The following is a 72,089-nucleotide window of genomic DNA, read 5'->3' as shown; positions in this document are numbered from 1 at the left end:
CTCCGTTCCACAATACTTGTCATGATTTTAGTTCAAATTTGAACTCAAACCACGACAAGTATTGTGGAACGTAGGGAGTAACATTATTGTTGCATATTAAGGTGAGATGTTCTTTGTTACACAAGTTCTCATCTATCATTATAAATATGCTTGCACTCAATTTGAATCACATTTTACAAGGATAATCACATTAGTTACTATAACTTTTAAGCATGCATGTCTCCACAGATTAATATATGCCACTTAGATGGATGATAGTTTATATATTGATATGGTTAGCATTCACTTCAGTGTTCTTAAATATCTTGACAAAGAGGTCTATGGTGTATAATATAACAAATATCTTGATGGTGGGTTCTAAAGTATACGATTTTCCATGGTATGTGTAAGTATGTAGGCAATTCTAGAGATGCCTACAATAATTTGTTCTCAAATAATTGGAGTTGCTTTGTTTACTGGTTTTACTGTGGTCAAAGAATTGTCCCTTTTTATTTTCCATGCAAACAAGTGGGATTTACAACCAAACCTGTCGTGATTGAGTGTAACTGTGTTGAGGTGGTTGAAAAATTTTAAATTTTGAATGTGAGATGGTCAGTGTTTACTATGGTGTACGAAGACACACAACACACCTTAGATTAGTTGCATGACATTAAGGTTCAAAAGGTGGACACGGTAGGCAAATGAAATTGTGTATGGTCTAGCTACAGTCCACACGAGGTGTTAAGTGATTATGTGTTGCAAGGTGCCATGCCGACGAGTTTCGTTCCTCTACAGTTGAGTTGTTACTGTACAAGTATAGTAGTGTCAGAATCAGCCACCTAACTGCGATCCAATGGCTCTCCTATCCCTCCTTCACACTCTTTGCGGCAATGGAGGATTTCAAGGGCGATAGTGAAGGAAATATGCCCTAGAGGTAATAATAAAGTTGTTATTTATATTTCCTTATATCATGATAAATGTTTATTATTCATACTAGAATTGTATTAACCGGAAACTTAGTACATGTGTGAATACATGGACAAACAGAGTGTCACTAGTATGCCTCTACTTGACTAGCTCGTTAATCGAAGATGGTTAAGTTTCCTAACCATAGACATGAGTTGTCATTTGATGAACGGGATCACATCATTAGCGAATGATGTGATTGACTTGACCCGTCCGTTAGCTTAGCATTATGATTGTTTAGTTTATTGCTATTACTTTCTTCATAACTTATACATGTTCCTATGACTATGAGATTATGCAACTCCCGAATACCGAAGGAACACTTAGTGTGCTATCAAACGTCACAATGTAACTGGGTGACTATAAAGATGCTCTACAAGTGTCTCCGATGCTGTTTGTTGAGTTGGCATAGATCAAGATTAGGATTTGTCACTCCATGTATCGCAGAGGTATCTCTGGGCCCTCTCGGTAATGCACATCACTATAAGCCTTGCAAGCAATGTGACTAATGAGTTAGTTGCGTGATGATGCATTACGGAACGAGTAAAGAGACTTGCCGGTAACGATATTGAACTAGGCATTGAAATACCGATGATCGAATCTCAGGCAAGTAACATACCGATGACAAAAGGGAACAACGTATGTTGTTATGCGGTTTGACCGATAAAGATCTTCGTAGAATATATAGGAACCAATATGAGCATCCAGGTTCCGCTATTGGTTATTGACCGGAAGTGAGTCTCGGTCATGTCTACATAGTTCTCGAACTCGTAGGGTCCCCACGCTTAATGTTCGATGACGATCGGCATTATGAGTTTATGTGTTTTGATGTACCGAAGGTAGTTCGGAGTCCCGGATGTGATCAAGGACATGACGAGGAGTCTCTAAATGGTCGAGACATAAAGATTGATATATTGGAAGGCTATGTTTGGACACCGGAATGGTTCTAGATGAGTTCAGACATTTTTCGGAGTACCGGGAGGTTGCCGGAACCCCCCGGGACTTAATGGGCCTACATGGGCTTTAGTGGAAGAGAGAGGAGAAGGCCAAAAGGAGGGGCTCCCCCCTAGACCAATCCGAATTGGGAGGGGGGTCGGCCCCCTTTCCTTCCTCCCCTCTCTCCCTTCCTTCCCCCTCCTAGTAGGACTAGGAAAGGGGGGAACCTACTCCTAGTAGGAGTAGGATTCCCCACTTGGGGCGCGCCCAAGGTGGCCGGCCAGCCCCCTCCTCAACCCCTTTATATACGGGGGAGGGGGCACCTCATAGACACACAAGTTGATTGTTTAGCCGTGTGTGGTGCCCCCCTCCACAGATTTCCACATCGATCATCTCATTGTAGTGCTTAGGCGAAGCCCTGCATCGGTAACTTCATCATCACCGTCATCACGCTGTCGTGCTGACGAAACTCTCCCTCGGCCTCAACTGGATCAAGAGTACGAGGGACGTCACCGAGCTGAACGTGTGTAGATCGCGGAGGTGCCATATGTTTGGTACTTGATCGGTTGGATCGCGAAGACGTTCGACTACATCAACCGCGTTTCATAATGCTTCATCTTTCGGTCGACGAGGGTACGTAGACATACTCTCCCCTTCTCGTTGCTATGCATCACCTAGATGGGTCTTGCATGTGCGTAGGAATTTTTTGAAATTACCGTGTTCCCCAACAGTGGCATCCGGGCCAGCTTTATGCGTAGATGTTATATGCACTAGTAGAACACAAAGGAGTTGTGGGCGTGGTTATATACATATTGCTTGCCATCACTAGTTGATTCTTGATTCAACGGTATTGTTGGATGAAGCAGCTCAGACCGACATTACGCGTACGCTTACGTGAGACTATTTCTACCGACGTGCTTCGCACACAGGTGGCTAGTGGGTGTCAGTTTCTCCAACTTTAGTAGAATCGGATTCAATGAACAGGGTTCTTTCTGAAGATCAAAAAGCAATCACTATACCGCATTGTGGTTTTTGATGCGTAGGTAAGAACGGTTCTTGCTAAGCCCGTAGCAGCCACGTAAAACTTGCAACAACAAAGTAGAGGAGGTCTAACTTGTTTTTGCAGGGCATGTTGTGATGTGATATTTTCAAGACGTGATTATATAAATTCTTGTATCATATGATCACGTTTTCTAACACAGTTATCGGCAACTGGCAGGAGCCATATGGTTGTCGCTTTATTGTATGAAATGCAATCACCATGTAATTGCTTTACTTTATCACTAAGCGGTAACAATAGTTGTAGAAGCAATAGTTGGTGAGACGACAATGATGCTACGATGGAGATCAAGGTGTCAAGCCGGTGATGATGGTGATCATGACGGTGCTTTGGAGATGGAGATCAAAGGCACAAGATGATGATGGCCATATCATATCACTTATATTGATTGCATGTGATGTTTATCCTTTATGCATCTTATTTTTCTTAGTTCGGCGGTAGCATTATAAGATGATCTCTCACTAAATTTCAAGGTACAAGTGTTCTCCCTGAGTATGCACCATTGCTACAGTTCGTCGTGCCGAGACACCACATGATGGTCGGGTGTGATAAGCTCTACGTTCACATACAACAGGTGCAAGCCAGTTTTGCACAAGCAGAATACTCGGGTTAAACTTGACGAGCCTAGCATATGCAGATATGGCCTCGGAACACTGAGACCGAGAGGTCGAGCATGAGTCATATAGTAGATATGATCAACATAGTGATGTTCACCATTGAAAACTACTCCATCTCACGTGATGATCGGACATGGTTTAGTTGATATGGATCACACGATCACTTAGATGATTAGAGGGATCTCTATCTAAGTGGGAGTTCTTAAGTAATATGATTAAATTGAACTTCAATTTATCATGAACTTAGTACATGATAGTATATTGCATGTCTATGTTGTTGTAGATAAATGGCCCGTGCTGTTGTTCCGTTGAATTTTAATGCGTTCCTAGAGAAAGCTAAGTTGAAATATGATGGTAGCAATTACATGGACTAGGTCCGTAACTTGAGGATTATCCTCATTGTTGCACAGAAGAAATTACGTCCACAAGCCTGCTGTAGATGCTGCTGAAAACGTTAAGAACGTCTGGCAGAGCAAAGTTGATGACTACTCGATAGTTCAGTGTGCCATGCTTTACGACTTAGAACCGGGACTTCAACAACATTTTGAATGTCATGGAGCATATGAGATGTTCCAGGAGTTGAAGGTAATATTTCAAGAAAATGCCCGGATTGAGAGATATGAAGTCTCCAACAAGTTCTACAGCTGCAAAATGGAGGAGAATAGTTCTGTCAGTGAACATATACTCAGAATGTTTGGGTACCACAACCACTTGACTCAGCTGGGAGTTAATCTTCCTGATGATAGTGTCATTGACAGAGTTCTTCAATCAATGCCACCAAGCTACAAGAGCTTCGTGATGAACTATAATATGCAAGGGATGGATAAGACAATTTCCGAGCTCTTCGCAATGCTAAAGGCTGCGGAGGTAGAAATCAAGAAAGAGCATCAAGTGTTGATGGTCAATAAGACCACCAGTTTCCAGAAAATGGGCAAAGGGAAAAAGGGGAACTTCAAGAAGAATAGCAAGCAAGTTGCTCCTCAAGTGAAGAAGCCCAAGTCTGGACTAAGCCTGAGACTGAGTGCTTCTACTGCAAAGGGACTGGTCACTTGAAGCGGAAGTGCCCCAAGTATTTGGCAGATAAGAAGGATGGCAAAGTGAAAGGTATATTTGATATACATGTTATTGATGTGTACCTTACTAATGCTCGCAGTAGCACCTGGGTATTTGATACTCGTTCTGTTGCTAATATTTGCAACTCGAAACAGGGCTACGGATTAAGCAAAAATTGGCTAAGGACGAGGTGACGATGTGCGTGGGAAATGGTTCCAAAGTCGATGTGATCGTCGTCGGCACGCTACCTCTACATCTACCTGCGGGATTACTTTTAGACCTGAATAATTGTTAATTGATGCCAGCGTTAAGCATGAACATTAAATCTGGATCTTGTTTGATGCGAGACAGTTATTCATTTAAATCATAGAATAATTATTGTTATATTTATATGAGTAATATATTTTATGGTCATGCACCCTTGATGAGTGGTCTATTTTTACTAAATCTTGATAATAGTGATACACATGTTCATAGTATTGAAGCCAAAAGATATAAGTTTAATAATGATAGTGCAACTTATTTGTGGCACTGCCGTTTAGGTCATATTGGTATAAAGCGCATGAAGAAACTCCATGCTGATGGACTTTTGGAATCACTTGATTATGAATCACTTGATGCTTGTGAACCATGCCTCATGGGCAAGATGACTAAGACTCCGTTCTCCAGAACAATGAAACGAGCAACAAACTTATTGGAAATAATACATACTGATGTATGCAGTCTGATGAGTGTTGATGCTCGTGGCAGGTATCATTATTTTCTGACCTTCACAGATGATTTGAGCAGATATGGGTATATCTACTTGATGAAACATAAGTCTAAAACATTTAAAAAGTTCAAAGAATTTCAGAGTGAAGTGGAAAATCATCGTAACAAGAAAATAAAGTTTCTACGATCTGATCATGGAGGAGAATATTTGAGTTACGAGTTTGGTCTTCATTTGAAAAAATGCGGAATAGTTTCTCAACTCACACCACATGGACACCACAGCGTAATGGTGTGTCCGAACGTCGTAACCGCACTTTATTAGATATGGTGCGATCTATGATGTCTCTTACTGATTTACCGCTATTGTTTTGGTATTATGCTTTAGAGACGGCTGCATTCACGTTAAATAGGGCACCATCAAAATCCGTTGAGATGACACCTTATGAATTGTGGTTTGGCAAGAAACCCAACTTGTCGTTTCTTAAAGTTTGGGGCTGCGATGCTTATGTGAAAAAGCTTCAACCTAATAAGCTCGAACCCAAATCGGAGAAATGTGCCTTCATAGGATACCCAAAGGAGAGTATTGGGTACACCTTCTATCACAGATCCGAAGGAAAGATATTCGTTGCTAAGAATGGATCCTTTCTAGAGAAGGAGTTTCTCCCGAAAGAAGTGAGTGGGAGGAAAGTAGAACTTGATGAGGTAATTGTACCTGCTCCTTTATTGGAAAGTAGTTCGTCACAGAAATTAGTTCATGTGATTCCTACACCAATTACTGAGGAAGCTAATGATAATGATCATGAAACTTCTGATCAAGTTACTACCGAACCTCATAGGTCAACCAGAGTAAGATTCGCACCAGAGTGGTACGGCAATCCTGTTCTGGAAGTCATGTTACTTGACCATGATGAACCTACAAACTATGAGGAAGCGATGATGAGCCCAGATTCCGCAAAATGGCTTGAGGCCATGAAATCTGAGATGGGATCCATATATGAGAAAAAAGTGTGGACTTTGGTTGACTTGCCCGATGATCGGCAAGCCATAGAGAATAAATGGATCTTCCAGAAGAAGACTGGCGCTGACGGTAATGTTACTGTCTACAAAGCTCGACTTGTTGCGAAAGGTTTTCAACAAGTTCAAGGAGTTGACTACGATGAGACCTTCTCACCCGTAGCGATGCTTAAGTGCATCCGAATCATGTTAGCAATTGCCGCATTTTATGATTGTGAAATTTGGCAAATGGATATCAAAACTACGTTCCTTAATGGAAATCTTAAAGAAGAGTTGTATATGATGCAACCAGAAGGTTTTATCGATCCAAAAGGTGCTAACAAAGTGTGTAAGCTCCAAGGATCCATTTAGCAGGGAGGTCTATCATGTATGCAATGCAGTGTACCAGACCTGATGTGTGCCTTGCTATCAGTTTAGTAGGGTGGTACCAAAGTAATCCAGGAGTGGACCACTGCACAGCGGTCAAGAACATCCCAAAATACCTTAAAAGGACTAAGGATATGTTTCTTGTTTATGGAGGTGACAAAGAGCTCGTCGTAAATGGTTACGTCGATGCAAGCTTTGACACTGACCCGGATGACTCTAAGTCACAAACCAGATACGTATTTTTATTGAATGGTGGAGCTGTCAATTGGTGCAGTTCCAAGTAGAGCGTCATCGCGGGATCTATTTGTGAAGCGGAGTACATGGCTGCTTCGGAAGCAACAAATGAAGGAGTCTGGATGAAGGAGTTCATATCATATCTAGGTGTCATACCTAGTGCATCGAGTCCAATGAAAATCTTTTGTGACAATACTGGTGTAATTGCCTTGGCAAAGGAATCCAGATTTCACAAGCGAGCCAAGCACATGAAGAGACCCTTCAATTCCATCCGTGATCAAGTCAAGGAGGGAGACATAGAAATTTGCAAGATACATACATATCTGAATGTTGTAGACCTGTTGACTAAGCCTCTCTCACGAGCAAAACATGATCATCACCAAGACTCCATGGGTGTTAGAATCATTACTGTGTAATCTAGATTATTGACTCTAGTGCAAGTGGGAGACTGAAGGAAATATGCCCTAGAGGCAATAATAAAGCTATTATTTATATTTCCATATATCATGGTAAATGTTTATTATTCATGCTAGAATTGTATTAACTGGAAACTTAGTACATGTGTGAATACATGGACAAACAGAGTGTCACTAGAATGCCTCTACTTGACTAGCTCATTAATCAAAGATGGTTAAGTTTTCTAACCATAGACATGAGTTGTCATTTGATGAACAAGATCACATCATTAGAGAATGATGTGATTGACCTGACCCATCGTTAGCTTAGCACTATGATCGTTTAGTTTATTGCTATTGCTTTGTTCATAACTTATACATGTTCCTATGACTATGAGATTATGCAACTCCCGAATACCGAAGGAACACTTAGTGTGCTATCAAACGTCACAACGTAACTGGGTGACTATAAAGATGCTCTACAAGTGTCTTCGATGCTGTTTGTTGAGTTGGCATAGATCAAGATTAGGATTTGTCACTCTGTGTATCGGAGAGGTATCTCTGGCCCTCTCGGTAATGCACATCACTATAAGCCTTGCAAGCAATGTGACTAATGAGTTAGTTGCGGGATGATGCATTATGGAACAAGTAAAGAGACTTGCCAGTAACGAGATTGAACTAGGTATTGAGATACCGACGATCGAATCTCGGGTAAGTAACATACCGATGACAAAGGGAACAACGTATGTTGTTATGCGGTTTGACCGATAAAGATCTTCCTAGAATATATAGGAACCAATATGAGCATCCAGGTTCCGCTATTGGTTATTGACAAGAAGTGAGTTTCGGTCATGTCTACATAGTTCTTGAACCCATAGGGTCCGCACGCTTAACGTTCGATGATGATCGGTATTATGAGTTTATGTGTTTGATGTACCAAAGGTAGTTCGGAGTCCAGATGTGATCACAGACATGACGAGGTGTCTCGAAATGGTTGAGACATAAAGATCAATATATTGGAAGGCTATGTTTGGACACCGGAATGGTTTTGGATGAGTACTAGCATTTTCCGGAGTACTGGGAGGTTACCGGAACCCCCCGGGGGCTTAATGGGCCTACATGGGCTTTAGTGGAAGAGAGAGGAGAAGGCCAAAAGGAGGGGCACCTGTCAGTGTCAAAACCGGCGGATCTCGGGTAGGGGGTCCCGAACTGTGCGTCTAGGATCGATGGTAACAGGAGACGGGGGACACGATGTTTACCCAGGTTCGGGCCCTCTCTATGGAGGTAATACCCTACCTCGTGCTTGATTGATCTTGATGAATATGAGTATTACAAGAGGAGTTGATCTACCATGAGATCGTAATGGCTAAACCCTAGAAGTCTAGCCTATGGATATGGTAATGAGTATATGTGTTGTCCTTTCCAGACTATACCCTTCGATTTGTATAGACACCGGGGGGATCTAGGGTTTACATGGAGTCGGTTACATAAGAAGGAATCTTCGGTCGCCAAGCTTGCCTTCCACGCCAAGTAGAGTGCAATCCGGACACGGTGTAATCTTCGGCCTTCATGTCTTCACAGCCCATCAGTCCGGCCCATGGATAACAGGCCGGACGCCCGAGGAACCCTTAGTCCAGGACTCCCTCAGTAGCCCCTGAACCTAGCTTCAATGACGAGGAGTCCGACGCGTAGATTTGTCTTCGGCATTGCAAGGCGGGTTACCTCCTTCCGAACTCCAGAATAGTCTTTGAACGAAGTAAATATATCCGAACCTGTGTATATAATGGCAGAGAATATCACACCCCACGAGCCCAACTTGTTAATAACTGTTCACGACATCGTATCATGCCTGCCCGGTTACTATTTCCAACCGTCGGCTAGCAAGCCGCCCCACGTCTCGGGGCGCGGTTTTACTGGCACGTCCTGTCAAGGCAGGGATCGTGCCCCTTTTTTACGGGATTTTCATTAATGCAGGCGTGGGTAACCCAACCGTCCCCTGGATACAACTCCTTGGTGATAGGTAAGTTTAGAGACCATGGGGGAGACGCCCAGTATTCGGGGCCTTTATATAGAGACCCAGTCTCGTCTTCTCCCCTTGTGCTTGCTCCTTCCTCAATCCCAGCCACCCCAAGTTCCAACCCTCGGGTTCCAATCGCCACCAGCCCTAGTCATGTCCGGATCCAGCCGTCAGGGCTGGTGGGTGGCTTCTTCTATCACAGAGGAGGACATTGCGAAGCTCCGCGTAGCGAGGTATCTGACCCCGGAAATCTTTCATCGGCTTCCGGCGCAAGGGCAAGTCAAACCGACCCCCAGATCTAGCGAGAGGGTAGTATTTGTATCCCACTTCCTTCACGGGCTAGGGTTCGCGCTTAACCCCTTCGTCCAGGGGCTCATGTTTTACTATGGGCTATATTTTCATGATCTGGCCCCGGACTTTGTTCTCCTCATCTCGACATTTATCGTCACGTGTGAGGCCTTACTCCGGACTCCTCCGCACTTTGGTTTGTGGCTCAAGACCTTTGATGTGAGGCCCCAGGTGGCAGAGGAGGAGCAGGCAGAGTGCGGCAGCGTCATAATAGGCAAGCTAGTCGGCGCGGTTTGGACTGAAGGATCTTTCGCCAAATCTTCTGATGTATGGCAGCAGGGGTGGTTTTATATCAATGAGCCACGGGGCCCCAAGTGGGCGGCTACACCTGCGTTCCGACCCGGCCCTCCAATTCAGCTTCGTGGGTCAATAAGGGATTGGGCTGGGGATCCGTCAATGAAGTGCAGACTCTGCAAAGTTGCATCCGGAGTCTTACCGAGAAGGGCATCGATCTTGTGAAGGTCGTTCAAATAAAGTTAGTCCGCCGGATCCTGCCATGTCAGCGGCGGCCTCTTCGTATGTGGGAGTTTAACCTAGAAGGGCGGCGGACTCTACAGCACTTCTTCGGCACTACGCATGAAGGAATGTAAAAATTATATTTCGGGGAACGAGAGCAATGGCCAGGCACCACCAAAGACATTGGCCTTGACTGCAATAATCCGTACACTTCGGTAAGTATTCGTATCCGAGAACCTTCCATTCAGGCATCTCTTAACAAGATACTAAACAATCTATCCCTGTACAGGACTGGATAAAGAAAGCGGTGCTCATCTGGTGTCCGGTGCCTCTTCCTGAAGGCCCTGCGACCGACCTGCTGATGAGAATGCTGATCCCAACACCGTACCAGGTGGATGCGTTCGGGGAAACCGAAATCCTTTTGCCCAAAGGCAAGAGTGCAGAGGGGGCCCTCCAGGGCAAGAAGAGGGTCGCCTCCGAAGATTAGGAGCGGAATCCTTCCAAGAGAGGAAAAACACCGTCGTCGAGCGGCTTGGGCCGGGCGAGCGAGGCTGCCGTAGAGTTTGATGACGAGGACAAACCTTGAGGCAGACCGTAAGCGAGGCTGGGGTACTTTAAACGCACCTCATTTTTTCCTATTAGTGAAGTAATCGTTCGATATATGTTTGTCCATGCAGGTTAACGCCTAGTGCTTCTCAATCATCCTCCTCCTCGGGAGATCTTCTTTCGGAGATGATGGAGAGTGACACGCCTTTTCCGGCCACATCGCCCAATAGGGGAGATGATACCGAGGTATCGTCCTGACGGGATCCTCCTGAACACCAAGTAGTACAGGAAGCGAAGAAGGTGTTACCCGAAGGCGGTGCCTCTATCACTCGGGGTTCCGGGATCAAGACTGGCGTCCCCGAACCGTCCGGTTTACAGCCGGAGGCGATTTTGGTGGCAAGTAAGCGGGTTCCTTCACAGGAATGTCGTACTCCGGCGGCGGTTTCCGAAGACACAGGAGCGCCGGACATGCTGACGGGCTTGCTACGACGAGCATCCCTTTCAGAAGAGCATCGTACCTTGATGGCTACGGTGGTCAAAAGGGTTCTATCCGTGAAGAGTGGATTGCATGAGGCCTTCACGAGCCTTCTAAGAGGTTTTGAGGTTTGTGATGTAGCTTTGTCAATTGAATTTTATTGACAGAATGCTGAGACTCGGATTGTCTTCCGAAAGAGGCGATCGGAGGATCAAAGAGATATGCTCAGGTATTAACCTTGGGTTAATTTGAAATACAGGCTGCTTCCCCTCTTGTGGTTGTCCGGAATACGGAAGTGGCCGAACTGCAGCGAAAGCTGGATATTGCGGAGGATGTCGTTGCATTGATCAACAGGCATCTTGACGACTCGCAAGGTATGTACTTCGAGCATTCTTTACACCAGTGTGCTTCACGCGGGAAAGAGCTTTATATGGAATATGCATGAAATGCAGATGGTGCTGCCGCCATGGAGGTTCTTCGGGCGGAGCTAATCCGGGCCAAGGAGCGGGCCCGGTTTAGTGATGCTGCTGCTGAAGGAGCATCGGTTGAACTGAAGGCCGAACAAGCTGCGCGATGCCAGGGCGAGGAGAAGGTACCCACGATGACACTTGCTTTGGAGAATGCTACTGGCTGCTGTGAATTTCTTGAGAAGGAGAATAATGCCTTAACGGCTGAACTGGATGATGTCTACTACACAACCTTCTTCTTGTAGACGTTGTTGGGCCTCCAAGTGTAGAGGTTTGTAGGACAGTAGCAAATTTCCCTCAAGTGGATGACCTAAGGTTTATCAATCCGTAGGAGGTGTAGGATGAAGATGGTCTCTCTCAAGCAACCCTGCAACCAAATAACAAAGAGTCTCTTGTGTCCCCAACACACCCAATACAATGGTAAATTGTATAGGTGCACTAGTTCGGCGAAGAGATGGTGATACAAGTGGTATATGGATAGTAGATATGGGTATTTGTAATCTGAAATTATAAAAACAGCAAGGTACTAATGATAAAAGTGAGCGTAAATGGTATTGCAATGATAGGAAACAAGGCCTAGGGTTCATACTTTCGCTACTGTAAGTTCCCTCAACAATAATAACATAATTGGATCATATAAGTAGCCCTCAACATGCAACAAAGAGTCACTCCAAAGTCACTAATAGCGGAGAACAAACGAAGAGATTATGGCAGGGTATGAAACCACCTCAAAGTTATTCTTTCCAATCAATCCGTTGGACTATTCCTATAAGTGTCACAAACAGCCCTAGTGTTCGTACTAGAATAATACCTTAAGACATAAATCAACCAAAACCCTAATGTCACCTAGATACTCCAATGTCACCTAGATACTCCAATGTCACCTCAAGTATCCGTGGGAATGATTATACGATATGCATCACACAATCTTAGATTCATCTATTCAACCAACACAAAGGACCTCAAAGAGTGCCCCAAAGTTTCTACCGGAGAATTACGACGAAAACATGTGCCAACCCCTATGCATAGGTTCATGGGCGGAACCCGCAAGTTGATCACCAAAACATACATCAAGTGAATCACGTGATGTCCTATTGTCACCGCAGATACGCACGGCAAGACATACAACAAGTGTTCTCAAATCTATAAAGACTCAATCCGATAAGATAACTTCAAAGGGGAAACTCAATCCATTACAAGAGAGTAGAGGGGGGAGAAAACATCATAGGATCCAACTATAATAGCAAAGCTCGTGATACATCAAGATCGTATCACCTCAAGAACACGAGAGAGAGAGAGATCAAACACATAGCTACTGGTACAGACCCTCAGCCCCGAGGGAGAACTACTCGCTCCTCGTCATGGAGAGCACCGGGATGATGAAGATGGCCACCGGAGAAGGATTGCCCCCTCCGGTAGGGTGCCGGAACAGATCTAGATTGGTTTTCGGTGGCTACGGAGGCTTCTGGCGGCGGAACTCCCGATCTATTGTCGCTTCTGGAAGTTTTATAATACGTAGGTATATATGGGTGAAAGAAGCACGTCGGTGGACCGAAGGGGGGGCCACGAGGTAGGGGGGTGCGCCCCAGGGGGGTGGGCACGCGCCCCACCCTCGTGGGCACCTCCCTTCTTTCCTGGCGTGCACTCCAAGCTTTTCCGGTAGCTTTCCTTCCAAAAATAACTTCTCTAGTTGATTTCGTTCCGTTTCGACTCCGTTTGATATTCCTTTTCTTCGAAACACTGAAATAGGCAAAAAAACAGCAATTCTGGGCTGGGCCTCCGGTTAATAGGTTAGTCCCAAAAATAATATAAAAGTGGATAATAAAGCCCAATATTGCCCAAAACAGTAGATAACATAGCATGGAGCAATCAAAAATTATAGATACGTTGGAGACGTATCACTGGACAAGGCCCAGCAAGAGGCAAGAGAAGCGCGATCAGAGTCCAGAGCACTCCGTGAGGAGGTTCGACAAGCGAAAGAGATAGTGGCTGGAAAGCCTTTTCTGCTGCACACTAAGTTCGGCGACCCGGACTATGCTCAGGTGAACCAAGTGTGGAGTTCTTCGGACGAGTATTTGGACTTGCCGAAGAGTTCTTTCGATGTAGCACGGTATTACCAAGCGCGAGCTGGATATGCAACGGAGAAGCTTTTTTAGTCACAGTTCGGTGCGTCGAAGCGCCCGCTGCTGCTCAATGAACAGATGTCCCAATGGGCCGAACTTCATAGGGTATCTGGCGCTGCCATGAAGGATGTTGTAATCCAGCTGTGGCCAACCGAGCCTGCACCGACTAGCTATTTCGGTTTGGTGTAGAAGCTTGTCGACGTGTTGCCGCGAATCGATGCTGCAAAGCGATCGACATGCATTGAAGGTGCACGGATGGCCCTTGCCTGAGTCAAGACATTCTGGGGAAAGATGAAGGCCATCGATGTCGCCACGAAGGGCCCGCCTGAAGGTAGGGGCCATCCGGAACCGGAGAGTTATTTTGAAGACATCCTGGAGGCTGCCCGCTTGATAGAGGGTCAATGCTCAAAAAACATAATGTTCAAGTGACGTGTATGATGATTGTAAAAGACAACTTTATAGTTAATCTATTTATGTTTTGCTCGAAAAGCTTGAATTCCTCCTGTGCGGTCGTTTTAATATAATCTGAAAGTTTTCCAGTCGTCGGCTTCAGCCCCCTCGTAGGAAGTACGGGGGTGTTCGGAAAAGCATTTAATCACTCTTTATCCAACGTCTTGGTCCATGAAGGAGGTGATAATGCGGTGAACCAGGCAATCGGACTAAAAGGCGTTAACACTTTCACTTAACCATAGGAGTTTTGTGGTGGGGCTACGACATAGCCCCTGGTGTGTATGCGGCGTGTGGTGCCTTACATATTTCATCTAAGAAAGATCCCTCGTATTACATGGAGAATCGCTAAAGATTCCAATAAGTCATCAAGGGGTTGACCAGCTCTTGCCGCATCATGACAGTCAGTTTTCGGCTTTCTCTACTGAGGTGCTCATTCGGTCTAGGCCAGGGCACAATCGCAGTAGTTCTCCCTTTACTACCCTAGCCGATAGAGCGGAACGTACGGTAGCAAACATAGGAGCCGGGCAACCCAACTATTAACCCAAGACAATGATTCGGAGCTGATGCATATAAGGCCAAACTTGCAATGCTGAAGGACACTATAGAGCTGTTCGGACTTTTACTGGCAGCTCATTCGTTCCCATGCCGAGCCCCTGGCAGGGTATGATGAGGTGTATCTGCAGAGCAGCCATTGAGGCCGTACTTTATTGTTGAAAGAGTATGAGAGATCGGTTCGGGTGAGGCTTACTGAGAACGGAGCGATGTGCCAGTGATAAATTTATGTATATGTATATATATATATATATATATATATATATATATATATATATATATATATGTATGTATGTATATATGTATGTATATAAAAAACAGAAACCATAGACCCGGCTATTTGACATGCTCGTGGTCGGGATCAGAGGAAAAAGGGCATAATACAGGCTCGCAATAAAGAGTGCGGTCTACAAAAAGTAATTTTGGACCTCCTGTCGCACGTCTGCATCGCCCATCCTCGGGGAGGGGGGATCCTTAACGAAAGTAGCCCCTTAGGTGAGTGTATGGATCCGAACTCCGATAGAGTCCGCTGTAGATGCTGTCCAGTTGGTCACCTGTTCTTTAAGGATGATACAGAAAAAAATGAGAAAATATATTAAAAAAACGTTACTGGAATGCTTGTAGGGTTGTCCGTATTGTGCTTCCGCCGATGCCCATGGTATCTTGAGTGCGTAGTGATGTGTCGTGGTGCAAATTTCGCTAGTACAGTCGGTGGGTGGCGGGGGGCGAACTGCTATTTGCGTTCCGGGAGTGGTCGAACATCGGAGGGGAACTGTTTCTGGCCCCTGGTGTTCTGCTGGCGAGCCGATCTGTCGTCTTTGTCGCCCAGTGGCCTCCTCCCCTTGTGATCAGCGTTAAGCTTGCCTGCCTACTTGAAGACCCAACAGTTACGGTTGGTATGATTAGCTGGCTTATCGGGGTGACCGTGAATCTGACAAGGTCGGTCTAATATCCTGTCAAGGGTGGATGGTCCATCCTGGTTTGCCTTTAGTGGCTTCTTCCGTTGACCGGGCTTCGGATTGTGAAATCCGGCGTTCGCCGCTGTGTCGCGTATATTACTGCGACTGCTGTGTTTGGTTCGTTGTGGCTTGCCGTTGCCATCTTGGATTTCTGAAGTGCCCGGGCCGCTGGCGTCGTTGCTTTTACAAGCAAGCCAGTTATCTTCTCCCGCATAGAAGCGGTTCATTAGAGCGGTAAGGGCTGTCATGGATTTGGGTCCTTCCCGGCCGAGGTGACGCGCGAGCCATTCATCCTGGACGCTATGTTTGAAGGCCGCGAGGGCTTCTACGTCCGGAAAGTCGTCAATTTGGTTCTTTTTGACTAAGAACCTGGTCCAGAGCTCCCTAGCTGACTCGCCGGGCTCCTGGACAATGTCACTTAAGTCATCGGCGCATAATGGCCGTTCATATGTTCCCTGGAAGTTTTCTTGAAAGGTGTCTTCCAAATCTTCCCAGTTGCCAATAGAATTTTCTGGCAAACTGTTTAGCCAGTATCGAGCTGGCCCTTTAAGTTTGAGGGGTAGGTATTTAATGGTGTGGAGGTCGTCTCCGCGGGCCATGTGGATATGGAGGAGGTAATCCTGGATCCATACCGCAGGGTCTGTTGTCCCATCATATGATTCGATGTTAATGGGTTTAAACCCGTCTGGAAATTCGTGTTCCATTACTTCGTTAGTGAAGCAGAGGGGGTGTGCGGCTCCTCTATGTTGGGCCACACTATGAAGCACCTCCGGCGAGCTCCGTTTACGGTGCTCGGACCGGTCGTGGTCAGCTCTATAGTGTCTTAATAGTTGAGTGTTCCCCCGAGCTATTTTGTTATGATGGCCGGATGGGTTGGTATGGTGCTCTGCTTTGGCTGCTGCTTTGTCTGGATCGAACTGTGGTCGGCCCGCCGCATTTTTCGATGGTCGCGTGGGCTCCATCGCCCTGCCATCATATTGAGGGAGCCACCTACTCTTGGGGTGGCTTTTTTCTGGGCTGCTAAGGCCGTATTCTTCGGCGGCCAAGACCTCGGTCCATCTATCATTGAGCAAGTCTTGGCTTGATTGAAGCTGCAGCTACTTCTTTCTTAAGCTCCTTGCAGTGGCTATAAGCCGGCGTTTAAAGCGCTCCTGCTCGAGAGGTTCCTTTGGCACGATAAAATCCTCATTGTCGAGGATCTCCTCCTCCTCAGAGAGGGGGAGATAATTGTTGTCCTCCGAGTCCCCACATGTGGCCTGTTCATCAGGACTGTCTTGCCCGCCTTCCTGTTCCTCCTGCTCGGGTTCTACCTCAACAGGGTCTTCGTTGTCTAGAGTATCATCTACTCTGGTGTTGGCAGTTGATGTCTACTACACAACCTTCTTCTTGTAGACGTTGTTGGGCCTCCAAGTGTAGAGGTTTGTAGGACAGTAGCAAATTTCCCTCAAGTGGATGACCTAAGGTTTATCAATCCGTAGGAGGCGTAGGATGAAGATGGTCTCTCTCAAGCAACCCTGCAACCAAATAACAAAGAGTCTCTTGTGTCCCCAACACACCCAATACAATGGTAAATTGTATAGGTGCACTGGTTCGGCAAAGAGATGGTGATACAAGTGAAATATGGATAGTAGATAATGGTTGTTGTAATCTGAAACTATAAAAACAGCAAGGTAACTAATGATAAAAGTGAGAGTAAACCATATTGCAATGCTAGGAAACAAGGCCTAGGGTTCATACTTTCACTAGTGCAAGTTCTCTCAACAATAATAACATAACTGGATCATAAAACTATCCCTCAACATGCAACAAAGAGCCACTCCAAAGTCACTAATAGCGGAGAACAAACGAAGAGATTATGGTAGGGTACGAAACCACCTCAAAGTTATTCTTTCTAATCAATCCGTTGGGCTATTCCTATAGGTGTCACAAACAGCCCTAGAGTTCATACTAGAATAACACCTTAAGACACAAATCAACCAAATCCCTAATGTCACCTAGATACTCCAATGTCACCTCAAGTATCCGTGGGTATGATTATATGATATACATCACACAATCTTAGATTCATCTATTCAACCAATACATAGAACCTCAAAGAGTGCCCCAAAGTTTCTACCGGAGAATCACGATGAAAACGTGTGCCAACCCTAACCCGCAAGTTGATCACCAAAACATACATCAAGTGGATCAATAGAATACCCCATTGTCACCACGGGTATCCCACACAAGACATACATCAAGTGTTCTCAAATCCTTAAAGACTCAATCTGATAAGATAACTCCAAAGGGGAAACTCAATCCATTACAAGAGAGTAGAGGGGGGAGAAACATCATAAGATCCAACTATAATAGCAAAGCTCGCGATACATCAAGATCGTACCACCTCAAGAACACGAGAGAGAGAGAGAGAGAGATGAAAAACATAGCTACTGGTACATACCCTCGGCCCCGAGGAAGAACTACTCCCTCCTCATCATGGAGAGCACCGGGATGATGAAGATGGCCACCGGAGAAGGATTCCCCCTCCGGCAGGGTGCCGGAACGGGTCTAGATTGGCTTTCCGTGGCTACGGAGGCTTCTGGCGGCGGAACTCCTGATCTATTGTGCTCCCCGAAGTTTTTAGGGTATATGGACATATATAGGAGGAAGAAATACGTCAGGGGGGGCCACGAGGGTGGAGGGCGCGCCCAGGGGGTGGGCGCGCCCCCTGCCTCGTGCCTTCCTCGTTGCTTCCCTTACGTACACTCCAAGTCTTCTGGATTGCTTCCGTTCCAAAAATAAGTTCCGTGAAGTTTCAGGTCAATTGGACTCCGTTTGATTTTCCTTTTCTGCGATACTCTAAAACAAGGAAAAAACGGAAACTGGCACTGGGATCTAGGTTAATAGGTTAGTCCCAAAAGTCATATAAAATAGCATATAAATGCATATAAAACATCCAAGGTTGATAATATAATAGCATGGAACAATCAAAAACTGTAGATACGTTGGAGACGTATCAGCATCCCCAAGCTTAATTCCTGCTCGTCCTCGAGTAGGTAAATGATAGAAACAGAATTTTTGATGTGGAATGCTACCTAACATATTTCTCTATGTAATTCTCTATTGTGGCAAGAATATTCAGATCCATAAGATTCAAGATATAAGTTTAATATTGACATAAAAACAATAATACTTCAAGCATACTAACTAAGCAATCATGTCTCTTCAAAATAACATGGCCAAAGAGAGTTATCCCTACAAAATCATATAGTCTGGCTATGCTCCATCTTCACCACACAACGTATTCAAATCATGCACAACCCCGATGACAAGCCAAGCAATTGTTTCATACTTTTGGTGTTCTCAAACTTTTTCAATCTGCACGCAATATATGAGCGTGAGCCATGGACATAGCACTATATGTGGAATAGAATGGTGGTTGTGGAGAAGACAAAAAGGGAGAAGATAGTCTCACATCAGCTAGGCGTATCAACGGGCTATGGAGATGCCCATCAATAGATATCAATGTGAGTGAGTAGGGATTTCCATGCAACGGATGCACTATAGCTATAAGTGTATGAAAGCTCAAAAAGAAACTAAGTGGGTGTGCATCCAACTTGCTTGCTCACGAAGACCTAGGGCATTTTGAGGAAGCCCATCATTGGAATATACAAGCCAAGTTCTATAATGTAAAATTCCCACTAGTATATGAAAGTGACAACATAGGAGACTCTCTATCATGAAGATCATGGTGCTACTTTGAAGCACAAGTGTGGTAAAAGGATAGTATCATTGCCCCTTCTCTCTTTTTCTCTCATTTTTTTATTTTTTTATTTGGGCCTTCTCCTTTTTTATGGCTTCTTTTCTCTTTTTTTTATTTGGGCTTATTTGGCCTCTTTTATTTATTTATTTTTGTCTGGAGTCTCATCCCGACTTGTGGGTGAATCATAGTCTCCATCATCCTTTCCTCACTTGGGACAATGCTCTAATAATGATGATCATCACACTTTTATTTACTTACAACTCAAGAATTACAACTCGATACTAAGAACAAGATATGACTCTATATGAATGCATCCGGCGGTCTATCGGGATGTGCAATGACTCATGAGTGACATGTATGAAAGAATTATGAACGGTGGCTTTGCCACAAATACGATGTCAACTACATGATCATGCCAAGCAATATGACAATGATGGAGCGTGTCATAATAAAAGGAACGGTGGAAAGTTGCATGGCAATATATGTCGGAATGGCTATGGAAATGCTATAATAGGTAGGTATGGTGGCTGTTTTGAGGAAGATATATGGTGGGTTTATGGTACCGGTGAAAGTTGCGCGGTACTAGAGAGGCTAGCAATTGTGGAAGGGTGAGAGTGCGTATAATCCATGGACTCAAAATTAGTCATAAAGAACTCACATACTTGTTGCAAAAATCTATTAGTTATCGAAACAAAGTACTACACACATGCTCCTAGGGGGATAGATTGGTAGGAAAAGACCATCGCTCGTCCCCACCGCCACTCATAAGGAAGACAATCAATCAATAAATCATGATCCGACTTCATCACATAATGGTTCACCATACGTGCATGCTACGGGAATCACAAACTTCAACACAAGTATTTCTCAAATTCACAACTACTCACTAGCATGACTCTAATATTACCATCTCCATATCTCAAAACAATCATCAAGTATCAAACTTCTCATAGTATTCAATGCACTTTATATGAAAGTTTTTATTATATCCCTCTTGGATGCCCATCATATTAGGACTAAATTCATAACCAAAACAAATTACCATGCTGTTATAAAGACTCTCAAAATAATATAAGTGAAGCACGAGAGTTCATCTATTTCTTCAAAATAAAACCACCACCGTGCTCTAAAAGATATAAGTGAAGCACTAGAGCAAATGACAAACTACTCCGAAAGATATAAGTGAAGATCAATGAGTAGTCGAATAATTATGCAACTATATGAAGACTCTCTAACATTTAAGAATTTCAGACCTTGGTATTTTATTCAAACAGCAATCAAAACAAAAGAAAGTAAAATGACGCTCCAAGCAAAACACATATCATGTCGCGAATAAAAATATAGCTCCAAGTAAAGTTACCGATGAACGAAGACGAAAGAGGGGATGCTTTCCGGGGCATCCCTAAGCTTAGGCTCTTGGTTGTCCTAGAATATTACCTTGGGGTGCCTTGGGCATCCCGAAGCTTAGGCTATTGCCACTTCTTTTTCCATAGTCCATCGAATCTTTACCCAAAACTTGAAAACTTCACAACACAAAACTTAAAGTAGAAAACTCGTGAGCTCCGTTAGCGAAAGAAAACAAAACACCACTTCAAGGTACTGTAATTAACTCGTTCTTGATTTATATTGGTGTTAAACCTACTGTATTCCAACTTCTCTATGGTTTATAAACTCTTTTACTAGCCATAGATTCATCAAAATAAGCAAACAACACACGGAAAACAGAATCTGTCAAAAACAGAACAGTCTGTAGTAATCTGTAACTAATGCAAACTTCTGGAACCCCAAAAATTCTGAAATAAATTGCTCGACGTGAGTAATTTATCTATTAATCATCTGCAAAAAGAATTAACTAAATAGAACTCTGCAATAAAAAATTGCAGCAATTCTCGTGAGCGCTAAAGTTTCTGTTTTTTTACAGCAAGATCAACAAGACTTTCCCCAAGTCTTCCCAACGGTTCTACTAGGCACAAACACTAATTAAAACATAAAAACTCAATCATAACATAGGCTAGATAAATTATTTATTTCTAAACAGTAGCAAAAAGCAAGGAACAAAAATAAAATTGGGTTGCCTCCCAACAAGCGCTATCGTTTAACGCCCCTAGCTAGGCATGATGATTTCAATGATGCTCACATAAAAGATAAGAATTGAAAAATAAAGAGAGCATCATAAAAAATATGACTAGCACATTTAAGTCTAACCCACTTCCTATGCATAGGGATTTTGTGAGCAAACAACTTATGGAAACAAGAGTCAACTTGCATAGGAAGGTAAAACAAGCATAACTTCAAAACTTTAAGCACATAGAGAGGAAACTTGATATTATTGCAATTCCTACAAGCATATATTCCTCCATCATAATAATTTTCAGTGGAATCATGAATGAATTCAACAATATAACCAGCACCTAAAGCATTCTTTTCATTATCTACAAGCATATAATTTTTATTACTCTCCACATAAGCAAAATTCTTCTCATTCGGAATAGTTGGAGTATCATAAGAGACTCGAATACTATAAATTGTTTCCACATTATAAGAGTAATGTTCAGAAAAGGGGTAACCATAATCATGACAAGTTTTATAAGTATAATCGCTACTTTTTATAGCATATGTATCATCACAATAATCATCATAAGTAGGAGGCATGCTATCATCATAACAACTTTGCATATCAAAACTTGGGAGGCTAAAAATATCATCATTATTAAACATAGCATCCCCAAGCTTGGGACAAACATTAATTGCAGCAAATATATTCTCAAAAACATCATCTTCATCAAACATGGCATCCCCAAGCTTGGGCCTTTTCATATCATAAGCATAATCACTCTCATCATTAATAGTATGGATAGCACCAATAGTATAGCAATTATCATATTATTCCAAGCAAGTGTCAAAAAGATTTTCAAGATCATAAGAAGTATCATTATCTTCCACAATTATATTTTCATAAGGCACAATAGTAATAGGAGCAGCATTATTCGGGGGAGATATCTTTTTACCTCTCTTCCTTTTTCTTTTTTTCTTCTTCACCACATCATGTGTGGGTTCAATCCTCTTTTCGGAGCTCCTTAGTAATGAGATTGGTTGAATAGAAAGCTCCTCCTCGTTACCTGATTCATCATAAGAAATAATAGGAGGATATTGGGAAGTCTCTTCCCTTTCATTAGCATTCTCTTCATCTTCTATTTGTTTTCTTTTCTTTATGTAGTTGGCGATATAAGGATTTTCAATACAATTCACCGCACAATACATATAAATTTCCTCTAGATCAAAGCCAAGAAGTTTATAACAGGCAAATTCTGGAAGATAGTTAGTTATACGTTTCATTTCTTCGTATCCCATAAGCAAACTAAGTTCATTATAATGTGCAAGGGAAATCAAGTCATCACAATTTTTGGACACGATTAGATCATGAAACAATTTGCATCGGATAGCTAAATGACCAGTTTCATTGCAAAGTCCACAAGTACGGCCAAGAAAATTTAAATTTTCAGCACAATCATCTAGCCTTTCTTACAACAATTTAGTTTCTAAGTACTTATGCCTCATGCAATATCTATCTTCCCTATTTGGTGTGTACTTACAAACCCAATGCACTCCACAAAAATTGACATGTTTATAGGAGACATTTTCATCATAACTAGTGCAATCATCATTAGTACCATGGAAATTCAAGGAGTTCATACTAACAACATTGCAATCATGCTCATCATTCAAAGATTTAGTGCCAAACAATTTAATGCATTCTTCTTCTAACACTTTGGCACAATTTTCCTTTCCATCATACTCACGAAAGATATTAAAAAGATGAAGTGTATGAGGCAAAATCAATTCCGTATTTTTTAGTTTTCTTTTATAAATTAGACTAGTGATAAAACAAGAAACTAAAAGACTCGATTGCAAGATCTAAAGATATACCTTCAAGCACTCACCTCCCCGGAAACGGCACCAGAAAAGAGCTTGATGTCTACTACACAACCTTCTTCTTGTAGACGGTGTTGGGCCTCCAAGTGTAGAGGTTTGTAGGACAGTAGCAAATTTCCCTCAAGTGGATGACCTAAGGTTTATCAATCCGTAGGAGGCGTAGGATGAAGATGGTCTCTCTCAAGCAACCCTGCAACCAAATAACAAAGAGTCTTTTGTGTCCCCAACACACCCAATACAATGGTAAATTGTATAGGTGCACTAGTTCGGTGAAGAGATGGTGATACAAGTGCAATATGGGTAGTAGATAATGGTTGTTGTAATCTGAAAATATAAAAACAGCAAGGTAACTAATGATAAAACTGAGCATAAACGGTATTGCAATGCTAGGAAACAAGGCCTAGGGTTCATACTTTCACTTGTGCAAGTTCTCTCAACAATAATAACATAATTGGATCATAAAACTATCCCTCAACATGCAACAAAGAGTCACTCCAAAGTCACTAATAGCGGAGAACAAACAAAGATATTATGGTAGGGTACGAAACCACCTGAAAGTTATTCTTTCCAATCAATCCATTGGGCTATTCCTATAGGTGTCACAAACAACCCTAGAGTTCGTACTGGAATAACACCTTAAGACACAAATCAACCAAAACCCTAATGTCACCTAGATACTCCAATGTCACCTCAAGTATCTGTGGGTATGATTATACGATATGCATCACACAATCTCAGATTCATCTATTCAACCAACACATAGAACCTCAAAGAGTGCCCCAAAGTTTCTACCAAAGAATCACGACGAAAACGTGTGCCAACCCTAACCCGCAAGTTGATCACCAAAACATACATGAAGTGGATCAATAGAATACCACATTGTCACCACGGGTATCCCATGCAAGACATACATCAAGTGTTCTCAAATCCTTAAAGACTCAATCCGATAAGATAACTCCAAAGGGGAAACTCAATCCATTACAAGAGAGTAGAGGGGGAGAAACATCATAAGATCCAACTATAATAGCAAAGCTCGTGATACATCAAGATCGTACCACCTCAAGAACATGAGAGAGAGAGAGAGAGATCAAACACATAGCTACTGGTACATACCCTCAGCCCTGAGGGAGAACTACTCCCTTCTCGTCATGGAGAGCACCGGGATGATGAAGATGGTCACCGGAGAAGGATTCCCCCTCCGGCAGGGTGCCGGAACGGGTCTAGATTGGCTTTCGGTGGCTACGAAGGCTTCTGGCGGCGGAACTCCCGATCTATTGTGCTCCCTGAAGTTTTTAGGGTATATGGATATGTATATATATAGGAGGAAGAAATACGTTAGGGGGGCCACGAGGGTGGAGGGCGCGCCCAGGGGGTGGGCGCGCCCCCCTGCCTCGTGCCTTCCTCGTTGCTTCCCTTACGTACACTCCAAGTCTTCTAGATTGCTTTCGTTCCAAAAATAAGTTTCGTGAAGTTTCAGGTCAATTGGACTCCGTTTCATTTTCATTTTCTGTGATACACTAAAACAAGGGAAAAACAGAAACTGGCACTGGGCTCTAGGTTAATAGGTTAGTCCCAAAAATCATATAAAATAGCATATAAATGCATATAAAACATCCATGGTTGATAATATAATACCATGGAACAATCAAAAATTATAGATACGTTGGAGACGTATCAGCAGTATTTTCTCTTGGGCGATGACGCCTAGAGCGCCGGCGTCCGGCCTTTGTACCAGGCGGTTTCTCCTCGACCGGATCCTCCTTCTCATCGTCGAGAGCATCGTAAGGTGTGTCTATCATACACACGTCATACCAGTAAGTGCTTATCCCGTGTCTAGCGGGCAGTAAGCTCTGGCCTTGCCCCTCATCATCGTCCACACCGTCGATGTCTTCAGAGCGGGGATCGGGCGTGTTGGTTACATCTTCAACAGTGGCTATGAAGTGGGTGGCGGGTGGGAAGCAAAATTCTCCGTCGTCCGCCGTAAGTTTGAACCGAACATAGTTCAGAGATGGGTCGTCCGCCAGGGATAGGTTTTTTAGAGAGTTTAGTATGTCGCCCATGGGCGAGTGTTGGAAGACATCTGCGGCGCTGAACTTGAAGATCGATAACCGATCGAGTTTGGTGTATGCGGGCTCGCAAGGTTCGGAGCTCGACATCGGAGGCGAGTCTGGGGTTCCGTTGATGCAGATACCGTATGAAGTGGAATCTGCGAGTGGCTCCAGCGTCGCGGAATCGGTAGTCCCTGTGATGGGGTTGAACTTCCCATCTTCGGACGACTTGAATTGCTCCTGATTTGAGACCAGAGCTGCTACGAGAGCTATCTCCTGGATGTGGCCTGATGACAGGTTTAAGCCATGTTCATCAGGGCGATGTGGAGCGGTTGCCGCGGCCTCGAATCCATCAAAGATCAAGTCTCCACGGACGTCCGCAACGTAATTTAAGCTCCCAAATCTGACCTAATGGCCAGGGGCGTAGCTGTCGATCTGCTCCAGATGGCCAAGCGAGTTGGCCCGTAGTACGAAGCCGCCGAATATGAAGATCTGTCCAGGAAGGAAGGTTCCTCTTTGGACATCGTCGTTATTGACGATTGAAGGGGCCATCGAACCTTTTGTTGACGGCACAGTGGAACTCTCAATGAAAGCACCAACGTCGGTGTCAAAACCGGCGGATCTCGGGTAGGGGGTCCCGAACTGTGCGTCTAGGATCGATGGTAACAGGAGACGGGGGACATGATGTTTACCCAGGTTCAGGCCCTCTCTATGGAGTTAATACCCTACTTCCTGCTTGATTGATCTTGATGAATATGAGTATTACAATAGGAGTTGATCTACCAGGAGATCGTAATGGCTAAACCCTAGAATTCTAGCCTATGGATATGGTAATGAGTATATGTGTTGTCCTTTCCGGACTATCCCCTTCGGTTTATATAGACACCAAGGGGATCTAGGGTTTACATGGAGTCGGTTACATAAGAAGGAATCTTCGGTCGCCAAGCTTTCCTTCCACACCAAGTAGAGTCCAATCCGGACACGGTGCAATCTTTGGCCTTCATGTCTTCACAGCCCATCATTCCGGCCCATGGATAACAGGCCGGACGCCCGAGGACCCCTTAGTCCAGGACTCCCTCAGCGCCCCCCCCCCCTAGCCCAAACCGAATTGGGAGGGGGCCGGCCCCCCTTTCCTTCCTCCCCTCTCTTCCTTCCTTCCCCCTCCTAGTAGGACTAGGAAAGGGGGGAACCTACTCCTAGTAGGAGTAGGATTCCCCCCTTGGGGCGCGCCCAAGGTGGCCGGCCGGACCCCTCCTCCACCCCTTTATATACGGGGGAGGGGGCACCCCATAGACACACAAGTTGATTGTTTAGCCGTGTGCGGTGCCCCCCCCTCCATAGATTTCCACCTCGGTCATATTGTTGTAGTGCTTAGGCGAAGCCCTGCGTCGGTAACTTCATCATCACCATCATCACGCCGTCGTGCTAACGAAACTCTCCCTCAGCCTCAACTGGATCAAGAGTACGAGGGACGTCACCGAGCTAAACGTGTGCAGATCGCGGAGGTGCCGTACGTTCGGTACTTGATCGATTGGATCGTGAAGACGTTCGACTACATCAACCGCATTTCATAACACTTTCGCTTTCGGTCTACGAGGGTACGTAGACATACTCTTCCCTTCTCATTGCTATGCATCACCTAGATGGATCTTGCGTGTGCGTAGGAATTTTTTTGAAATTATTGTGTTCCCCAACAGATAGGCCTCGCGGCGGCAGCGCAGGGCCATCTGGTGCGACATCACCAACTGCTAGGATCAACTTAGAGTGCATGAATGGGGTGTTGAGCATTAAGAACTGCATGTCCTACGTGGAGAGTGGGAGCATGACGCGGCACCCAGAGAAGCCATGTTGCCCGGAGTTGAATGGACTACTGCAATCCAACGTCGTCTGCACGACCTAGGGCAGCATTCTAGCGACCCGAACCATGACGAGCGCAACTTCGCAAACACACTGGCTGGTAAGCCATATGGACGTCTGCTTCTTACTGGTGCGCTTCAGGCAACCGTCTCCTCATAGTCTATGGAATCCTCCATTTGCAGGAAAGAGTGATAGGGGACAAGGGAGCCATTGGATTGCAACTAGACTGCATATTTTGACAGCTAATGTAACAAGTTAACTGTAGAGGAGTCGAACACCATGCTGACCTATGATCATAACATAATTTGGCGTGATTGTAGTAAACACTTTGTTTTCTAATTAGTAGACACCATTTTAGAAAGTCCCTTTCAATGTTATTACAACGCATGCATACTCTTTGTGGCACTAGCATGTCATTTTATATACGTGCGTGAAAATTTTACACATTTTGTCCTTTTATCTTGGTTCGATATGAACACAACTAGTAGAATTTTGTACAAATTGCCGAGCCGCTTTCGAAAGATGGACTGTGGCATCCTCATGTGTATATGACAGGATAATCTATCGCCTCAATGCACAGATATGCATCAATCTTGGCCTACTCGGATAGACATCAATGACATGTAAAAATGATTTGGGAGCCCCATATTGTGATCGCTGGAAATAATACTACACATTTACTGTGGAGGAACTACATCTGATCATTACCACACATCAACATAACAACCCAAAATCAGAAAATAAAACACAAGGATTTTTCTCCATGCCATAACAAAACAACAAAAATAACACCATGGACCACCAATCCATGCACACAACCAAAGTTTGCCCACGAGCGAACGATCATCATAAGAGTAAGCATTGATGGTTCACAATAAAATTAATACTCAACATCAATCCAAATCAAACTCATGAAGCATGTTAACAATAAGCCACTCTAATATACCAACACACTCTAAATCAACAACTAATGATAGCCATACAATCAAATGCAGGAGGAAGGCAACACGGAAATAATCTAGATACTCAATGGGAAGTGAGAAGAACACAACACCCCAAGGGAAGACTGAAGGAAATATGCCCTAGAGGCAATATAAAGTTATTATTTATTTCCTTATATCATGATAAATGTTTAATATTCATGCTAGAATTGTATTAACCGGAAACTTAGTACATGTGTAAATACATAGACAAACAGAGTGTCACTAGGATGCCTCTACTTGACTACCTCGTTGAATCAAAGATGGTTAAGTTTCCTAGCCATAGACATGATTTGTCATTTGATTAATGGGATCACATCATTAGAGAATGATGTGATTGACTTGACCCATTCCGTTAGCTTAGCACCACGATCGTTTAGTTTGTTGCTACTGCTTTCTTCATGACTTATACATGTTCCTCTAACTATGAGATTATGCAACTCCTGAATACTGGAGGAACACTTTGTGTGCTACCAAACGTCACAACGTAACTAGGTGATTATAAAGGTGCTCTACAGGTGTCTCCGATGGTACTTGTTGAGTTGGCATAGATCGAGATTAGGATTTATCACTCCGATTGTCGGAGAGGTATCTCTGGGCCATCTCGGTAATGCACATCACTATAAGCCTTGCAAGCAATGTGACTAATGAGTTAGTTGCGGGATGATGCATTATGGAACGAGTAAAGAGACTTGCCAGTAACGAGATTGAACTAGGTATTGAGATACCGACGATCGAATCTCGGGCAAGTAACATACCGATGACAAAGGGAACAACGTATACCGTTATGCGGTTTGACCGATAAAGATCTTCGTAGAATATGTAGGAGCCAATATGGGCACCCAGGTTCCACTATTGGTTATTGACCGAGATGAGTCTCGGTCATGTCTACATAGTTCTCAAACCCGTAGGGTCCGCACGCTTAACGTTCGGTGACGATCGGTATTATGAGTTTATGTGTTTTGATGTTCCAAAGGTTGTTCGGAGTCCCGGATAAGATCAGGGATATGACGAGGAGTCTCGAAATGTTCGAGACATAAAGATCGATATATTGGAAGGCTATATTCGGGCATCGGAAAGGTTCTGAGTAGTTCGGGTATTTATCGGAGTACCGGAGAGTTACGGGAATTCGCCGGGGAGTATATGGGCCTTATTGGGATTTAGGGGAAAGAGAGAGGGGAGGCTGCCCCCCCCCAATGCCTAGTCCGAATTGGACTAGGGGGAGGGGCGGCGCCCCCTCCTTCCTTCTCTTCTCTTTTCCCTTTCCTTCTCTCCTACTCCTACTACATGGAAGGGGGGAATCCTACTCCCGGTGGGAGTAGGACTCCCCAGGGCGCACCATAGTAGAGGGACGTCCCTCCCCCTCCTCCACTCCTTTATATATGGGGGAGGGGGCACCCCATGGACACACAAGTTGATCAGTTGATCTTAGCTGTGTGCGGTGCCCCCCTCCACCATAATCCACCTCGGTCATATTGTAGTGATTCTTAGGCGAAGCCCTGCGTCGGTAGCATCATCATCACCGTCATCACGCTGTCGTGCTGGCGGAACTCTCCCTCGAAGCTCTGCTAGATCGAAGTTCGTGGGACGTCACCGAGCTGAACATGTGCTGAACTCGGAGGTGCCGTATGTTCGGTACTTAGTTCGGTCGGATCGTGAAGACGGACGACTACATCAACCGTGTCCTCACAACGCTTCCGCTTACAGTCTACGAGGGTACGTGGACAACACTCTCCCCTCTCATTTCTATGCATCACCATGATCTTGCGTGTGCATAGATTTTTTTTTGAAATTACTATGTTCCCCAACAGCGGTATTAGAGCCAGGTTTATGCGTAGATGTTATATGCACAAGTAGAACACAAAGGAGTTGTGGGTGTGGGTATATACATATTGCTTGCCGTCACTAGTTGATTCTTGATTCAGTGGCATTGTTGGATGAAGCGGCCCAGACCGACATTACGCATACGCTTACGCGAGACTGGTTCTACCGACGTGCTTCGCACACAGGTGGCTAGTGGGTGTTTGTTTATCCATCTTTAGTTGAATCGGATTCAATGAATAGGGTTCTTTCTGAATATCAAAAAGCAATCACTATATCGCGTTGTGGTTTTTGATGCGTAGGTAAGAATGGTTCTTGCTCAGCCCGTAGCAGCCACGTAAAACTTGCAACAACAAAGTAGAGGACGTCAACTTGTTTTTGCAGGGCATGTTGTGATGTGATATGGTCAAGACGTGATGAGATATAAATTGTTGTATGAGATGATCATGTTTTGTTAAAGTTATCGGCAACTGGCAGAGGCCTTATGGTTGTCTCTTTATTGCATAAGATGCAAGTGCCATGTAATTGCTTTACTTTATCGCTATGCGATAGCAATAGTGCAAAAGCAATAGTTGGCGAGACGACCATGTGACGACACATTGATAGAGATCAAGATGATGGAGATCATGGTGTCATGCCGGTGATGATAGAGATCATGACGGTACTTTGGAGATGGAGATCAAAGGCGCAAGATGATCATGGCCATATCATGTCACATATTTTGATTGCATGTGATGTTTATCCTTTATGCATCTTATTTTTCTTAGTTCGGCGGTAGCATTATAAGATGATCTCTCACTAAATTTCAAGGTATAAGTGTTCTTCCTGAGTATGCACCGTTGCGATAGTTCGTCGTACCGAGACACCACGTGATGATCGGGTGTGATAAGCTCTACGTTCACATACAATGGGTGCAAGCCAGTTTTGCACACGCGGAATACTCGGGTTAAACTTGACGAGCCTAGCATATGCAGATATGGCCTCGGAACACTGGAGACCGAAAGGTTGAGTGTGAATCATATAGTAGATATGATCAACATAGCGATGTTTACCATTGAAAACTACTCCATCTCACGTGATGATCGGACATGGTTTAGTTGATTTGGATCACGTGATCATTTAGATGACTAGAGGGATGTCTATCTAACTAGAAGTTCTTAAGTAATATGATTAATTGAACTTTAATTTATCATGAACTTAGTCCTGATAGTATTTGCATAACTATGTTGTAGATCAATAGCTCGCGATGTAGCTCCCCGTTTATTTTGATATGTTCCTAGAGAAAAACTAAGTTGAAAGATGTTAGTAGCAATGATGTGGATTGGATCCGTGATCTGAGGATTATCCTCATTGCTGCACAGAAGAATTATGTCCTTGATGCACCGCTAGGTGACAGACTGATTGCAGGAGCAGATGCAAATGTTATGAATGTTTGGCGAGCTCGATATGATGACTACTTGATAGTTTAGTGCACCATGCTTTACAACTTAGAATCGGGGCTTCAAAGACGTTTTGAATGCCACGGAGCATATGAGATGTTCCAAGAGTTGAAATTAGTATTTCATACTCATGCCCATATGTCGAAAGGTATGAGACCTTTGACAAGCACTTTGCCTACAAGATGGAGGAGAATAGCTCAGCTAGTGAGCATGTGCTTAGAATGTCTGAGTACTACAATCACTTGAATCAAGTGGGAGTTAATCTTCCAGATAAGATAGTGATTGACAGAGCTCTCTAGTCACTATCACCAAGTTACTGGAACTTCGTGATGAACTATAATATGCAAGGGATAACGGAAATGATTCCCAAGCTCTCCGTGATGCTGAAATTGACGAAGGTAGAAATCAAGAAAAGCATCAAGTGTTGATGGTTGACAAGACCACTAGTTTCAAGAAAAGGGCAAAGGGAAGAAGGGGAACTTCAAGAAGAACGGCAAGCAAGTTGCTGCTCAAGTGAAGAAGCCCAAGTCTAGACCTAAGCCTGAGACTAAGTGCTTCTACTACAAAAGAACTGGTCACTGGAAGCAGAACTACCTCAAGTATTTGGCGGATAAGAAGGATGGCAAAGTGAACAAAGGTATATTTGATATACATGTTATTGATGTGTACTTTACTAGTGTTTATAGCAACCCCTCAGTATTTGATACTAGTTCAGTTGCTGAGATTAGTAACTCGAAACGGGAGTTGCAGAATGAACAGAGACTAGTTAAGGGTGAAGTGACGATGTGTGTTGGAAGTGGTTCCAAGATTGATATGATCATCATCGCACACTCCCTATACTTTCGGGATTAGTGTTGAACCTAAATAAATGTTATTTGGTGTTTGCGTTAAGCATGAATATGATTTGATCATGTTTATTGCAATACGGTTATTCATTTAAAGTCAGAGAATAATTGTTGTTCTGTTTACATGAATAAAACCTTCAATGGTCATACACCCAAGGTGAATGGTTTATTGAATCTCGATCGTAGTGATACACATATTCATAATATTGAAGCCAAAAGATGCAAAGTTAATAATGATAGTGCAACTTATTTGTGGCACTGCCGTTTAGGTCATATTGGTGTAAAGCGCATGAAGAAAATCCATGCTGATGGGCTTTTGGAATCACTTGATTATGAATCAGTTGATGCTTGCGAACCATGCCTCATGGGCAAGATGACTAAGACTCCATTTTCCAGAACAATGGAGCGAGCAACAGACTTGTTGGAAATAATACATACTGATGTATGCAGTCCGATGAGTGTTGAGGCTCGTGGCAGGTATCGTTATTTTCTGACCTTCACAGATGATTTGAGTAAGATATGGGTATATCTTCTTGATGAAACATAAATCTGAAACATTTGAAAAGTTCAAATAATTTTAGAGTGAAGTGGAAAATCATCGTAACAAGAAAATAAAGTTTCTACGATCTGATCGTGGAGGAGAATATTTGAGTTACGAGTTTGGTCTTCATTTGAAACAATGCGGAATAGTTTGCAACTCACGCCACCTGGAACACCACAACGTAATGGTGTGTCCGAACATCGTAACCGTACTTTATTAGATATGGTGCAATCTATGATGTCTCTTACCGATTTACCACTATCGTTTTGGGGTTATGCATTAGAGACAGCTGCATTCACGTTAAATAGGGCACCATCTAAATCCGTTGAGACGACGCCATATGAATTGTGGTTTGGCAAGAAACCAAAGTTGTCGTTTCTTAAAGTTTGGGGTTGCGATGCTTATGTGAAAAGTTTCATCCTGATAAGCTCAAACCCAAATCGAGAAATGTGTCTTCATAGGATACCCAAAGGAGACAGTTGGGTACACCTTCTATCACAGATCCGAAGGCAAGGCATTTGTTGCTAAGAATGGATCCTTTCTAGAGAAGGAGTTTCTCTCGAAAGAAGTGCGTGGGAGGAAAGTAGAACTTGATGAGGTAACTGCACCTGCTCCCTTATTGGAAAGTAGTTCATCACAGAAATCTGTTCCTGTGACTCCTACACCAATTAGTGAGGAAGATAATGATGATGATCATGTAACTTCAGATCAAGTTACTACTGAACCTCATAGGTCAACCAGAGTGAGATCCGCACCAGGGTGGTATGGTAGTCCTGTTCTGGATGTCATGTTACTTGACCATGACTAACCTATGAACTATGAGGAAGCGATGATGAGCCCAGACTCCACGAAATGGCTTGAGGCTATGAAATCTGAGATGTGATCCATCTATGGGAACAAAGTATGGACTTTGATTGACTTGCCCGCTGATCGGTGAGTCATTAAGAATAAATGGATCTTCAAGAGGAAGACGGACGCTGATAGTAGTGTTACTATCTACAAAGCTCGAATTGTCACAATTTTTTTTTGACAAGTTCAAGGTGTTGACTACGATGAGATTTTCTCACTCATATCGATGCGTAAAAGTATGCCGAATCATGTTAGCGGTTGCCGCATTTTATGAGGCAAATGGATGTCAAAACTGTATTCCTTCATGGATTTCTTAAAAGAAGAGTTGTATATGATGCAACCAGAAGGTTTTGTCGATCCTAAAGGTGCTAACAAAGTGAGCAAGCTCCAGCGATCTGTCTATGGACTGGTGCAAGCATCTCGGAGCTGGAATATATGCTTTGATAAAGTGATCAAAGCATATGGTTTTATACAGACTTGCGGTGAAGCCTGTATTTACAAGAAAGTGAGTGGGAGCACTACAACATTTCTGATAAGTATATGTGAATGACATATTGTTGATCGGAAATAATGTAGAATTTTCTGGAAAGCATAAAGGAGTGTTTGAAAAGAGTTTTTCAAAGAAAGACCTTGATGAAGCTGCTTACACATTAGCATCAAGATCTATAGAGATAGATCAAGACACTTAATAAGTTTTTTCAATGAGTACATACCTTGACAAGATTTTGAAGTAGTTCAAAATGGAACAGTCAAAGAAGGAGTTCTTGCCTGTGTTGCAAGGTGTGAAGTTGAGTAAAGACTCAAAACCCGACCACAGCAGAAAATAGAAAGAGAATGAAAAGTCATTCCCCATGCCTCAGTCATAGGTTCTATAAACTATGCTATGTTGTTCACCAGTCCTATTGTATACCTTATCATCTTTCTGGCAAGGGAGTACAATAGTGATATAGGAGTACATCACTTGACAACGGTCAAAATTATCCTTAGAGGACTAAGGAAATGTTTCTTGATTATGGAGGTGATAAAAGAGTTCATCGTAAAGAGTTATGTCGATGCAAGCTTTTTACATCGATCTAGATGACTCTAAGTCTTGATCTGGATACATATTGAAAGTGGGAGCACTTAGCTCGAGTAGCTCCGTGCAGAGCATTGCAGATATAGAAATTTGCGAAATACATACGTATCTGAATGTTGCAGACCCGTAGGATAAACTTCTCTCACAAGAAAAACATGATTACTCTTTGGGTCTTAATCACATAGCGATGTGAACTAGATTATTGACTCTAGTAAACCCTTTGGGTATTAGTCACATGGAGATGTGAACTAATCACATAAAGATGTGAACTAGATTTTTGACTCTAGTGCAAGTGGGAGACTGAAGGAAATATGCCCTAGAGGCAATAATAAAGTTATTATTTATTTCCTTATATCATGATAAATGTTTATTATTCATGCTAGAATTGTATTAACCGGAAACTTAGTACATGTGTGAATACATAGACAAATAGAGTGTCACTAGTATGCCTCTATCTTGACTAGCTCATGGAATCAAAGATGGTTAAGTTTCCTAGCCATAGACATGAGTTGTCATTTGATTAACAGGGTCACATCATTAGAGAATGATGTGATTGACTTGACCCATTCCGTTAGCTTAGCACAATGATTGTTTAGTTTGTTGCTACTGCTTTCTTCATGACTTATACATGTTCCTCTAACTATGAGATTATGCAACTCTTGAATACCGGAGAAACACTTTATGTGCTACCAAACATCACAACATAAGTGGGTGATTCTAAAGGTGCTCTACAGGTGTCTCTGATGGTACTTGTTGAGTTGGCATAGATCAAGATTAGGATTTGTCACTCCGGTTGTCGGAGAGGTATCTCTGGGCCCTCTCGATAATGCACATCACTATAAGCCTTGCAAGCAATGTGACTAATGAGTTAGTTGCGGGATGATGCATTACGGAACGAGTAAAGAGACTTGCCGGTAACGAGATTGAACTAGGTATTGAGATACTGACGATCGAATCTCGGGCAAGTAACATAACAATGACAAAGGGAACAATGTATACCGTTATGCGGTTTGACCGATAAAGATCTCCATAGAATATGTAGGAGATAATATGGGCATCCAGGTTCCGCTATTGGTTATTGACCGGAGATGAGTCTCGGTCATGTCTACATAGTTCTCGAACCCGTAGGATCTGCATGCTTAACGTTTGGTGACAATCGGTATTATGAGTTTATGTGTTTTGATGTACCGAAGGTTGTTTGGAGTCCCGGATGAGGTCGGGGACATGATGAGGAGTCTCGAAATGTTTGAGACGTAAAGATCGATATATTGGAAGGCTATATTCGGACATCGGAAAGGTTCTAAGTGGTTCGTGTATTTATGGGAGTACCGGAGAGTTACGGGAATTCACCGGGGAGTATATGGGCCTTATTGGGCTTTAGGAGAAAGAGAGAGGGGAGGTTGCGCGCCCTCCCAAGGCCTATTCCAAATTGGACAAGGGGGAGGGGCGGCGCCCCCTCCTTCCTTCTCTTCTCTTTTCCCTTTCCTTCTCTCCTACTCCTACTACATGGAAGGGGGGAATCCTACTCCCGGTGGGAGTAGGACTCCCCAGGGCGCGCCATAGTAGAGGGTCGGCCCTCCCCCTCCTCCAGTCCTTTATATACGGGGGAGGGGGGCACCCCATGGACACACAAGTTGATCAGTTGATCTTTTAGCCTGTGCGGTGCCCCCCTCCATCATAATCCACCTCGGTCATATCGTAGCGGTGCTTAGGCGAAGCCCTGCGTCGGTAGCATCATCATCACCGTCATCATACCGTCGTGCTGACGGAACTCTCCCTTGAAGCTCTACTGGATCGGAGTTCGTGGGACGTCACCGAGCTGAACATGTGCTGAACTCGAATGTGCCATACTTTCAGTACTTGGATCGGTCGGATCGTGAAGACGTACGACTACATCAACCGCGTTCTCATAACGCTTCCGCTTACGGTCTACGAGGGTACGTGGACAACACTCTCCCCTCTCGTTGCTATTCATCACCATGATCTTGCGTGTGCGTAGGAATTTTTTTGAAATTACTACGTTCGCCAACAAAGACATCAAACAAAGGAAAGGAAAAGTCACCACTCCACATCGATGAGGTGTCAACCACCGAACACCCAGACGAAAAAGACTGCTTCCAGATTCCAAGGTTGCATCCGAATGACCGACTAGGAAAGACGTCGCTCCTAGCCGCGTGCTCGCAGCCGCCAAATGCCCAACCAGGAGATACATCGAACTCCCCTCAAGCCGCCTACTCCCAGCCGTTGAGATATCCTCTAGCTGCCTCTGCACACAACCGGCTATGATTTTATCCTCTTTGCATCCACGAGGTCTTTTCTGTGCCCACATAGCCAGCGCAACAGTGAAAGAATCTCGTGCCCTCTAGAGACGCATCACAATGAGAGCACATGACACGATTGAAGACACCTGAGCCAAGGCATGTCAACATTGACTGACCAGTGGGGAAAGAAGCAAAAGAAACTCCTAATTGTTCTGGGCTCTTAAAATCTTTGCCCTAAATCGACTCGTATCTCTCCACTACGCAACCACTTACCAATGGGCCCACCCATAAATAGATCACTCAACAAAGCACAATGTGTTGACCAAGCCAAAATCATGGACCAAATCTCGAATTGGAGAGCTCACTTGATTGAAGGAGGTTTCACCCTTAAGGAGCTTAGTGAGTTAAAGGATTTGTATGAAATTAGTCGATCATGAAATGTGACTTGCTAATTCGTATGAAACTGGTTGATCACAAAAGGCGACTTACTCCTTCTCCCACGCTCCCCTAACCCGCTTGACTTATCGAGATTTAAACATTCGTGTGTATATCCGAAAAGAAAAATATCTATCCTCTCTCGACTCGAAAATGCAAATAGGGCTCGAGCTCTCCATGGAGCTTGTTTTATTGAAAAATTCAAAAAAATCACATTTTAAAGTTCCACAAAAATCTACAAAATCATAGAAGTTCGTATGGATGTATATACTATATATGTGCATAAAGTTTGATGATGATATACATTAAGGTGAAATCTACACATAAAAGACAAATATGTGATTTTGACACAACAAACACTACACACAGTGTTCACTATAAAAAAGTTGCATGAATTTGTCTTTTTCTATGCACCTCGTATGTTAATGTATTTCACTGTGAATTTTTTTACACTTATAGATCATAGCATACATCCATACGAACATAAATAATTTATTTCAGAATTTTTGAAGCATTAAAATATACTTTTGATTTCTTTTAAAAGAGCTTCATGGAGCCTGAGCTCCAAAATGCCTCACTCCGACCGACATTTTTTTGTTTTTACGGTGAGTCTTGACTTAGCTTATATCTCTGGTCAAAATACCAAACTTGAACTAAAAAAAAAATAGACACGCATGTTTTATAGTATTTGTTCATTAATTTCAATACGTATGTAGTCCATATTAAAATATTCAAAACATCTTAATTTGTATAAACAGAGGGAGTATCTGTGATCAAAATTAAGTTATGTTTACACGGCAATTAACCACCGGAGCCAGCCGCATTTATTTTCTTCTTGTTATCATCCACATTTTGTGTGGACTGAATAAGCACCATCTTTATGTTCTTTACTCAAGCACAGAAGTCAATGGTTTGAGATTTGAGATAAATCTCATCCCAGTGCCAGTAAAAAAAACCATGAAGCGAAGAAAACAATCTATAAAGCACGCAGATGCAAAAGGGATAGTGCCTTGCAGCCACGACACTTCCCAGACCTGCTCTCCCCTTCTCCCCCTCCCCACTCTCTCCCCCAAATCAGAGAGCGGGGGAACCCATCCATCCGGAAAGTCGAGCGAGATGTGTGCCACGAGCAGCAGCTGCGCCGCCGGCCCGTCGTTGTCATCACTACCTGCTACATATCATCTGGAAAGTTATTAGACATGTAACATTATCACTATCTTCTATAGAGTTACAAATAAATATTTACCAAAATACATATTTTTCTTGTAGGTACCACTAGCTATAGGCAATGGTTTGCTCTACTTGTAGGTGAGATGTAGTATTTTGATTTATTTTTCTTACCCCACATATTTGTCACCTACATTTAGGTACATATTGTGTTGCACATTGTCCAACATTAATACACATCTATATGTCTTAAAAATATAAGACTATTTTATTGCTCAGTCTTGCACCTAATGGGAGAGAGGTCAAGAAGGAGGAAAAGGAGGCGAGGTGCATAAAGGGAAGGTTGACATGAAGAAGCTCCCAAAGCATGTTTGGGAGATGCAGGAGGCTCTTGCGAAGAGGTGGTAATCGGAGAAGTGGAGGAAGAACGTTTGAGAAAATATGAAGAGCAGTGTTTGATGAAAGAGGAGGAGGATAGGAAGGCAGAGGAAGCAACAAAGAGGAGGAAGGAGAGTGAAGAGGAGATGTTGCTAAAGAAGTTGCAGGGTAACTGCCTTATAGTAGCATATTGAGTTGTGAGAATTTTCAAATTTTCATACAAGAAGGGCCTTACCTGTAGGCTTTTCGTTGTAGTGTTTTCATGGATTGGATGACACTCTTCCTCTTGATTGGTTTGTTTTATGTAAGTTCATGATCATACACATGAAAAATATGACATGGGTACATGGAGTTTTGTGAGTAACATGAATTACATTGGCTTTTCATTTTCCAACTTTTTTGGAATAGATATTTAGTACAACCATTGTCGAATACTGAGCAACAAATCAGCTTCTAAAGCGTTCGTCCATTTTCCTTTCTTTGTATAACGGGTTCAGTCAGATAATGACATGCGTTTAGTATCTTGTTGTTCGGGAGGTTTCATCTATATGAAAATTATTGTTTTGTTGCCAATGAAGATTAGCATGTTTGTATGCATGCTCTATAGTAAGTTACCATATTCAGATTAGTTGTTGGACTAACAAGAGTATGAACTACTCAAATATAGTGATGGTTCCGTGAGTCTATTATAAATGCCATTTTGGTTTGATGTCTTTTTTATTGATTTATCTTTATGATAATAATTGAGAAATAGAGAAGCATTGGTGTATCATATATTACCATACTACATATTTTTATTATATTTAGTCATTTCCTTTTTAGTAGACATCTGCTATGTTGCTTAACAATATATTTTGATCTGGACTTAATTTGGACATGCAAATTGGGGACTGGCATGTCCGACCGAACTAATTTGACCACTGTAAGTTTTGATTTGGATATTTGTCTCTTCCTTGAGACTTATACAAATTACCTAGGAATACATTCATCTAGTTTGGCAAAAGAACTAAGGGGGCTTATAATATGGCTACAGAGAAAGCTAATAAGCGACCGCATAAATTTGCTAATCTTTCATCTTATTTGTATCTCCTTCATTTGTCCATGTCATGTAGTTTTTCCTCCACATGAACATTACTATTGGTAATAGAACATGTAAGATGAAAAACTATGTAAATATTAGACAACTACTACTTGTGTACCACAATATAAGACGTTTTTGTGGGCTAAACTAGCCTTAAAACGTCTTTGATACGGAGGGAGTAATCTGATAACCATTTGTTGACAATTGAATTGTGTGTTGCACATGCAAACTTACTAGTATTTTATAAATATCCCCTACATATCCAAATCAGACAGTTTAAATATCTATTTTGCCATCCAATGGCGGTCAATTTTTTCTCCGGACCAGCTCGGATGTACGAAATCCACAAATCGGAATCAAATCCAGGGGAGGTTTGCGGGCATCTGGACCTCCGCCACGTCAGATTCCAATGTGCCCATCCCACTAAAATACCACACCGAGAGCCCTTTCTCCCTCACTGTATCTCTCTGCCTTTGCTTTGTATCCACACCCTCAGAGACCGATGCCGCCGTGGCGCGCCCGCCTTGGACTATGCCATCGTTCCACCCCGGATTCAAGCGTAGCCCAGATATCCTTGGCCCCCTATCGATGTCGTGCATGGCAGACACCACCCGCGGCAAGTGTTTGAACAATGCCATCGCATCGTTTTTGACATTCTTGTTGTTTACTTTGAAGCAAACATGATGACAACGTACTCGATGAAGAAGTATGAACCGTTCTGTGAGGCGCGATTGGCCATATGTATACACTACTCTACTAAGATAGTTCCACACACGTCCAGACGTGTCCGTCTTTTTTTTCTCTAGATAGTATCCGTGAACATTTGGTGTGTCGGTTTCGGTGATCCAAGTTGAACCCCCATGCTTCCCTAGCCCGCTTGACTTATCGAGATTTACACATTCACGTGTCAATTTGGAGTACCATCTACCCCCTCTCGACTACTCCCTCTGCGCAGCTTAAAAAACGATCTTATATCATGGAACTGCGCAGATTAAAAAAACGATCTTATATCATGGGACGGAGGGAGGAACACGCATTTTACCGCCGGAGCCCGCATGTCTTTTCCTCTCGTCGCCATCCACAGTTTGTGTGGACTCAACAAGCACCATTTTTATGTTCTTGACTCAGGAGTCAATGGCTCAAGGTCGGGATAAAAACCCGGCGGGCCGGCAACCATCGCCCGCAAAAAATAAATGAATGAATTCCGAAGCGAAAGCAATCTATAAAGCGCGCAGATGTAAAAGGGACAGCGCCCCGCACCCACGGCACTCCCCTCCCCACTCTCTCCCCCAAATCGGAGAGCGGAGGAACCCATCCATCCATCCGTCCGTCCGAAAGGCAGAGCGAGATGGGCGCCGCGAGCAGCAGCTGCGCCGCCGGCCCGTCGTCGTCCTCGCCGTCGCCGCGGCGCCGGCCGCGGATCGGCCTCGCCGGGTGCTTCGGGGCCGGATCCTCCGCGCGCGACGGCGGGGGCCTCGCCGCCGCCGCCGCCGCGGCCGCCTCCTCCTCGCGCGCCCTCCAGGTAGTCAGTCGCTCCTAGCCTCCTAGCACAGGGCTGGTCTCGGGTCTCGGGTCTCGGCGTTGGGGCTGGCTTGCGGTAGGGAGGGATTCGTCGGTGGTTACTGTTCATTGGGTCGTGGGATTGGGGATGGTGGTTCTGGCGGCGTAGCTTTGGTTGGGAGGAGCCATGGACTTGCTTCTGGAGCTTTTTATCGCCATTTCCTTTGTACCGCTGCTTGCTCAATCATGATAGGTAGTAGTATGGGCTATGGACGGGCAGTTGACTAGCTGAATGAACATTTATGTTCCTTCCTTACACATCCGTGCCATGCAGGCATGATTAGCTGCCTATGGATTAGCTAGCCTACATCTATACTGCAACCCTCATAATGGACATGAATGGAGAGCTCACAGAATCTGCCATTCCACACTAGAACTATTGGGGGGTCTCTTGAGTGATAAGCTGAACTAAACCTGTGAACTGCAGCATTTCTGTATGTTACTGAAGTGCCAGTGGGGTTTCATGCTTTCAGTGGATAAGGTTGCTTTCTTTTCCTTCTGTTTTGTTATCTCTGTTGTTGACTGATGTCAGGAAGGTATGTTGTGCAGGCAGCAACTCGGCAAGCAGAGCGAGCAGCGGCTGGGCTAGATTTCCAGCCTTCTCTGTCTGCTAAGGATCTTCGCCACACCAGCGAGCCAGACCCAAGAGTGCATCCGTCTTCAAGCACCATAAGTCACCGTCTCAGGTTCAACCACTTGGACTGTCATGAGAACAAGGAGCATCCCCTACGAATTAAAGATGCTGAAACGAGTGGTCTCGGGAGTTCATCAGGAAAGGATGCCATGATTAGGGGAAATCAAAGTAATGAAGCTGGCAATGGTGAGAGAACATCTGGAGAAGGGGTTAGTCCTATGGCACAAGAGCTTGTAGAACCTGCACCTGACAATGTCCATATTGACGCGGTTTTCATTACAGAAGTTAGTGGCTCCATGTCCCAGTCTGATTTCCACTCCTCGCTGATGGCATCTGAAAGGATCGTGCCTGGCTTGGAAGACGGCGAGGCAGCTCTCCGCAGGACTTCATCCAGAGATGTTTTGTCAAGTGAAAGATCAGATGTTTCTCAATCCAGCTTAACATCTGTGTTGCCTGCTACTTCAAGTGCATCATCCATCATTGGAGAATCAATTCCAGATGCAACTGCTAGCAGAGAAGATGTTCCAACCATATTCAGCGTGTCACATGGTCAGATTGGTGGAAGTACAGTGCATGAAGACATGGTTAGCATTTTCTCAAATGATGGCCCAGAACACTCTAGAGATTCGAGTAATGGTGAAACAAGAAGAAATCATAGAAGGGTCCTATGGGATTCATTTTCAAGACGTGGTTCTAGAGGTTATCTAGATTCAGACACTGATGATCTGGGATTTTACAGTAGATGGCTAGACCTTGGTGATGATCTTTTTGGAGATGAGGTTGAGGAGGCACGATACTTTCATCGTAGACGCCATGGTTCAATCAGAGTAAACCAGTATTCAAGATCTCGGGTAATTGCTCTGGCCTATGGCAGCTATGCCTACTCTTTCATATGTTGCGATTCCATATTTAGGAAATGTTATTGGTGTCACTATGTTCAGAATAAGTTATTAATTGTTGATGTAGGTTTGCACTATTTTCTGAAAAAAAACCTGTACTTTAATCATCATATGTGTTCTCGCTATTTTCTTTCAGCATATTCAGAATTCCGTGAAGTGAACCTACACTATATGCTGCATATGCTGTTTCATTTCTGCACCACTTCTATGCCCGATGTGTTCTCAGTTCTGGTTCTTACACTTGGTAGCATTGTTTTCTGTGGTCTTAATCATTTGCTGCTTGATCTCATGCACATGTGTCCTTAAGTTGGTGCTATTGTTTTGTTACAGATTAGGGAGCACCGTCGTGCTATTTTTGATAGTGGGAACGGACAAAGTACTGCTGCTTGTCCTTTGGGGATTCACCAAATTGGCAGATGCACCTGTGATGCATTCTTGGTTGCTGAAGAATCTAGTGCTCGTGCAAGTATATCAAGAATTGTCATGTTAACGGAGGCATTATTCGAGGTTTGCTCTTTCCCTTCATTTTTTAAATGTTTTTGTTTCAGTGTTGAGAACTATTTAGCACTCAGTCTGTTGAGTTTGTGTTGCTCAAGTCTGATTCATTGGATTATCAACATCATTCTACTTGTGTTTAGAAGAACTAAGAGACACAACTGCATATATGTTATGCAGAGTTTTGACACAACTTCTCCCCTGCTTACTTCTGAGTTTTGACAAATGTATGTGATTGCCATATGCAGCTGTTACTCCAGTTACAGACTTCAACACAGCAACATGATAATTTCACGCAGATTCATATCGGAATTTGAAATCGCTACATTAGACAGGAACTTCAACTATTTCCTCTTTTGCATAAAGGTCGTGTTAACCTGTTTGAATTAGTAAATCACCTGACAACAACAAAATAGAATTGGCCCGAGTAAGTTGCAGAATGAAGTCAGTATTGCAGGGATTGTTTTGTGGCTATGTCTGTATGATGGTTGATTAATTTATGAGGCCAAAGCACCACAAGAAAATTAGAAATAGGAACTTTGATAGTTCAGTCTATAGGGGGATGTAAATTGTAATTAACATTAATTTGCACCCATTGACTAAACTAGGAGTGGAATGTTTAAAGGATGATTCTGTCAACTTAACTGCTCCTTTGTTGTTTTTGTATAAGATTTCTTCTCTAGTTACTTAATATGCTTACGTGCACAATTTTTTCCAGGTATTGGATGAGATTCACCGGCAACCCTCATCACTTTCACTTTCCATGGCCTCTGCTCAAGCGCCAGAGGCTGTGGTTAATTCATTACCATGTAAGAGCTACAAAAAGCTTGAGACAGCCCAATGCAGTGCTGATATGGAACAGTGAGCTTCTTGTCATTTTAATCTGTCTAATTTTCCTAAGGGAGCAGTTTTACTAATTCTGATGTTGGTATGTTTCTGATAATTGCTTCAAATAAACTTCCCAACAATTTTATCTTACACCTATTATAATCCAGCCAGAAACCATATTGTGAGACACTGAATAATAATCTATACAATTTTAATTGCTAACTAGGCATTGTTGACATCTTAGAGAACTTACGAAGGAAGCATGTTCTGGTTAATACTTTGTCTTCCATGACATAATATCTATCACAATGAGCTAGGTGTTAAAATCACCATGTCAAGTTGAATTTACTAGACACAGTTTGCACTTTGCGGATTTTGCATGTTTTGCTGTTAGCGCCTGGATAAAGGGGATAACAGTGTTGTGATAACTGATGAGTAGAAGTTTGTGTGCAGCATCTAGAGAGACCCTGAATCGTGTGGATGATCGCTGTTTGACACCCTTCTTCTTTTGGTCTTTGCAAATCTGTTATGTCTAGTAGACTAGTACCCACGAGTTGAGAATGATTGTATTGTACATGTCAGATATTGAATTTATTGTGCACTTGAAGCTCGATTTTGTGAGGCCTGGATTCTCTAGCTAAAAATATGGACATCTCTCCATAAAGCTATCATAAGTCCCATGTCAGATATCTTGAAATATAGTTTGGAATTGCAAGTTAACACTTGGATTTCTTCTTTTTCCTGGTTTGAGTCTTTTCATTCGGAGTGGTCCTGGGAGATGCTGAAATGTTAACATTGTGCTTGTCACCTTCTTCAGGTGCCATATCTGCTTAACTGAATATGAGGATGGAGATCAGATAAGAAGTCTCCCATGCAAACATGAGTTTCACCTGCAGTGTGTCGACAAGTGGCTCAAAGAAATACACAGGTAAGGAATAAAAAGCTCCTCCTGTTGCAAAAAGGCAATTTTAGATCGCCGATAACGCGGGCCTGTTTCGCTAGCTATCTCCTGCTAAGGTTTTGTCGATGCAATGCTGCAGGGTGTGCCCGTTGTGTCGTGGGGACGTCTGTGAAGGTGTTGTTGCCTCATGAAGACCTTGGCACCGGCTTACCCCCTCAAGGCGCCTCTTGAAGACGGTAGCGCCGCCACATCTCTTGCAGCCATGGACGAAGCTGTTTGGTTGGTCTGGAGAGGGCTGATTCCCCATTGCTGAAACATGCGATTTCATGCATTGATTCGACATGTCAAGTTCCCAGAATATAACAAAGACCTGTACATATCTTTTGTAGCCTTATCCCATGTATGACATCATGTACATATGTGCGAAAATTTGATCCGATTCCACCATATTTGAGATCTATATGTATCCCCCATGTGACAATGATGAACCCAAGTCAACCTCCATCAGGAGGAAGCATATTTCCAATGTAGTATGAATTGTGCCTTCCTGAAACTCAAAATGCTAATGTTAGTCTGAATCTGCATCTACATTGTCCTGACACTCATGTAGAGTGCCAATGTCAAAACTTGAATCTGTAGAATTTGAAGCTTGAATTAGAATTGGCAGGGGCCGCGCGAACGCGTACCCCCTCTATCACAAATTATGACGCCCACTCTCCCAACAAGGGGAGATGGCAGATCAACACGCTTGCCAAGTGCAATGCGGGCCATTGATCTAGGCCATGACCCTTCTTGATCGGCCGTCGACCCCGTCCAGGTAAGTAAGTTTCAAATTTGCCCGTGGGCTGCATATGTAGCCGCCCCTCCAGACCCAAGGCAACTCGGCTGCCGATGTGGTACTAAACCGTGCGCTGGTGTGTTTTGTGCAGGAGGGCGCTGTGCGGACGGATGCCTTGCAGCCCGGATTCCGCACGAGGCCACACGGCTGGTCCTGGTCGTGTCTCTGTAGCGCCAGAGAAGAATAAGAGCATCTCCAGCTCTTCGGCCTCTAAGAGGTGCTAAAAATCGTCCCTGAGGATACACCGGCGCAAAACCGCGTGCTCGGGACGTGATGCTCCCCAGTCGCAGCGCTCATATTTTTTTTCAAAAAATTTAAATTCAACACAAACACGACGCAAATTCAAGCAAAGTTCGGCTAGTTCATACATATTTAATTTTTTTTACAAAAAATAAAAAAACTACTAGGCCCGCCGTCTCGCTCGTCGCCGCTCGCCGTCCTTGCTCTACATGCCGAGGAGGCGGTAGAACTGCGTGTAGTCGCCGCCGTCGTCGTCGTCACCTCCTCGGCGGCCGCCGTCCCTGCTGCACCCCTCCCCTGGTTGGCGCGCCGGGTTGGACGATCCGGGGGCGTCCTCGTCGTCGGAGCTGTCGCGGATGACGACGCCGTGTTCGTCCTCGCGCCCACGCTTGCGGGCGGCGATCTCCTCCAGGGCCCGGCATTGCCGGACCGTCTCCTCGCGGAGGTAGTTGTCCCGCGCCCACCGTAGGGCGTCCTCGTCGGAGATGCCGCGCCGGGCTATCTCCTCGTACTCCACGGGGAGACCGGGCTCCGGCTTTGGCCTGACGAGGACGAGGCGGCCAGAGGGGGGGTGGAGTCGGCGATGCGGACGCGGGAGCTACGGGTGCGGCGGCTGACCGGCGTGTCTTGGGGCTTCGGCTTGACGGGGCGGAGGCAGGGAGAGCCGCCGGACGAAGAGGAGGACGCCCCCGGGTCCATGCGCCTCGGCGCCCAGGAGCTCCCACGCCGGCGGGAGAGGGACGGGGGAGCGGGGTACTCCAGCCGCGGCATGTTGCCGCCCGCGATGTACTCGAGGACGGCCTCCAGCGTGCGGCCTGGCACGCCCCACCATCGGCGGCGCCCGTCGACGTTGAGCCTCCCGGAGGGCACGACGCCGTTGGTGGCCTCGAGCTGCTCGGCGTGGCGGCGACGGAAGTAGGCCTCCCACAGAGGGCTGTCGGGGACGTACCGCGGCCCTTCCCTCGCCGCCTGCGGCAGCGAGGTACGGATACGCGTGATCTCCGCACGCCTCGCCGCCCCGGTGGGCGGTGGTGGCACCGGGACCCCGCCGGCGCTGATCCTCCACGCCCCGGGCACCTGCATGTCCGGCGGGACCGGGTACTCGGCCTCGTAGAGGAGCCGAGCTTCATCTTCATGAAGATGGCGGCGGCCGAAGCCGTTCGCCGCCGCGCCGTCGCCTGGGAAGCGCTCGGCCATGGGTGATGAACTGGAGACGGCGAGAGAGAGGAGAGGGAGGAACGGCAACGGCGAGAGAGTGCGTGTCTCCTCCTTCGGCGCCCTGGGGCGCGTCTTATATAGGCCGAGGCGCCGCCCGTACGCGTGCCGCCGTGTGTACGCGTGACGGGCGAGGGAGGGCGAGGGACGCGCGTTATCCGGTCTTCACTGCGCCGCCCGTAAGGCATCAATGACGCAGGCTGACCGGCGCGGCAGCGCGCGGCAGTTTTGGCATTGATTCGCTACGGGAAACGAGGCGATGAGGACGACGAAGCGGCGAGAAGAGAGACGAATCGCTGGCGAGGAGGGCCCGCGGCTCTTTCGCACCAAAACGATTCGCCCGGCGCCCCCGAGCACCCCCCAGCGCGCCGGGTTCGTGTTGGGTCCGCCGACGCTAATTTCTGCCCGAGCCAATGAAAAACGGGCCCATGGGGACGTGATTGGGCCGATTTTTCGGTGCCGGCGGCCGAAAAGTGGCCTGGGAAGCCTTGTTGGGGCGCGACTGGAGATGCTCTAAGACATAGAAATGGTGCTTCAACGCCTGACCCACACCTGCCGCAGATACGCTGTGTTTTCAATGCCTCGCATGGATGGTGGCCAGCTTCTTTCCGTCTGCTGTAGCGTCAGCTGCTGTGTTTGCAGTTTTGTTTCTCTCTAGTGCTATGGGAACTGTATCCGTATGGGTAAAGAGTTCAGGCCAAGATGTTGAGATTTCAGAACAATATGTACTATCATCCACAGATCCAACAATTTCTAGCAGAGTTCAAATCAGTTCCCAAATTTTTGTGGGAGACCTTTCAACATTTGCCAAGCTTCTTTGTGCAGTTTTCCCTCTACGGAAATGAAAATGCAGTGCTCCTGCTTGCTCGTGAAATATATTTGCTAAGTTTTAGATACAACTCAATGAAGAAACACATGTGGGGATATTTATGGTTAATTTCTAGCAAAAATATACTTTTCAAACCTTTTTGGTAGCAGGCTAACACAATAGTGTTTATTTTTAAGCTATTGTCATGGACAAGACTTAGAAGATTACGGGTACCCCGTGTGGTTGGTACCCGCGACTTAAATTTAGCGGGACAGTGCACGCGATCTATGAAGGCCTCTCATCACACAGGGGTGGAACAACTTATGCGAAACAACTTTTACACACGTGTGGACCCAAAAGTGTGTGTTTACCAAGAGCGAGCCCAGTACATTGCAAACACACTTCATTTAATCACCAGTGACGCAACCCATTCGCAATTCCCCATGGTTTCATTTTCTTTTATTTGATTAGTACAACTTCTTACATTTAAGAACTTTGTCGTTGGCTATGAACTTATATATGTTGAATATTATCTTATTGATGTTCGTAGATCTAAGAACTGTGTCACTGGCTATGAACTTGTATTGGCTATGATCTTATAGATGTTCTTAGATTGAGAACTTTGTCGTTGACTATGAACTTAATTATATATGTCTGTTGTGATCTTATAGATGTTCTCAGATTGTGAATTTTGTTATTGGCTACAAACTTATACATGTCACTTCAGACGTTGTTGAACACACGATCTTATTATATGTTGGCTTTAGATGTATGTATGAATATACCTTGCGGCCGTTTTGGCTCTAGGGTGCATGTGCTCTTAGATGAACAGTAAATTCAAAATAAAAAAGCAAATAAAATTTAAAAATTCAGATTTTCGTGTAGATGTTCTTGTTAGTGTAACATGTATGCTTGACAATTTTCAAGGCAACAGGACAGCAGTGCTTCGCCAGTGTAAAATACAAAATTAAGTGTAACACTTGAATGTAACATCTCGCGCCGACTTGTTTTTTTTTCTTTGTATAGGTCAAAAGTCTTAATCTTCCACCTATAAATCTGTAGGTAGCATTTGAGTGACAATGAACCCATCTACTTTGCATTCCCGAGTCCTCGCTTCGTTTGTTGCTTTTGCAGGAATCTCATAGAGGAGGCTTACTGGGACACTTCGGACGCGACAAGACGTTCGCCACGCTCTCGAAGAGCTACTTTTGGCCAAAGATGTTTCGGGACGTCAATCGCTTCACCAACTGGTGTTCTACATGTCGCAAAGCTAAGTCCAAAGCTCAATCTCATGGTCTCTATATGCCTTTACCGATTCCATACCAACCTTGGGAATACATTAGCATGGACTTTGTACTTGGTTTGCCTAGGACTCGCAATGGGAAAGATTCCATATTTGTCGTTGTGGACCGTTTCTCAAAAATGGCACACTTTATTCCTTGTAACAAGATAGACGATGCTTCACATGTGGCAAATCTTTTTTGTAGGGAAATATTGCGTCTACATGGTGTGCCAAAGACTATCGTCTCGGACCGCGACGTCAAGTTCCTTAGCTACTTTTGGAAGACCCTATGCGCCAAGCTCGGAATCAAGCTACTCTTCTCCACGGCATAGCATCCTCAAACCGACAGCCAAACGGAGATGACAAACTGCACACTCTCCGCTCTACTTCGAGTACTCATCAAGAAGAATATCAAGGAGTGGGAGGAGTGTCTACCCATCGCCGAGTTCGCCTACAACCAAGCAAGACACTCAACAACCCGCAAGTCCCCTTTCGAGGTCGTCTACGGATTCAACCCTTTGTCACCATTGGATATTCTACCTCTACCACTCCAAGAGCGAATCAATTTGGACGCAAGTGCACGAGCGACCCATATCAAGAAGGTGCATGAAGATACAAGAAACACCATCGAGCGCCAAGTACAACGCCTTGCGACCAAGTTCAACGTCAACAAGCAACCTATGGTCTTCAACATTGGTGATCTCGTGTGGCTACACCTTCGCAAGGAGCGCTTTCCACAAGAACGCAAGTCTAAGCTTTGACCTCGAGCCGATGGACCCTTCAAGGTGCTCGCACGCTACAACGACAACGCTTACAAGATCGACCTCCCACGGGACAAATACAACGTGCGCGACATCTTCAACATCAAAGATCTCTCTCCCTTCCATGGTGATGAAGAACTCGATCCGAGGACGGATCTTCCCCAAGGGAGGGGAGATGATGCGGAGCATCCCACGACCATCCACATGGACGCCACCTCAACTATCCAAGCTCCAAGTGGACCAATGACAAGGGCTAGGGCGCGTGCTATTCAATCCGAGATGACATCACTCCTACTTGAGTTTTCCCCCTCTTCAAGTGAGACATGGCTACTGCCTAAGTCCGAGATACTATGTGTCACCAGGTACAACGCTCAAGACTCGGAGCTGAGGACTGTAGAAGAAGAGACAGGCGTCAACACTCTGGACAACCCGGAACTTCCGGCCAGAGCCCGGAACTTCCGGCCCCCGGACCTTCTGGCCGACCCGGAGCTTCCGGCAACCGATGACCTCGTCCAGCCCAGGCGTGCTAACTCTCGGGTTAGCCCGGACCCCGTCCCGGACCTTCCGGCGCCCGGAACCTCCGGCCTGCCCAGACCTTCCGGCCCCCGGACGCCAGCACCTCTCCACCGCGCCAACTCTCTGGTTAGGCCAGACCCTCCCCGGAACCTCCGGCGCCCGGAACTTCCGGCCTAGCCCGGAACTTTCGGCCCTGCCTGCGCGCAGCCACTTGGGCCGAGGCCCGTGTACCCTTTCGTTACCTAGACTATATATACTCTATCCCGTACAACTTTCTAGGGTTAGCAAAGTTGTAGCTCATATGTGAGGATAGCTTTTGCTCATCCATACGGATCATCTCCCCAAGAGTGACCGCGGCCCCTCTACGGAGAAGATCCACCTTGGATTCAAGACCCCTTTACGGGAAGATCCCCTTGTGGATTCAAGACCTCATCTCGGAGAAGAATCGGCTACCCTTTTGTATCGTCCTTAGTTGTCCGTGGATTCGTGTATCGTTCTATGTACCCGAGGATCTAGCACATGTGTGACTTGTTCTTGTTAGTTTGAGTGTTCCTCTTGTGTTTTCTCCCGTTTTTCCTCGTTCCCCTCTTCGCGTTCATCGTGTTCTTCGCGGGATCCGCTCCTCTCGTGAAAAATCGGGCCACTAGGGTTCTACCCTACATCACGACGTCATTTTGTTTTTAGGAAATTGACGTCATATTATGGTGGACAGGAAGAATCTTCTGTAAAATGCTATTGAGATAAAATATCTTCTCTTCCTCTTCGACATGGGTGGCCGTACCTGTCTCTAGAATTGTTACTGGCTACAAAACACAGGTAAGATTATTCAAGTCTTCAGCCTTGATATTCTAGTTGTCGAGAACATATATCTTTTTTTTTTGCGATTTTCTCGCCGTATGGTCCATCGCTCAATTGGGCCAAACATGAGCATGTTCTTCAACAGCCCAGTTTGCTCCACCAATGTCCATCTGCTAAACAATTTGGCTAAAAAAATCTGCTAAACAATTGATGTGTGGGTTGGAGTCGACCCGGCAATCACAACATCAATCCTCGGCAACCAACTGGCGACCTACCTATTTGCATACATGCTTTATTTATATCGTACATTAAGTGAATTATATAAGTGCAATTTGCATCTAGCATTGGTTTGGATATATGGTCCTTGTGCTTGTGCCGATGCACGCATGGTGCAACCTCCACCTGTCCTCTATTACTCTCGTCACCGCAGCAAACACCATCATTGTCCGTAGACAGTGGCGGACCTAGCCCACTGGGCCAGGGTGGGCCAATAGTGTAGCTGTACATACACATTTAGTTTTCCTTTTATTTTTTAGCCTTTCTTCTATGGGAACGACGTGCTACAGTGCGATGACCAAACTCATCACCATGGAATTGACCATATTCGTCTTGAATTAGTGGGCTCGCAAAAATGGTGTATTACAATGTCATGACCAAGCTCACCTTGGGATTGATCATGGTCGACGTTAATTGATGGATGATTGACAACTATTGGCGATGGTGACGAAGAGGAGAAGTGACAATATGGATGGGCTGCTACACGCATGTGAGGATTTGTTTTCCCCGTTGCAACGCACGGGCATATTTACTAGTCAAGACTCAAGTATATGACTATTCAAGTCTTTAGCTCCAAGTCTGTGGGTTAATACGACGTCGTTTTGTTTTTAGGAAATTGACGTCATATTGTGGTGGGCAGGAAGAATCTTCCGTAAAATGCTGTTGAGATAAAATATCTTGTCTTCCTCTTCGACATGGGTGACCGTGGACAAAATTACTGTTCTGACCTATAGGGCTAACTAAATCCCGATTTGACCTCGTTTCAAAATAAATTTCGTTTCTGACCTTTTTCGGTGACGCCAAGATCCCTGGCGTCTGGGTTACGAAGCAGACGCCAGGGACCCTGGCGTCTGGCCCCTGGCCCGCACTGGTCCCTGGCGTCTGGCCCTGGTAACAGAATAACCCTTGGGGAAAGTGTGTGGGACCCACCCCACACACTTTCCCCAATCCACAACCCGAGCTTGAAGAACACTTGGAGCTCTCACACTCTCTCCTACCCCTCAAGCCCCCCCTCAAATCCTCTCCAAAAGGTACATCCCTTAGGTGGATCTTTCCATCACTTTGTTGCTCTTGTTAATCTCCCCCAAATCATCCAATTATTTTTTGTCAAATCTTGTTATTTTGGTTGCATTTTATACATGTTGGTGGAACCCTAGTTCATGTTTTCTCCCTTATGTTAGTGTGAATGGCTTGGTTAACTTTGATAATATAGTGCTATGCATGGTGTGTAGTAGGAATATATGCTTGTTGAGTATAAAGATTGGGGGTTAGGGTTAGTTAGTGATTAGGGTTAACTTTGCTTAGTGTGTGTTAATTAGTGATACTTTTGTGGACATCACCAATAATTTAGTCTTGATATGATTTGGATAGAATTAGATGTATTTGGATAAACACACCAATTCTCATTGAAGTCTTAAATCCATTCATGTTATTTTTAGATGGAGAGACTTGTTAATGTTCATTACATGGACAAGGAGACATTCTTGAGTAACAATGCCAACACGGGTGAGGAACCATTGATTTTTGATACAAGCCCTAGCTATGAGGATGTTGTTGCAAAAGTGAGACAAGTCTTAGAGTGGATGGACACCAATGTTGATGTTAAGTTAATAGGAAGGTATGATGTTGGAGTTGGAGCCAAATCTCGCTTGAAAAGTATGCCTATCACCTCGGATTTGCATTGGGATGTATACAAGGAAAAAGTATCCCAATCGGAAGACAAGTCACTTGAATTGTTTGCCACCAAGGTTGAATCTCCTCGGTTTACCATTGATTTGAACCGGCATGTCTCTTCCTCAATGGATGACATGAGCGAGAGGACAATGGTGCCACTTGTTGAGCATAGGGTTGTGGTTGATGCCCCCAATGTTTATCCCCCACCACGTCCCCGTGTACCATCTATCAAAGCAAATGAGGTTGAGTTGTATGCCCCCAATGCTTCTAGCCAACCACCAACTAGCCAAGCAAATGAAGTTGAGGTGATTGCTAGTGACGAAGTAATTCAAGAGGGTGAAGATGTTTATGATGACGACGAAGAGCAAGAGGAAGGGTTTCATGGTAATGATGTTGGTGACTTGGATGCGTACATAGCGCAAAAGGACATGGATCGTGACTTGCCTTTTAGGCGTCAATATGCGTATGACTCGGATGCGGAGGGTCCAGTTGAACAGTTGGACGAGGATGGATTCACAAAGGAGGAGAACCAAATCCACTTTGAGCTGACGGGCTTACAAAAAAGAACTCACTTGTTTAAAGATCTCAGCCTTGCCCATAAAGCTGTTGTTGACGGTGGAATGAGAATGACGGCGATTTGAGCCAACACCATGCCCGGATCCAGGAGAACCAAGGGTGGAGAATGAGGACGAGAATGCTTATTTGAAGAAAGGATTGAAGTTTCTGAGCTTGCCTATGCTGAAGTTTTGGTTGGCTGACTATGCCATTCGAAACCATAGGCCAATTTATGTTGAGAACTCCGACATGAAGTTACGTTACACCGTGGTGTGTGAGCAAAAGGAATGCACATGGAAGGTTCGTGCAAGAAAGCTTAAAGAAACCGAAGAATGGGTGTTGAAAAGTTGTGATACCACTCATAGATGCAAACCGCCATCGAAACGACTTAGAAAGACACACCGTCAACTCACATCTGAGTATCTCGGATACAAATGGATGAAAGACATAGCCTTTGATCCCACTGTGAAAGTGAGGTTTCTCATGCGGACGGTGAAAAAACAATTTGGTTATGAAGTCAAGTATGGGAAGGCATGGAAGGCAAAGGCAAATGCTATTAGGATGTTGTATGGTGGTTATGAAGAAGCATACAACCAGCTCCCAAGGTTGTTGGCCGTGATTGCACATAGGAACCCGGGCATGTTTCATGTGGTCGAGGATCACGAGGGAGTGTTCCACCGTGCCTTTTGGAGTTATGGACAATGTGTGGAGGCGTTTCAGCATTGTCGTCCGGTCTTGTCTATAGATGGCACGTTCTTAACCGGTAGATATAAGGGCACACTAATGGTAGCAATGGCGCACTCATCAAACGACAACGTGTTGCCGTGTGCATTTGCTTTGGTGCCTTCCGAGCACCAAGACAACTGGGAGTGGTTCATGGGTCATGTTAGGCACAACGTGATTGGGGCTAGGGAGGTATGCATCATATCGGACCGGCATCATGGCATACTCAAGGCAATGGACATTGTTATTCCAGGATTTCCAAAGCTTCACCACAGATGGTGCATGAGGCATTTCGTGGCCAACTTTTACCGGGCATGTAAGAGCAAGGAGCTCAGCAAAGACCTTACCCATGTATGTGTGGCCTTCACCACCCAAGGTTTCGATGCTCGGTACAACAAACTCTTTGCAGCGGTGAACGAAGGGGGAAAAGAGTTCTTAACTAGGAATTTAAGCGAGAAGCACAAGTGGGCACGCGCTCATGACGATGGTGGTTGGCGATATGGCGACATGACGAGCAATCTCGTAGAATGTTTCAACAATGTGTTGAAGGGTGCTCGTGCATTGCCGATGACTGCAATAGTGGAGTACACCTTCTTCAAGCTTAATGAGTACTTTCAGAGGCATTCTGAAGAGACTGCAAAATGGATAGGTGAAAAAAAGGATTATCCGGAAAAGGTTGATGAATGGTTGCAGTTACAAGCAAGCAAGTCTTCACGGCAACAAGTTACCATATTCGATAGACTTGAAATGATCTATCAAATTGATGAGCCAGGTGGCACAACACGAGACGGTAGACAATATGGTGGTGCTGCATTTGAGGTGAAACTGAAGACTCGGTGGTGCCAGTGCGAGAGGCCTAGTAAGTATCATTGGCCATGCTCGCATTTGATAACGGCGGCGAAGGCGAGAAACATACATGTTAATGATGGAAAAAACCATGAGGATGCAAGAGTTCCATGTGGAAGCTACTAGGTTGACATGGGCGCCAAGATTTCACCCTTTCTTGGACCAATCACAGTGGCCTGAGTACCATGGCCCTCATATTAGGCCAGACCCTCTTCTGAAGGTGGAGACGAAGGGTAGAAGGAGAACTAAGAGGTTTAGGGGTGATATGGATGACCTGGCTGGATACACTGGCATGAAACAATTTGGTAGCGGTCATTTCATGGAGGCTCCTGACACTATCAACTGTGGGGTGTGCGGTGAAGGGGGACTTAATGAGCGGACATGCAAGAATAAGAAAACCAAAAAAAGAAAAACAAGTCGTGGAGGCGGCACCGATGGTGAACGAGGTGGAAGAGGTGACAGTGGTGGTGGTCGAGGAAGCACAAGTGTCAGAGGTGGTAGTGGTGGTCGTAGAGGAAGCACAAGTGCTAGAGGTGCTAGTGTTCGTAGAGGGAGTACAAGTGCTAGAGGTGGTGGTCGAGCTAGCACAAGTGCTAGAGGTGGTGGTCGAGCTAGCACAAGTGCTAGAGGTGGTGGTCGAGCAGGCACAAGTGCTAGAGGTGGTGGTCGAGCAGGCACAAGTGCTAGAGGTGGTGGCCGAGCAGGCACAAGTGCTAGAGGTGGTGGTGGTGGTCCGAGAGGAAGCACAAGTGCTAGAGGTGGTGGTGGTCGTAGAGGAATGGTTGATAATGGATCGGCCTTCGGTTATTTGCTTAATCCAGATGGTTGATCTAATAATAATGGTATATTATTTGTTCATACAATTCCTAGCATTTATTCATTTACTGTGTTTACGCATTTACTCTCTTTATGTCTTGTGCTAACAATTGTTCTTTTTGTAGGCATGGCTTCATCCGGTTTCAGGACGAGGCCAGCGTGCGCGGACCAAGAGGACATGGATGGAGGCCAGTTTGGACAAGGAGAAGGAGAAGGATGTGCCCACACCATCATGTTGGTGTGGTGATGTTTGCAAGCTGAAGGTGTCCACTGACCGCAACAAGTCATGGACAAAAGGTAGAAGGTTTTTCGTGTGTCCCAACTATGCACATGATCGTCGAAGGCCAACTAACGCATATGACATACCACCGGTATGTTAGGTGTACATACAAAAAACATCAACAAGTTGTCACTCATATGTCTAACAAAAACATGGTTTATATGTAGTCCCCTCCTCCACTTTGCAAGTACTTCACTTGGATAGATCATGAGGTACCAAAAGATGTCCAAGAGGACCAACGTCGAGATTGGTTACGGAGGCAGCGCCTATTCGAGGAGTCCTATGCACGGGGATTGGAGCGGGAGCGTCGTGAGAAGGAGGCTCGTGAGTGCAAGAAGCGTGAGGAAGAGAGGGCATGCAAAGAGAAGGAGGCTCGTCAAGAAGAGAGGGCAAGAAAACTTGCAAGGGCTCGCGATGCACAAGAGGAGGACGAGGCACGTGACAAGAAGGGAAAGTGGCCCCGTACTACTCAGTAGACAAATGGAAAAGGCACCGACATCGATGATGGACTTTCGAGACTTTGTGTGTGATGAACTTGTCATTCGAGACCTTGCGTGATCATGAACTATTTATGTCATTCGACACATCGTGTGTGATGAACTTGTAATTCGAGACTATTTGAGATTATGTGCAAACTATGTTCGTCATTCGAGACTAGTTAGTATGCTTTGTTCATATTTTTGGTTGAGACTAGCATGCTTTGTTCATATTTAACATTGTGTGCAATAAGTTGCTAAGGAAAAACATTAACAACAGACACTAGTGTGTGTGCAAAAACACCAGGTCCACACCCAGACGCCAAGGTCCATGGCGTCTGGCTCATTTTGGTCACGCAGAAGACCAGACAAATGCCTGATGTGTCTGATGGACACCCCAGACGCCAGGGACCATGGCGTCTGGCTCATTTTGGTCACGCAGAAGACCAGACAAATGCCTGATGTGTCTGATGGACACCCCAGACGCCAGGGACCATGGTGTCTGGGTCTCACACCCATACGCCAAGGACCGTGGCGTCTGGCTCATTTTGCTCATGCAGGAGACCAGACAAATGCCTGATGTGTCTGATGGACACCCCAGACGCCAGGGACCATGGCGTCTGGCTCCCACAACCAGACGCCAAGGACCGTGGCGTCTGGCTCATTTTGCTCACGCAGGAGACCAGACAAATGCCTGATGTGTCTGATGGACACCCAGACGCCAAGGTCCATGGTGTCTGGGTCCCTAGCATTTTTGCAGTTATCTGTCTGATGGATAAGATTCGAGTGGATAAGATTCTTTGGGCCCACCTCTACCCCTCTCATCCATTCATCTCCACCTCTACCCCTCTCATTTCATTCATATCCACCCACTCTCACCTCTAGCCCTGCCAACGTCACTCCCTCATCCAGCACCCTAACCCCCCTCAAATCTCTCACGAATCGGTCCGGTTTCACTGTTGGATCTTCAGGATTTCGAAACTAGAAGGTAAATCAACTCCACCCCTATCTTTTGGTTGGTTTAATGTATCATAGTTTTGTGAAAACCCTAGTTTGTTTTCCTCGTGGTTTAATTTATCATAGGTTAGCTACTAAGAGATTTGTGTGTTGTAGATGGCCAACTCCGGTTCTTCAGACACCAACTCCAACCACTCCTCGTGAGTCCAACCTAGCTTCAGCTTTAACCGGTAACGATCCGCATACCACACTTGATACTTCTGATATGCTAACTAATTGTGAGGTCTATTCTCTGATTGCACTAGTGTGTCTCTTTGATTCCAAATTTCTATCCATGCACGGTGTTTGTTTGCCCAATCCGATATATCCTGATTGTTCCTTCGATCGAACCTACAAATGATGCACGGGACAAAGCATTAGCAAACATTGACTTATTCAATGCTCTACTACATACTCAAGGCATGCTTGCTTACCGATGCAGAGATAGCATTTCCTCCTTGCTCTCCTCAATTGGAATACCTTGTCTTCCTCCAAATTGTCTTGCCACACGGTCTACAAAGTGCCACTCGACTGCGAAGAAGCATATCATTGGGCACCTCGCCCGCCAAAGATGGCTATCACGCGTGCACATCTCATTAAGATCAAAGTCACGATCTTCCACATAAGGCAACCAATATACCTGCAAAACAAAGAGATACATTGTTAGCTACAAGTTTCATTCTTGACTAAATTTTATCTCATCGAACTTCTCAAAACCTGCTCAGCAGTCAAGGTGTCCAGCTCGTTCATATAGCACTTGTATCGCACATGCGAGCTTCCTGTGTAGACTGTCACTTGTTCCCAATAGTAAGCAAGCATAGGGCGCCGATATGGATCATCATCATGCAACCCGTCATGATTACCCCGTGGGTTTGCCATGAGGGGGTTCTTGAATCCGGGTCGTCCAACCGGGATCCGCTCCCACATCCACACGGATAGGCTCCAAACAAACCCAGACAATGAGGATGTATCTCCCTTCCTCCGACACGCCAAGTCAAGCTGCAATCAAACAAACATGTTAGATATGGAGGCGCATGACAAATGCAAGATAAATGGTTGCAAATATCTCTTACCTGACGATACAAATACGCTAGTGCGGCCGAACCCCAGCTATACTGGGTATCCCAGTTATTGAGTAGCTCCAAGAACATCCAGAGGGCTGAGTTCCCGGTTGCATCTGAGAAGACTACCTTGGTTAGTACATACCAAAGATAGGCCCGCGCGTACTGCTGCACAACCACGTCATTGGCATCCTGAGGGCACGGATTGGTGTTTCCTCTGACCATTTTTAGCCAAGAATGCCTCACTTTCGCGGTATCGGCCTTGCCTTCCTGAGGGCCCTCGGGCTGAACGCCAATTAAATCGGCAGTCCGTTCTCGCCAATTACCCACGCTGACACGACCGGTAACAGCTTGTCCGTTGATAGGAAGGCCGCTTATCATAGCCATGTCCTGTAGGGTCATCGTCATCTCCCCACATGGAAGGTGGAATGAGTGAGTCTCCGGCCTCCAACGATCCACAAGTGCGGTCAGCGTCGCGTGGTTCACCGGCGGAGTGCGTCGCTTAAACTGTAACACGAATGGGAGAAGACCCAATCTCCGAATGTAAGGCTCATACCGCGGGTCGTAATCAAAGTCATCAGCGGAATGACCCCTCATGCGCATAGCAACTACAACCTGCAAATAAAGTGATGTTTTAGTAATCAATACAAGAACACAAATGAGAAACAACGAAAATTGACCCACTCTTGCTTCTTACCTGTCCATTCTCAATGGCACGAGCACGATGCTTCTTATCCCACTCATCGATTAATCCGTCATACCAAGGTCCATCACCATCCGCCATCCTACAAAACAAATCACAAACATCTATGAATACATGAACAATATCAAACAATTTCCTTCTCCAAGTTTATGCCATATGAAAACACCATTCTTCTCAAAAATAACCACATCATTTCTTTCTTCTACATATGCACACATATCATCTAGAGTACCAAATTTCACCATCAAATAAATTTCATAATCATCATCCGCCATTCTATTGAACAAATCATGTCACACACAATAATCAAATTTCATCATCTCTTTTGCAAAAAAAAAAATTGCCATCTATATATTCAACTATATCGTCATACCACTTCACACATATAATATTTTTTCTAAATATATTTGCTTGCCAAAGTTGTCTTCTCAGATTCAAACAAAGATTATGCCATCTATATATTCAACATATAGCTAATTTACTAGCACATGCATACATCATCTATAATTCAAAAAAAATCATAAACTATGTCTATTGGTGGACAACTACAAACATCTACCAACTACACTACCTACCAAATCATCTATCAACTACAAACTATTTCCTAAAACAAAGAAACCATCTACTAATCTAACATCACCTAATGTGAAATAATGCATCCAACAAGAGAGGGGAAAAGCAAAACAAGTTGGAGGGAATGGGGGAGAATACCTCAAAGAAGCTTGGGGGCCTCAGATCCACAAATTTGGGTGGAGGATGAAGTAGATCAAGGGGGGGATTGGTGTGAGGGAGAAGAGGGGCGAAGGAGATAACCCCCTCTGTTCGTGCGCCGCAGGGAGAAGAACAGATGGGTGGGTGGGCTGGCCCCGCGGCATTATCCAGTTACCAGGGCCAGACGCCAGGGTTCCTGGCGTCTGGCCCGTTTGCCACGTGAGCAGGTCAACGGGCAGGCGGGCAGTGCGGGCCAGGGGCCAGACGCTAGGGCCCCTGGCGTCTGCTTCGTAACCTAGACGCCCGGGATCTTGGCGTCACCAAAAAAGGTCAGAAACGAAATTTATTTCGAAACAAGGTCAAATCAGGATTTAGTTAGCCTTATAGGCCAGAACAGTAATTTTGCCCGGTGACCGTACCTGTCTCTAGAATTGTTACTGGCTACAAAACACAGGTAAGATTATTCAAGTCTTCAGCCTTGATATTCTAGTTGTCGAGAACATATATATTTTTTTGCGAGGGCACAACATATATCTTTGATAAAGACATTTGATTCTCCACAAAAATATAAATAGAACTGTCTGTAGTACACAGATATTTTCGGTTGTAAGACTAAGAGTTGACGGACCTAGATGAGTAACTTAAATATTAAACATTTCTACCCATAAAAAAGTATTTCTAATAAAACTACTTAAAAAGAACCTGTTCGAAATGCATCACCTTGGTCAGTGATGACATTATCATAGGTGGTTACCTTAAAACAGTATCAATTGTGATGAGCATATATCCGCAAAGACCATATTGGTGGAAAGTTTATTTCTAGAATTGTCCATCCTACGGGTCCAAATTTGTACATTTAGGCTATTTTCCGACCCCTTTTTAGTTCAACTAAATGACCTACAATTTTAGAAAATTTAGTTAACCTGGCTTAACTAAGGAGCGTTAAAGTTACATTGCGGGCCAAACAATTACATCCCTAGTTCATCCAATATACATCTAACACGAAATTTTTGAAGAAAAGGTACAATTTTTTCTGAAGAAGAAACATCCTTTTATGAAGGAAACAATTTGAGGGAACATCTTTTTCTGAAGGGAACAATTTTTGTGAAGGTACATTTTTTATGAAAAAAAATACATTTTGTATGGAGAAGGAACATCTTTTTGTGAAGAGATAATATTTTAGTGAAGAAGGAACAATAATGAAAAAGGAACTCTTTTGTGGAAAGGTGACTTTTTTATTGCTTTAATAAATCCGTTACTTTCAAGCCACCAATTATGTATATCACGGCGGTTAGATGTAGGAATATACATCCGTCAATAGTAGTGTGACGTGCGCCCCTGAAAAAATATGCCACGAATATCCATACCAGAAACCGAACAATGTAGAAGAAAGTGAAAACGAAAACTAAATTGTGCGTTGCTTGTTGAGACAAATTGATAGCTTTGTAAATCAAAACTTAGTCAAGTCCACGCAGTGCATTCTATGACACTCATGACTAGTCAGTATCTACTTTCACTCCCTAGCTCTTTCTTTCACTCTTTTCCTTTTCTGCTCTATGGGTGTGCTTCTCTTTCTCTCTATACATACGTACAGTTCTGTCAGTTCAGCACCATTTGTGGAAGCCTGTTCTCTCATTACATAGCTCCAAGTTCTAGATCGACCGTACCATTTGTCTTGAAGACAGTAGGGTTTATCAAAATTGCTGGTACACAACACAAGGCCAAAATGTCTGGTGCGGTTGTGACGCCGCAGCCGGAGGTGGTGGAAGAGGGGCATCGGTCGTCGCCGGTGAAGTGTGAGCTCCTCCGCACCAACTCCCCACTGGCGCAGGTGTGCCTGATCGGCCTCGTGTGCTTCTGCTGCCCTGGCATGTTCAACGCGCTCTCGGGCATCGGCGGCGGCGGCCAGGTTGACCACACCGTCGCCGACAACGCCAACACCGCCCTCTACGCCTGCTTCGCCGTCTTCGGCATCTTGGGCGGCGCGGCTCACAACCTCTTGGGCCCACGCACCACCCTACTCCTCGGCGCTCTCGCTTGCCCGCTCTACGACGCCTCCTTCCTCTACTACAACCTGTGTTTTGATTTTTGGTTTGAGCTTTTTTTCGCCCTAGACCGAGATGGCCGAATTTCGGCCATTTTCAAAACTTTCGGCTAAAATTTAACCAAATTTTGACTGCAATTTGACTTAAATTTGACCAAAATTTATCAAATTTCATCAATTTCGGCCTACATATACTTTTCGCCTCAGGCCGAGATGGCCGAAATTCGGCCGAAATCCACTTTTTGCGGCCGAAAATCAAAACAGTGACTACAACCACCGTCGCTCCATGGCCTTCCCGGTAGCCGCAGGGGCCATCCTCGGCGCCGGCGCGGGCCTCCTTTGGGCCGCCCAGGGTGCAATCATAACCGCCTACCCGCCTCCGAACCGCCGCGGCACGTACATTTCCATTTTCTGGTGCCTCTACAATTTCGGAGGCGTCTTTGGGGGGCTCTTCCCCTTCCGCTCAACTACCACCGTGGCAGCGAATCAACCTGTGGTTGAGTTGGTTAGGTGGACAGTGGTTTCCCCAACCCACCAGGGTTCAAATCCTAGTGCTCGCATTAATCCTGGATTTATTTCGGGATTTCCGGCGATGCGCTTTCAGTGGGAGGAGACGTTCCCGTCGACGACGAGGCGCCTACGGTGACTTCGTAAATCTCAAGATGATATGCCGGCTCAATCTCTCGGAGGTGCTCATAGGGGTAGGGTGTGCGTGTGTGCGTTCATAGGGATGAGTGTATGCGCATGTATATGAGCGCTTGTGTTTGTACTGATGCTAAAAAAAACTACCACCGTGGCAGCGATGCCGGTAAACGACGGCACCTACGTCGCATTCATGGCGTTCGTGCTCCTCGGAAGCGCGCTCGCCCTCCTCATCCTACCGCCTAGCAAGATCACCCGTGACGATGGGAGCAAGGTCGCGGGGGTCGCCTACTCCTCCGTAGCCAGTGAGGATGCTGAGATCCTTAAGCTCTTCACCAACTGGAAGATGCTTCTTGTGCTCCCCGCGGACTCCGCACCCAGGGCCTTAACAATGTATTCTACTGGGGTGCACGGATGATCGGCTCCGCCGGCATCGGTTACTTCCTCGACTTTGGGTTTGCGAGCCGTAGGAAGAGGGGATTCATTGGGGTGATTATCGTCGCCAGACTCAGCACCGCCATTTGGGGAGGAGGCCTCGCCAACCAACTCAGATACAAGGACGGGAAGTGGGAGGACCTCATCGATTTCAAGGATGGACGCCGGTACGCCGGCCCATTTCTGCTGTTTTTTTAGCTATGGGCGTCATCTTCCAGAGCCTCGTCTACTGGATCATTGCGGCCCTCTCAGATGACCCACGGGTCCTCAGTAGGTAATAATTCTAACTCAATGTCCCTATTTTATTGGATCATTGCTCTTTGAGAGAGCAGGTAGTAGGTTAGGCATTTCGTACCCGCCTTTTTTTCACCCGCAAAAAATAAAGGTGGGTACAAAATGCCTAACCTGCCGAGTAAGTTAGGCAAGAAAATGCCTAATATTTGGTTCCTAATCTTGTTCTCTCGTCTCTCCTTTGCCCTTTTCCTCTCACTTACCTGGACAAGAAATTAAATCCTCACCTATCACAGTACAATTTGTCTGTTCTTTTTTGTCAAAAAGGGTTCAATTCTTTTTCGTAGATACAGATGTGCAAGTTCTTCCTTGAGATATATAGCGTGTTACTTCCGTTTAAGAAAGAATTATAAACTCCGCAGAAGACTTTGTTGATTTGGTGATAAAACTATCTTTTTTAACGTGGCAATAAAACTCTTCAGCACTTGTGTTTGTGTGCAGGTATATCGGATTCTACAATGGGGCGCAAAGTGCAGGGGCGACTGTTGCATGGCAGGTGGACAGGCACAAGACGTCCTTGATATCCCAACTGTTCATTAACTGGGGACTTATGACTCTCAGTTGCCCCTTGCTCGCCCTACTGGTGTTCTTGGCCGTAAAGGATGAAGCCAATACGATGGTTGTAAAGGATAAAGACAGTTTAGTTCCCTAGCTTGGTTGAGGATGGACAAGACTAAAGACCAATTCTTGGTTGTAAAGCATGAAGATAGTACGATGCCCATGGCACACTTCATGGCTGCATCTGCAAATTCTCTAGAATCAGATTCTGGGAAACTGCCCACAGAATCAGCCGCCTAGTTTTTGTCAGAGTTTGCAGTCTGAGATTATGGTATGAGTTGTGTGTTGAAATGTTTGTACTGCCCCTAGGCTGAAACCGTGTGTTGAATTGCTAACACTTGGTTGTTTTGAAATGTTTCTTGTCGAATATGAGCACCAAAGCAATTTACAAATATTATGAAGTGCCATATATTATAATTAAAATTGGAAAAGTTTCCTTAATAACAGAAGATGATCAGCTACAAATAGAAGGACTAATCTCATCCACATCTCATCAAAATTGGAAACCATCACTAAATATATAGTTGTAACTATCTAAATATGATCAGAGTGTTTTGTAAGGAAACCAGTGCAAAATCGAGATGATCTCTAGCCTAAGGAGTAACACGCAGAGAAATTTACCATGTAAAAGTAACTTCACAAGTGAGAAAAGATCTAGCCATGGATGCTGCAGAACAGGGTTAAACAGAAACTACACAAAATTAAAAATTAATCCAAGCAACATATATGCAAAAATTCGATCCAATTTCACCATAATTCAAATCCAAATATATCTCCCGGCCCATGACAGCGATCAATCGAGGGAAACATATTGCCAATTTAGTATGAAATTGTGCCTTTGAGCCACATCCAACGGGTTTTCAAAAGAACACCATGATAATTTTGCATGGTCTTGAAACTCAATCAGAATGCCGGGTAAAAAGATTTAACATATACAAAACTAAAATTTAAAGATAAGAATTGGTAGAGGCCGCGCGAACGCGTACCTCCTCTATCACAAATTATGACGTTCGCTCTCCCACAAGAAAGATGATAGGTCAACGCGCTCGCCAAGTGCAATGCAAGCCATTGATCTAAGCCACGACCCTTCTTGATGGCCATCGACCCCGTCCAGGTAAGTAAGTTTCAAGGTTGCCCTGTGCGCTTCTTATGTAGGCGCCCCTCCAGCCCCAAGGCGGCTCGGCTGCCGAGGTGGTACTAAACCGCGCGGTACCTACTCTTTACGCCTGTTCGTTGGGGACGGGGACTCCGCCTGAGGATTTCTTTTTCTCTCCAGGCACGGCCTAGGGAGCATAGGCAGCCACGAACACGACCCGAGCCACCAAGATCGATCGTCCGCTGCACGAGCCGCTGGAACGCATGCGACGCGCGATGGATCGGTGGCGCCCAGAGAAGAACAGGGCACGGCGTACAGCGATCGGGCGATGTACGGATGTACCGCCAAGCAGTTCCGGTTCGTCCTGCGGGCACCGTCGCCACTCGCCACCTAGCAGTTCAGGCTATTTTGACGACGACGGCACGCTGGTGAGACGACGATGACGACCAGAGACACTGTTTGACAATGACGACGAGACTGTTGCGCACTGCTGATACGCTGGATCTTGGACGCCTCGCATCGATGGAGGCCAGCAGCGTTCCGTCTGCACGCCGTTGTAGCCTCAACAAGCTGTCGCCACAATTGCTGTGTTTCCAGGTTTATTTCTCTCCAATTCCTGTCGTCACTCTTGATGCAACTAGGGTTCTTGTTCAAAAACCCGACTCAGACTGCGGGCTTCTTGCCTGCATTTCAGGTGCCCAGATTACAGTACATCTTATACAACAATCAACAATCAAGACAGGAGGAGGGGAATGTAATATTAGTTATATTATCACAAGAATACCACTAGTAGAAAACGGGCCTATTGTCCCGGTTCATAAGGGCATTTTATCCCGGTTTCAGAACCGGGACTAAAGGGTCGGTACTAATGCCCTGCCCCTTTAGTCCCAGTTCTAACCAAAATCGGGATAGATGGGCCTCCACGTGGCCTGCGCGCTGAGCCCAAGCAGGAGGGCCTTTGGTCCCGGTTGGTTCCACCAACCGGAACCAATAGGCCACCACGCGTCAGCATTTCTGTGGCTGGAATTTTTGTTTTTTTTTTGAATGAGGGGGAGGGGGGTTGGGGGTTTTGAGGGGTTAATTTAGGTGTTTCATATATTGTGTTAGCTAGTTATAATTAATAGAGAGAAGTGTCATCTCTTATGTCCGTGCTTGGTCGACGCTACGTGCTATACATACGTATAGAGAGGACTAGACACGCTAGCTAGCTAGTAAGCAAACGAAGGAAACAGAAGATCGCCCTGCATGAACATATATGCATACAGAGAGAAGTGATATTGACCACCTCTCCTTCTCCGAGAAATTGGTCGAACAACAAGTTCTCGTATATCTATCCGACACTACCGGCTACATATATACAATAATTATCTCTTACAAATATAATTATACGGACTCATGATCCACATAGTATTCTCCATCTTCAGTGATCACGTGGTCAAGAAAGAATGCCGCCAATTCCTCTTGAATTGCTCGCATGCGAGCTGGTGCTAGGAGTTCATCCCGCTTCTGAAACATCTAATTTGAAAAAGGGGGTCAATACATACATATATATATATATATATATATATATATATATGAATGAGTGAAACTCAACACAAATGATGGTAATAAAATAAAATTGTAAATATTGTTATTTACACACTTCATATTGTTTATCAGAGTACCCGCCCCGCTCACAGGTCGTGTGGCGGATGGACTCGCAGACGTAGTATCCACAGAAATCATTCCATTGTTCCTGCCACAACCACTTTACAAGAAATAGAGGTCAATCAAACTGATAAGCAAAAATGCTAAATGGTATTGATGAAACTAGCGCTTGAATCACTAGGAGATGCGCGGAACATGCTACTATAGTACTTACTTTCGGGTGTCTAAATTCCAGCTCCTTCGGCAGTCCCGGAACTTTTCTGGTGAATTTTCTCCAAACCCTGCCGGACAAAGAAATAAATTACTTGATATCAGGAAATGAACAAAGTTGCTGATATGGTGGATAATGATCGATTTAACTTACTTGAGGATTTCAGTCATGTCCGCATACTCCTGGGGATCTTTTCGTTTAGAGTCCAAGACAGTTACTACTCCCTGCTCAAGCCTAATCTCTAAGAGAATATAGTGGTACCTGCGCACGCATGCATAACTCATCAATTACATTACTATAACCTGGACTAATATATAAGGGAAACCGAATATGCACAAGACAGTGACACTCACTTGAAGTTGTAAGAAAAGAGTATTATATCTTTGTTTTCATTTTTTTTGAATGATGTAGCAAGTTGGCCTCGGTATCTTCGGGACGATGTTCAACCTCAGTTGCATCTATGAGATATGTGTTAACGAACCCAATATCACCGACTTGTCTTTTCTTCAATTCGGCGATCTTCAATCTGCATAATATGTTGGAAATATGCCCTAGAGGCAATAATAAAAGTATTATTATTATATTTCTTTGTTCATGATAATAGTCTTTTATTCATGCTATAATTGTATTATCCGGAAATCGTAATACACGTGTGAATACATAGACCACAATATATCCCTAGTGAGCCTATAGTTGACTAGCTCGTTGTGATCAACAGATAGTCATGGTTTCCTGGCTATGGACATTGGATGTCGTTGATAACGGAATCACATCATTAGGAGAATGATGTGATGGACAAGACCCAATCCTAAGCATAGCACAAAGGTCGGTTAGTTTGTTTGCTAGAGCTTTTCTAATGTCAAGTATCTCTTCCTTCAACCATGAGATCATGTAACTCCCGGATACCGTAGGAGTGCTTTGGGTGTATCAAACGTCACAACGTAACTGGGTGATTATAAAGGTACACTACAGGTATCTCCGAAAGTGTCTGTTGGGTTGACACGGATCGAGACTGGGATTTGTCACTCCGTATGACGGAGAGGTATCTCTGGGCCCACTCGGTAATGCATCATCATAATGAGCTCAAAGTGACCAAGTGGTTGATCACGGGATCATGCATTACGGTACGAGTAAAGTGACTTGCCGGTAACGAGACTGAACAAGGTATTGGGATACCGACGATCGGGTCTCGGGCAAGTAACGTACCGATTGACAAAGGGAATTGTATACGGGGTTTGATCGAATCCTCGACATCGTGGTTCATCCGATGACATCATCGAGGAGCATGTGGGAGCCAACATGGGTATCCAGATCCCGCTGTTGGTTATTGACCGGAGAGTCTCGGTCATGTCTGCATGTCTCCCGAACCCGTAGGGTCTACACACTTAAGGTTCGGTGACGCTAGGGTTATCAGGAAGACAAGTATGTGATCACCGAATGTTGTTCGGAGTCCCGGATGAGATCCCGGACGTCACGAGGAGTTCCGGAATGGTCTGGAGGTAAAGTTTTATATATGGGAAGTTGTTAAACGGACACCGGAAAGTTTCGGGGTCATACCGGTATTGTACCGGGACCACCGGAGAGGTTCCGGGGGTCCACCGGGAGGGACCACCCCTCCCGGGGGGCACTTGGGCTGCGTAGGGATAGCAGCCAGCCCCTAGTGGGCTTGGCGCGCCCCCCCTTGGGCCCATGCGCCTAGGGTTGGGGGGGGGGAACCCTAAAGGGGGCGCACCCCCTTGCTTGGGGGGCAAGCCCCCCACCCTTTGGCCGCCGCCCCCTCTAGGGTTTCCCCTAGAGGGCCGGCCCCCTTGCCCCTCTCCTCCTATATATAGACGGGTGAGGGGAGGGCTGCTGGACACAACTTAAGGTGCAGCCCCTCCCCTCCCCAACACCTCTCCTCCTCCGTACGTGCTTGGCGAAGCTCTGTCGGAGTACTGCTGCACCAACTACACCACGCCGTCGTGCTGCCGTTGGAGCTGCCTTCCTCAACCTCTCCTTCCTCCTTGCTGGATCAAGACGGAGGAGACGTCGTCCGTCCCGTACGTGTGTTGAACGCGGAGGTGCTGTCCGTTCAGCACTTGGTCATCGGTGATCCGAATCACGTCGAGTACGACTCCATCATCACCATCCCCTTGAACGCTTCCGCACTCGATCTACAAGTGGTATGTAGATGCAAACTCTTCCCCTTGACTCGTTGCTTAGATGAACTCATAGATGGATCTTGGTGAAACCGTAGGAAAAATTTTAATTTTCTGCAACGTTCCCCAACAGTGGCATCATGAGCTAGGTCTATGCGTAGTTCTCTTTGCACGAGTAGAACACAATTTTGTTGTGGGCGTGGATCTTGTCAACTTACTTGCCACTACTAGTCTTTTCTTGCTTCAACGGCATTGTGGGATGAAGCGGCCCGGACCAACCTTACACGTACGCTTACGTGAGACCGGTTCCACCGATTGACATGCACTAGTTGCATAAGGTGGCTGGCGGGTGTCTGTCTCTCCCACTTTAGTTGGAGCGGATTCGATGAAAAGGGTCCTTATGAAGGGTAAATAGAAGTTGACAAAATCACGTTGTGGTTATTCGTAGGTAAGAAAACGTTCTTGCTAGAACCCAATTGCAGCCACGTAAAAGATGCAACAACAATTAGAGGACGTCTAACTTGTTTTTGCAGCGATTGATCATGTGATGTGATATGGCCAGAAGTTGTGATGAATGATGAATTGTGATGTATGAGATCATGTTCTTTGTAATAGGATTCACGACTTGCATGTCGATGAGTATGACAACCGGCAGGAGCCATAGGAGTTGTCTTTATTTTTGTATGACCTGCGTGTCATTGAAGAACGCCATGTAACTTACTTTACTTTATTGCTAAACGCGTTAGTCATAGAAGTAGAAGTAGTCGTTGGCGTGACAACTTCATGAAGACACGATGATGGAGATCATGATGATGGAGATCATGGTGTCATGCCGGTGACAAGATGATCATGGAGCCCCGAAGATGAAGATCAAAGGAGCTATATGATATTGGCCATATCATGTCACTACTTTATATAATTGCATGTGATGTTTATTATGTTTTATGCATCTTGTTTACTTAGGACGACGGTAGTAAATAAGATGATCCCTTACAACAATTTCAAGAAGTGTTCTCCCCTAACTGTGCACCGTTGCTAAAGTTCGTCGCTTCTAAGCACCACGTGATGATCGGGTGTGATGGATTCTTACGTTCACATACAACGGGTGTAAGACAGTTTTACACAGCAAAACACTTAGGGTTAACTTGACGAGCCTAGCATGTACAGACATGGCCTCGGAACACGGAGACCGAAAGGTCGAACACGAGTCGTATGGAAGATACGATCAACATGAGAATGTTCACCGATGATGACTAGTCCGTCTCACGTGATGATCGGACACGGGCTAGTCGACTCGGATCGTGTAACACTTAGATGACTAGAGGGATGTCTAATCTGAGTGGGAGTTCATAATTTGATTAGAACTTAATTATCATGAACTTAGTCTAAAACCTTTGCAAATATGTCTTGTAGATCAAATGGCCAACGCACATGTCAACATGAACTTCAACGCGTTCCTAGAGAAAACCAAGCTGAAAGATGATGGCAGCAACTATACGGACTGGGTCCGGAACCTGAGGATCATCCTCATAGCTGCCAGGAAACAATATGTCCTAGAAGGACCGCTAGGTGACGCTCCCGTCCCAGAGAACCAAGACATTATGAATGCTTGGCAGTCTCGTGCTGATGATTACTCCCTCGTTCAGTGCGGCATGCTTTACAGCTTAGAACCGGGGCTCCAAAAGCGTTTTGAGCATCACGGAGCATATGAGATGTTCGAGGAGCTGAAACTAGTTTTCCAAGCTCACGCCCGGGTCGAGAGATATGACATCTCCGACAAGTTCTATAGTTGTAAGATGGAGGAAAATAGTTCTGTCAGTGAGCACATACTCAAGATGTCTGGGTTGCACAACCGTATGACCCAGCTGAATATTAACCTCCCTGATGAGGCAGTCATTGACAGAATCCTTCAGTCGCTCCCACCAAGCTACAAGAGCTTTGTGATGAACTACAATATGC

At 45.0% G+C, this 72,089-nt stretch overlaps 1 protein-coding gene, 2 non-coding genes and 1 pseudogene across 4 annotated transcripts; 2 read left to right on the top strand and 2 right to left on the bottom strand.

The window, feature by feature from the left end:
* Positions 1-41,400: 41,400 nt before the first annotated feature.
* On the top strand, positions 41,401-46,077 carry LOC123128796 (uncharacterized). 2 transcript variants are annotated; one of them, XR_006463440.1, is made up of 6 exons: positions 41,401-41,698; positions 42,286-43,221; positions 43,600-43,776; positions 44,483-44,573; positions 45,410-45,520; positions 45,633-46,077. XR_006463440.1 is itself a non-coding variant. In XM_044548895.1 (6 exons), the coding sequence occupies exons 1-6, from the start codon at positions 41,525-41,527 to the stop codon at positions 45,682-45,684; spliced, it is 1,593 nt and encodes a 530-aa protein (XP_044404830.1). In that variant the 5' UTR covers positions 41,401-41,524; the 3' UTR covers positions 45,685-46,077. The 2 variants fall into 2 exon arrangements, 1 of the variants encoding a protein (XP_044404830.1); XM_044548895.1 differs by having other exon boundaries at positions 44,483-44,625.
* A 79-nt stretch (positions 46,078-46,156) lies between these two features.
* On the bottom strand, positions 46,157-46,318 carry LOC123132894 (U1 spliceosomal RNA). The gene has a single exon (XR_006465116.1). It is a non-coding gene; the product is annotated as a U1 spliceosomal RNA (small nuclear RNA).
* A 16,372-nt stretch (positions 46,319-62,690) lies between these two features.
* On the top strand, positions 62,691-65,132 carry LOC123129773 (UNC93-like protein 1; annotated as a pseudogene).
* An 869-nt stretch (positions 65,133-66,001) lies between these two features.
* On the bottom strand, positions 66,002-66,160 carry LOC123132899 (U1 spliceosomal RNA). The gene has a single exon (XR_006465121.1). It is a non-coding gene; the product is annotated as a U1 spliceosomal RNA (small nuclear RNA).
* Positions 66,161-72,089: the final 5,929 nt, after the last annotated feature.

Source organism: Triticum aestivum, chromosome 6A (genome assembly GCF_018294505.1).
Source record: "Triticum aestivum cultivar Chinese Spring chromosome 6A, IWGSC CS RefSeq v2.1, whole genome shotgun sequence".
Lineage (NCBI taxonomy): Eukaryota > Viridiplantae > Streptophyta > Magnoliopsida > Poales > Poaceae > Triticum > Triticum aestivum.
Note: the sequence above shows the minus strand (reverse complement) of the source record. Positions and strands in the feature narration are given on the sequence as shown.

Bases quoted from the DNA above. Each gene is read 5' to 3' on its own strand.
- LOC123128796 (XM_044548895.1), top strand. From the start codon at position 41,525: ATGGGCGCCGCGAGCAGCAGCTGCGCCGCCGGCCCGTCGTCGTCCTCG. The intron at 43,777-44,482 runs GTTTGCTCTTTC...AATTTTTTCCAG, and splicing joins TAACGGAGGCATTATTCGAG to GTATTGGATGAGATTCACCG. The intron at 44,626-45,409 runs GTGAGCTTCTTG...CACCTTCTTCAG, and splicing joins TGCAGTGCTGATATGGAACA to GTGCCATATCTGCTTAACTG.